Genomic DNA, 72,089 nt, shown 5'->3' with positions numbered 1-72,089 from the left:
CAATTGTCACTATGAAAACAAGCAAAAAACCAATGGATGAAAACCAACAGATAAAATCGATGGACATTATCAGAAAGCCAATTAGTTTTTAAAATTTTAATTTTAATTTTTTTACCAAAAACGACGTCTGTCAGTTATTTCGGGCGAAATTGCGATGATTTCTTTTTTAAAAAAAGATTCACTACAATGGAATTATTTATTGTTATACCGGATTTTTAATTAATACTGAGTCTATTGTATCTTACCTAACCGATCAAATCCCTCGGTTTTAACTTGCAGAGTCCGTCGGTTTCGTGTTCCGAGGCACTACTTTATGACATTATCAAGTTTGTTGGTTTTTTCTCGATTTTTTCTTTATAACCGACGGATGTCCGTCGGTTTTGTCCTGATGTATTTAACCTTCATTTTAGTAATATGTACCTTTAAATGTGAGTTCTCGTTGATTTTCCTAATTTTTCATAGTTCTCGTTAAATCTAACAGACAGAGTTCGATGAATATTTTGCCAGAGACTAAAAGTGTCAACTATTGGCGAACTTAAAGGACCAAAAATGTTAAGTGCATACATAAGGACCATTTTTGTTAACTTATGGCAAACTTAAAAGACCAGAACGGTTATTTGCATAGTTAAGAGACTATTTTGAACCTATCCTAATAGTTAAGGGGCCATTTATGTCGTTTTCTCTAACGAAACTCCTGTAACAATACCATTAATGTAAACATTATGATTTGATTGATTTATCCTTTCTGATATACGTGGGACAATGATTAACTATCACATCCTTAAAGATGAAGTCCTTACAAAATAGGACAGAGTTGGCTAACTGGTGCAATATAATTACTTCAAGGAGTTACTATTGCATATGGAAAGGGCTTAAATATGTCATCGAACTATCAAAATTGGCTCATTTACGCAATTCGTCAATAGTTTGTTTCATTTATGCTATCACTGTTACCAAAATGGCTCATCCATGCCATTTTTCATTAACGCTGATTTTACAATACCATATATGACAAGTGACCTCCAATTAGAGGACCACGTCGTTTAATTAAACCGGCACAAATTAAGTCCTAAATAAAACTAAAACCCTACCCATAAATTTGTGTTGGTTTAATTAAATGACGTGGACCTCTAATTGGAGGCCAAGTGTCATATCAGGTATTGTAAAATTGGCATTAATGAAAAATGGCATGGATGAGCCATTTTAGTAAAACGATGGCATAAATGAGCCAAATTATCGACGAATGGCATAAATGAATCATTTCTGATAGTTCAATGACATATTTGAGTCTTTTCTGTATTATATATTACAAAGGTCGTTTTTAATTCCCACACAGGTCAAGTAAGCTTTTCAACTCTCTTTTGACTAGATATAAATTTGAGGGTACAGTCTCTTACCATATATAATAAGAGTCCGCAACTTAAATGACCCGAAAAGTGGGTTTGTGGACCAAAATAACCTATTAAAAAAAGTTGTCAAATTACCTTTTGTGCACTAATTTAGAGTGAAAAAGAGGTTTAATAAAACGCCCCACCATCTTCTTTACCCGATTGGTCCCTCACCTCTTTTTTTTTCTTTTAAAAAAGACAACCATTAATGTCAATAACCCGAGGTCCCACATTCAAAAAACATCGTTTTCGTGTTATTTTTTAACCCGAAAGTCAATATTCTTGTATATTCAAGTCAAGGCACAAATTTCAAAGCTTGTATTTCAGAATAAAGTGGCGTAGAACTCGATTTCAAAAACTAAAAAATATATTATTATCCTAAGCATGATTAATGTTTAATAGTTGTGAATTTCGAGAAAAATATTATGCCAAAAAAAAAAAAAGCGCAGTAGGGGCTGTCCAGTGTGATCAGGCCCTTTTTTCATTTTTTTTTTTTCGTAATTGTTTGATCAACTAATTGTTAATTATTTGTTAATGATATGTTAATCTTTAATTATTTGTTAATAATTTGATTAGCTAATTGTTAATTATTTTATAATGATATGTTAATCGTTAATTTTTGTAATGATTTGTTAATTGTTTGATTATAGAAAAATATACTAATCTCCTAATAATATCTTTATTTGTTAATTTATTTATTCGTAATTTTTTTTAATCCATGCTAATTATTAATGTGCTAATTAGTTATCTAATTTTATGTGTTAATCTAATTTTATTTGCTAATTAGTTATCTAATTTTATGTGCTAATTAGTTATCTAATTTATCTGTTAATGTGCTAATTAGTGGTCTAATTAATTAGAAATATTTAAACGTTAATATCCTTAGTATTATATTTGTTAGTTAATCCTTAGTTTAGGATTGAACTTCTTTAGTTTAAGATTAAAAATATCATTAACATAATATTAGTTAGTTAATTGTAGTTAGTATAATAATTAATGAACAATTATTAATTCACAAATTTAGATAGTTAATATAATTTTCCGTTAAAGGATTAGTTAGCTAGTATAATTTTTCGATAAAGGATTACATAATTAATATTACATGTTAATGATTAATTAAAAATTATTAATACATATACGATACCTCCATGGATCCCAATCCTCTTAATCCGAAGCCCTTCTATGCATCAGTACTTTATCTACAGGGTCATCATAGGTCCCAGCTATTATGGGATGGGGAGATACATTCTAGTACGTTGTTCCACCCCCGTAGCATAGAACATGCGTGGGATCTTATGGGGGATCGGGCCCCAAATCGTCTCATATTAGACATACTTTATCAGGACGGTATCTAACATTGCGTCGCTGCTGGTCGGGTATAGCATGATAAGGCTCTTATGACAGCCATGAGTGAGCGATGGCAACCGGAGACCCATACATTTTGTCTCCGTACTAGTGAGGCCACTATCACGCTTGAGGATGTGGAGGTCATATATGGTATATGGGTTGATGGATGCCCATTTGTATTAAGGAGCCTCAGCAACCCAGATGGTATCAGCAGGAGTTGACTAGGCTCACTGATTTCGTGCTGGAGGAGCGTGATTTCAATGGACAGACTCGGGTGACGTTGGTTTCCTTCTGTACTCACTTGCGCCTCATAGGCATCCAGCATCCTATTACAGAGGACATACCTCAGGTAAAGGTCGATCGTCGTGCTCGTCTATACTTACTCATCATATTCGGAGGCATCTTGTTCCCGAACACATCGGGTTCCCATGTGAGCTTACGGTATTTGCTATATATGGAGGATCTAGGCGAGTTGGGATGTTATAGTTGGAGAGTTGTTGTTCTAGCTTTCCTATATCGATCACTATGTCGAGCGTCTATGGGCCAGCGTGTGGAAGTCGGCGAATTTCACGCGCTTCTCTAGGTAATATATTTAAAAGTCTGTAATTTTATTACAAATATAGCTTTTTCAAATGACGACTAATAAAACATTTTTTTAATAACCCTTTCAGATATGAGTGTGGTCTAGGATGGGGCCTTTTCAGGCCGTAGCTGCGAACCCTCAGCCTGAATTCATTACTGAAGGCATGCCCTATGCGAAGAGATGGACGGAAGGCGTAATCCGAGATGTGGATACGCACCACAGGATTTTTCTGTTCAGGGATCAGCTAGATCGTATAATGGCGAACATGGTAGGTTATTATCTTTTTTTTTTTTTTTTACTATTTTTGTCCTGTATTGTTAACTATTTTTTTTATATATAGTTTTTTATATGGAGGCCGTATGATCAGATTTTGGATCAGTTGTCGGCATTTTGTAGGGTTGGTGAGCACATGTTAAGGTCGCGGTGTCCATTGATATACATGGATATCGTTGAGGATAATGCACACCACCGCGTCTTACGACAGTTCGGGCATGTACACCTGAGCCGACTGTTTGGGAGCACAACCACTATATGCGGGATGAGCGTGTGGTCATCGATGCTGCATTTCAAGCCTTTAGCAGGCGCAGCTCCATCGTTGGGACCACAGGATGGGGTCGCTAGCGGTGGTCGGACATACGACTCCGATCCTCGAGTACATGGAATGGTATCGACAGATCACACGCAACCTGATTGGCAACCCCGAGATGCTTCACGCAGAGCACCGAGGATATGCAGCATTCGCGGGATATTATGAGGCGTTAGTAAGTTTTCCCCACTTAAACTTAATTAATCGTCTTATACATTATGTTACAAATTTATTCAATCACTAATATTTGCCAACAAATGCAGCTACAGACCATACAAATGATGCGCTGGAAGAGCATGGGCCATATGCAATCCCCCAAGGCAGTAGGATAAGGAGCCCGGATTGTTTAGCTAACAGATATTGGTATGCAAAAATCACAAGAGCTCGGACGTGTCCATAAGCATGTTCCAGATATCTTATATCAGTCCCTGTAGCACGTGGTCGTGCTCGTGCTCGTGGAGGCGGTGAGGCTAGAAGTGGTGGGGTTAGAAGGGCTAGTGGCCGAAGGGGTAGGGACAGAGGGGGTGAGGCTAGAGGGGCTGGTAGCTGAGGTGGTAGGGACAAAAGGGGTACGGCTAGAGGGGCTGGTGGCCGAGGTGGAGACGGTGGAGGCCTCCATCTAGTAGATGAGCCTGACGAGCATGCTACCGTTCCTGCTCCAGCCCAGTAGCATCTATCGACTTTAAAGCGCCTATCGACTTCAGAACGCCTGTCGGCTTCTTATCGACCGTCGACACCTTTATATACGCCGACAGAGCTATTTTCATAGCACCTAGAGTGGCCATCATTAGAGACATACCATGCGCCGTCGCAAATTCGTCATCCACAGGGTGAGCGACCAGTTCGTGATCTGCAGGGTGGCAGGGAGCAGGAGTACGACTACACATTCCTGGACTTAGGTAGCTGGAGCCAAGATGTAAGTGTTTGAAATAATTATTTTAACATTAAAATACTTATACTAATTCTTAAATAATTTTCCATTTCTTAGGATCCAGCTCCGACACCATCTGCATCTCCGGATCCGAAGCCCGCTCAGGAGACCGCTAAGGAGCCAGCTCAGGAGCCCTCTCATCATCCATCTCAGCAGCCCGTCGACACACATGTTTGATTTTTTTACCAAAAGATAATGTATTAATTAAATCTAAATTATAATTAGGTTTTTAGTTGTCTATATGTTAATTTTTGTTTAGTTTAGAATAAATTTATTTCAGGTTCATTCTTCTGCGCCTGTGGACCCGTTTCTAGCTCCGGCACCATCTACATCTCTGGCTTCGGAGTCCGCTCAGGAGCCCTATCGGGAGACCGTTGAGAAGCCAGCTCAGAAGCCCTCTCATCATCCATCTCAGCAGCCCGTCGACATATAAGTTTGATTTTTTTACAAAAGACAATGTATTAATTAAATTTAAATTATAATTAGGTTTATCCTTTTAATTATTTATATGTTATTTCAGGTTTAGTTTAGAATTGTTTATATATTATTTCAGATTCATTTTTCTGTGCATGTGGACCCGTCTGAGATTGACCCATCTCCTGATGCTGATGAGATTCCGACCAAATAAATCCCAGACCAGCCCCACAAGAAGCATGTTACGCTCAAGGGCGCAAGGAAGGGAAGGAAGGATGATCATGACATAGAGCATCCTCTTATTAAAAGGAAGAAGGGAGATGGAGATAATGGTGAGGGTGGTGGGGGTGGTGGGGATCGCCTCAGGCCTAGGATTACTCTAAAGGCTCCCACATGTGGGACCTAAGGAAGAAGGGATGGAGATTGTGTACATGTAAATAAATTGTACATTTTATGTTAATATTATATTTTACTGGTATTATTTTATTAATGATAATTAGTCATCTTAGTCTTTATTATCGTTTATTAATAACTCATGTGACGTCCTAAATTAATTATGAAAAATGTCTCGACATATTCGAAATAAAGTAATGCCTTGACTAAATAATAAAACGCTTAAATCAAAACCTTATACAATAAAACACTTAAACCAAAAGATAACAAGTTTTCAAATAAACAAAACTTACTTCGGGGCTCTTTACAACCCCTAAAACGACGATCCAAACGTTTACGCATACTTGATGTATTAAGCCTACATTATTGTTCGCAGAAAAAGAAATCAAGTTCTATATAAAATATTGATATTCTGGCATTTTGAAACATGACTAATCTTTGGTCAAAGTATTGAAAAAAAACGTGAAATTTCAAAACTTTGAAATTACAGAAGTGTTGGGAAAATGAAAATAATATCTTTTGCGCACTAAATTAGTGTGTAATAGGACTTAACTGTGAAAGTTACAGTTAAGTCTTATTGCACACTAAATTAGTGCGCAAAAGGTACTTTGCTAACTTTTTTTTTATGGGTTATTTTAGTCCACAAACCCACTTTTTGGGTCATTTATTTTGCGAACTCTATCTAATAATCCCCAAAATACTTCAGTTTCTATATATCTATCTCTAAGTCTTAGGAGGAGAAAAATTAAAGTATAAACTAATTATATCCAAATGTCTCTTATTCTGTTGAAGTAAGGCAATTTTTCTATTCATAATCAGATACATTATCGAAATAAAAACTTATTTACACCGGTCATTGTAATTAATCCTAGCTACTTAAAGAAGTGAATGTAAGAAGAATAAGTATATAACATCATTCATTAAAATGAAGAATAATTTGTCCATTACCCAAATTCTAAACCATTTCCTTGTTGTGCCAATATTCTTTCTCTGCTCTGGTATCTCCAATTTAATGATGAGCATGCGTACCGCCAACCTACTTAATTAACGGGAGGCCCCAATTGACTGCAGCAAATAAATGAGGGACTGCCTAAATGGACCGTTTGAACATATATTTTCATTGACTTTTAGAAGTGGGCCTATCTTTTAAAGATTAGGTAAACTAGTAGGAGTAATATAATCGAAGTATACACTGTTTATACACTTCGGTTTCGGTTACTTATATATATATATATATATATATATATATATATATATATATATATATATATATATATATATATATATAAATAGTATAAAGTATACACTGTGTACATATTTTATAAACTAGATGATTGAATGGTATTTGACTGTAATTTTCCCATTAGATAATACGTTTATGAAGTTATTTCTACTGATCAGGACAACGTAGAGTTTTTGGCCATATACATCCTTAAAGTATGCCTCTAACTTAATTTACATCCTCAATTTATTTGTCTGAACAAAAACATCCTTAATGTTTTAAAACAATAAATAAATTTCATTCTTAAATTATATTAAGGATGTAATTTAAGTTGGAGGCATACTTTAAGGATATTTGTTTGCCATCATTATTCCTTTTTTCCAATCCAAGATTCTGTAGCTTCCTTCATCATCAGTATCTTTGTTTTTTCTTTAACACAATTATTACTTCTTGAACTCAATACAAATTCAAGAAAAAGCATGAGTTATCATTCTTTGAACTCCACATTAATGAAGAAAAGCATGAGAACCTATATCTATTACTAAGAATTTTAAGATTCAAATCAATGCTAGGATTTCAAAGCATGGAAAGCATTGTACTCATGAGTTGGCTAGATGATTCTTATTGACTTAAGGAAAGATTAAAAAAAAGACACATAAATGGTTACAGAGATCAGGCAGCAATTCTTAAGTTGTAGGAGTTATTGTTGGCATAAGCATGTGTGAGTTTTGATGATTGACAAATTAAATGAACAAGGTCTGTAGACATGTTTTGTTACACCTTGAAAAGTTTTTGCATCGTAAGTAAACTAACTTAAGCCTGGAGAGGTTATGGACCTCTTATAAGGTTAAGGAAGACTTGAAACAAGTGCTAAGCAAGTGTCTAAAGGTTTCGGAATCAAGCGAAATGAAGGAATTAATTTTGTTAAAACTTTGGGATAACTTGGCAGAATTCTGGACGAACTTTTTGGTCCAATTTATGGGAGTTGTATCTCCTAGAATATGAGGAGTTATGAAATGCATAACCTATGTAAATTAAAGTTCATTGAGTCTAATTTCCAATGCAACAAACCGTTTGTAAATACGACATCGGAGTAGGAAGTTATGGCCTTTTCAAGACAGACTGCCATAAGGCTTGCAAACCTACGCGATAGCGAGCCTTTATTTTGAGGCGGTGGCAACCGACCTTGTGACCTATATAAGCCTCCACCTCACACTTTTCGTCATTCTTATACAAATCCTAAGACCCCTAAAGACCCTAGAATCATCTCCCAAGATTCCTTATCATTAAAAACCAAGAAATCATAAGGTGGTTTTGTAATCTAGGCTCAGGGAGCTCGTGACAACATCATATTATCGTGATTATTGCGAAGAAAGGTGAAAGATGGCGGGATCTTGGGTGTGAAGCCATCAAGGATCAATTGGAAGTTAATAAGTTAAGATCCATTCGTTATATCCATAGAATCACGTTGATTCGGGATTATATTCGTTAAATTATAACATACTTAGTTGAATTGAGAAAAGGACGGAATAATCCTATATAGATATTGTTGATTGGATGAATTAGTGGTTGAATTGAATTTGATGTTGTTGATATTAGGTTGGTTGTTGTTGTTGTAAACCTGGGATGTAGTAGAAATAGAGGAAATGTTGCCCGAATTCTTGTAACCCGAATCATCCTTCGATATACAACTTATCTAAGTTGATGTAAGAACATGATGAAATATGATTAAGGATATATCTTTCAACATTGGTTTAGGTGAAGGACGAGCATCAGAATAAGGGATTCTCTCAAGTGGCAGCTTGACAAATAAGGTATGTAAGGTGTTGCTATCTTCATTTCCTTTGGTACGAATCCTATAAGTCTACTAGCATGGATAGCGTAATGACTTCACTCTATTATTGTTCCAATGCCTACATAAACTTTCCTTGTTGAGATGTTGATTGACTCCCAAATACTTGGATATGCTTCATAAATGATTCTCATAATATCATTATGATTATTCTTACTGAGTTATTTCTTGGCTTCAATATGAGTTTCATAATATATTCGGAGGTTACGACCTTAAGTCACTCCGAAAAGCCCGATGTTATTTCATTGGCTCAACATGTATTGTATATATATATATATATATATATATATATATATATATATATATATATATATAACATACCCGGCCCTTACGGGACTCAGTGTGAAACATACCTAACTGATCAGTGGTTGCACAATAGGTGTCATACCCGGCCGACTATAGCACTGCTCGGTGTAGTAAAATAGTGCTTACATACATACATATATATATATGACATTTGGGAATGTATCCTTTCTTCATAATCTAGATCGTGCAATCGATCCGAAACGTAGGAAAGTTTGTTCCTAATCCTATTTTCCCATTTGAATTGTTGTAATGTGGATGAAGAGAAAAGCCTGAGTTAGTAGAATGTGGGGACATCTCCGAGTGTGGATATTAGACCAGCGCCACCCGCTGATGCAGGTCAGAGGATAGTAGAAGAAAGGAGGAGAAGTATAAGTTATACGATTGAGACTGACCCCTCAGAGTTCATTATTGAGTCAGACCTTCAGAGATTATGGCTTTTATTGAGGAGGACCCGTCTGAGGGTTCATATGAGACACCTTTCCAAGTGGTTTCGGTTACAACCTCACCACGGATCTTAGTTTTTGCATTCAGGGCCTGCTGAGCAGGATGTGAGGGGAGCAGAGCAGGGATTTACTCGTCCAGTGTCCCCTCATGTTCAGCATTATGTTAGAGCCACTACGGATGTTAGCGTTACGGAGGTACCGAATAGTCCTCAGTCTTGGGAGTTTGTTAATTAAGGATCACCAGTATATGTTTATGAGATATGTACAAGAGGAAGAGGATAGTCAGGCCAAGAGGAGGAGAGTGGTTGAGGAAGATGGGAGGATTCCGCTTCACAGTATATCTGATCAAAGCTTTCATGTGCAGGACCAGGACAGAATGCTTATAGGTATAATATACTCCTCCATTAAAATTTCTTGTGTTTATATGTATATATTTTGGAACCTAGAGTGCCATTATTTATTTGACAGATAAAGGTTCTAGGAATTTGATGTTGAAGGGGGATCAAAAAAGAAGTGACGAAATCTCGACACCGTTCAACAAACAATAAGATGCGGGACTTCACTATCCAAGACAATATAACTTACTGTTCCACCCCTCCCATTAGTGATATCGAAGTTAGGGACCCCTTCTACGGTTCATTTTCACGCAGGTTAAAGCATAAAAGCTACTATGAGGTTATTGGTGCTCTAATTGGATTTTAGTATTTTAGAATCGCCACCTAATTTATTAAAGGAAAACTAGGAAAACCGGGTAAAAGATTTTTCAAGCAAGAGAGAAATCTTTTTGGTACCAAAGTTTGAGGTAAGGGTTCTGGTGATCCCCTAGGGAAGGTTTTATGCACCCTAGTATTAAAGATCCATAGAATACGTTTGACCTACGAGCTTCAATGTGTGATTAGTGTATTTATTTACTTTAAAATGTTTAGTGTTCTACAAAAATGTCATTAATTTCTTTACCACAAACTCAAGAAAAATTTGGCAAAAAGTCCCTTAAAAAATGGGGTTTTGCTTTTAAAAATTCGCGCAAGTGTTCAACTCACTTTATTATCGGACTAGGACACACCCGAGATTTCTCCCAAGTAGAGTCGCTACTATTCTAGTCCTAATAAAATGAGTTTAGTTCTTACGGGTTTTGTTGACCCCTGATTTTTAACCTCTCATAATTTACTTTACTTACTCCGGGTCCTTGGATAATAAATAAGATAATTTTGCACACTCGCAAAGATTTCTGAATAATTTTAAACAATTATTCAGGTTGATGTTTTTACTTCCATAATTTTACTAGGGGCACTTTCAAAGTTTTATTAATTATTCAGAAATTTATCAGCATTTTACAGTACTTTTATAATTCCCCACAGCATCTGATGCAATTTCAAATAATTGTTCATTTAATTCAGCAAAAAATCAAGAAAAGTTAGATAAAAGGCATTTTCATTTATTTTTATCCAAGGAATTTGAGTAATTAAAAGAATTCACTACTTTTACCCCTCGAGCTTTGAATGATAGGCATGTTTGTGCCACTTATGGAAAAAATATTTTAAATTATGATTTTTTTAGCCTAATTATTATTATTTTGCATTAATGACCACCTCATGGTTCAATACAGCTGGGGTCAATTTCGCAAATTTCTGAATTCCAGACGGCCTTAATTGAAATGGCCAAGCCATGGACAGATTAACTAAGGATGTTGATGCAAATTAGTCTTAATTGGTTAAATTAAATACCAGAGTAAGGCTACACTTGCAAATAATTAATTACGAGCATATTTATGTAATTAATTACAATGATTGGCCGTAATTACAATCTTTACTTACTGAAGGATCAATTTGAGGCTTTTCCTGCAAAAGTGGGTTTTGAAACTCTTTTTAATTTTGTTACGTCTGCAATCGCCCTTGTTTTTATTATTTCCTTTTATGATTACGTACTTTGAATAACAACCTATTTTATTGGATCATTTTTTTTCACTACGAGCGTATACACACTCGATATGTGCGCATATACGTGCGTAATATACAAAAGGGTTCAGATTTTAAAAAAATATATAGGGCTAGGTCAAGCCCACAAAGGGGCTGACCCGGCCCAAGCAACGATATAATGCTCCCTCGGTATAACGACCAACCCAAAGGGGCCATTGTGTTATTTTGCAAAAGAGGGGCTAGGGTAAAACCCTACTCCTTACTCCCTCATCCCTCTACCCCTCCCCTTCCTCCCCCCCCCCCCCCCCCCCCCCCCCTCCCCCTGTCGGGTCAAATCGCCGACTACTGTGCACCACTAGTGCAGTGACGTCGTTGGGTGGTTGAAAAGAGGATGAAGCATTAAAAGCTTCATCCTTTTTCCTCTGGTTTTGTTCGATTTTCATCCAAACGGTCCCTATAAGCTATGATTCATGATTTAGGTCTGTTTTTTTACTTCATTGACAGTTGTAAGGAGAATTTATGACCGTTGATCGGCTTGAATCTTGAATCTGATCCCTTCCACTGTGATATGGGTTTGAAATTATGAAGTCCCACATTGTTGTTTTAGACATTAAGAGCATCCCGCGTAAAAAAGGTCTGATCTGAAAAAGGGTTAAGAATTTGAGATATAAAAATTCTCAAAGTTGAATATTTTTTAGTTTTTAAGGTTATTTCGATTTGCTCGAAAACCTAGTCTCTAAAATCTTGGTTTTATTTTATTTTTGTTGCTGGGCTTATGTTTGGAGAGGGAAATTTTCTCAAATCCACATTTGGTGTTGGCCGTGCCCAAAAAAGGTAATATTCATTTTGTTTATTGCCTTCCTTTAAATTCCTATCGATTTTGCTTTCATTTGTTTGCTTTTGAATGGTTTGTTTTTAGTAATAGATAGTTGTTTCTAGCATTAATTATCACGGTAATTTCCTTAGCTTAACTAAAGCTTGGTGTGAATAAATGTAGACAGCAAGTAAGTGTTGTTGGTTTGATTAGATCATGTTGTGACATTGTTTCATCTATGTGGAGTTCAATTATGTCTTAAAGGTAATCTAGTTTAGGTTGTTGTCATTTGTTTGTTTTGAATGATTTGTTGTTAGTACTAGATCATTGTTTTCCAGCATTAATTGTTGTGGTAATTTGCTTTGTCGAACCAAAGTTTTGGAGCTGATGGGATAAAAGTAGGCAGCAGGTAGTGTTGTTGGTTTTGATTAAATCATGTTATAGCATTTTTTCTGCCTTAATGAAGTCCAATCATTCTGGCAGAGGGAGTTCATTTCTATGTCATGGGTAGGTTGTCTGTTTTCTTTGAACTTAGGATCAAAAAATGAATTAGTTTGGTTGAGATGTTGGCTGATGTTTTGCTTGATAATGGTATGGAATGAGTAGCATAATAGGTTAAAGGGGGGGGGGGGGGGGGGGGGGGGAGGGAGTGGCTAATTACTTTGGTTGAATGAGAAGAAAGATGAAACAAGCTTGCAGTTGATAATTGTGTGAAAAGATGATCCCAGCTTGATCCTAGATAGGTTCATGACATCCTGTTGGTTGTACCATGACTGTGCAGTCCTATATGGCCTATTTCCTGATCCTGATGAAACATGTTAAGATTAAAATGGTCAGTAAGGGTATATAACTTGGTCTTGTGTTAGTGGATGTTTATAGTATGAGTCCTACTTGTTGTTGGAAGGGGAAGGGCTATGTGGAAGAAAGTGATTCTAAAAAGTAGGATGTGGTGTCTTATCTGTCCTCCTTGTTTGTTTTCTTTGTGAATTATATGAGCCTTTTTATTCAGAACATCATCATTTGCATCTAATGTTAGTCCCCTATCTGGAAAATCCTATCTGTTTGTTTAAGCTGTCTTCATCATGTATATCATTGATGCCATGCCTTGACCTCTTGTGAGGGTACAGACCTAGGAGACATAATAAGGCTGCACTAATGTGATTTTGTAAGGGTGTGGCCTTGTACTACTTCATAATCACCTAAGACTTGTCATTTGTTTTTGTCATGCATTTCCCTTAGGTGGTTTGGATCAACCTGTAATCTGCAAGCTTGTTATTTAATTTTCCACATGCCTCTATGTGAACCTCTACTTGTTTAGTAGCAAAACTGAATCACTCTATGTCTGCTCTCACATAAATGATATTTCATGTCCTCTCTCTTTACTTGTTCATGCCTGCTGAATAGAGACCCTCTCATCTCTTTAGAGCATATGTGGTTGACCTAGAGTAGCTTGCATCCCCTTATGATAAGTATACCCTGCATGCTTTCCTTCCTTTCTCCCTATGTTTTTGCTTTATTTTCTCCCAACTTGCTAGCTGAATTTGTATGAACTAGAGCTAAACATATACCTTGGCACTTCGTTTGATTGGACTTGAACCAACACCTGTGTATGGCCTACCTCAAACTTTAAACCCCCCTCCCCTTTAATCCATGGTTTGCTTGATTGTTGCTTGAATGTTATTTCTCTAGGATAGCAGGACTTTAATAACTTCTTCTTCTATGCTATAGTCTGAAACATGAGACTCATAAGACCTTTTTCCCTATCATCCCTTTGTGCCAAATAGATCAACATAACTAATTTGGAGTGTCAACTTGCCCTTTTTAATTTTACTTGTGCATCTTAACTCTGCTTGGTTGATTGTGCCCTTGTCCTGTGGGGTCTGTGTTGTCCTGCTGATCCTATGATCAGCCTACGGTTGAATGGTATGATCCATGCTCATGTCTTATAGCTCCTCTATAGCATTTCCTCTAAACTTGGTCCCTACCTGCATCTGCTCATTAGCTCCTTACTCATGTATGTTTTTCAGCATCATCATGACCAGCCCATCCCCTTTTTAACACCGTGTTAGCTTCACCATGAATTGTTTATAACCTCTGTGTGTGTCATTACTTGCATGATTTCTCAATGCTCTGATTAATTCCCTCTGTATTATGGATGCAATGCATTCCTTTCCTGTTGACCTGCTCCTTGCCTCTGCTTTCTTCTCTTGGCTGCACCATCTTGTTTGTTTTGCCTCACCTAGTCATTTAGTCCTAGCTACCCACTTTGTCTACTCCTTGCACATTACTGTAGCCTACACTTAACAATGTATTGAAGATCTAGAAATTGGTCCTTGTGGCATTTTTATTGTTTGTGTTGAACTTATGGCCATGCTGCATTCCTTTGCTGGTGCTAAGCTCCTCTGTTAAAACCTCTTGTTTTGCCTTGCTTTTGTCTGAGGCCTTCTCTGCTAGATAAAAAATATTTTGTTTGGATCTTTGGTCCTTGACATGGAACTTTGCTTAGGCCCTCATCATGTCCCTATCCCTTTTCATATATGATCCTATCCAGATTGCCCTTCTAATGTGATTAACTGCTACTGTTCCCACACACATGATTGGTCACACCATCTTGTTTAAAGCAAGCTTAATGTCATCTGCCTGTGTGTACAAAATTTACCTAAAAGTAGTCCTGCACGCTTCTTAGTTCTGTGAAGACCTGGCCTTAAATTGGGCATGAGTGATTCTTTTTCTTGAGTTGATCTTGCTTCACCGGTGTTTCTATATTATCAGTAGCCTTTGCTTCCCTCAACCTTGCTGTGAAAATGCTAATAATATTCCCATCTTGTGCCTCGGCTGATCTGCTGAATCTTACCTGATCATTTCATGTTATGCCTTATCTATATCTTTTGTTTCCTGGGCAGTGTTGTTGTTTTGTTATGTGAGAGCTTAGTTGATTTTTTTTCTAAGTCTTAAAGCCCTATGCTCTCTACTGTCTCACTTGGGGTTTATTAGTTTTGAAATGAGTTGTAGTAGTTTGGAGTTGTCTTAACCTTCCCCGGTGTTAGCCATGCCTAGGGTCCCTAGAAACGCCTTGAAACTTGTGCGACGTCGGGTATACGTGGCAAGGACCCAGTCCCCATACCATGTCAAGTCTCAAACTAATAAAACTCTATTTTTGGGACTGGTATAGGGTAAGCATAAAACTTTATATGGTCTTGTTTGATATGTATACATACATAAATGTAGTTGATTATTATTATAGTGATAAGTTCAGCGATTATAAACTAACCGGTGTTTTCTTTCCTTTCCCCCCCTCTCCTCCTATCACGCGACTACTTGAGTAAAAAAAATGCATGAACCACCCTCTTGGGCCTAAGGCCCAAGTAGGAATACTACTTCAAAAAATAGAGTCCGGGAAGACCAAAAGAAGATAGCAAGGCGCGCAGAAGACCCAGTCATGGGTGAAAATGACCAAGCTAGGGGCTTGGTACGCCCCTAGTCTAACCCTGTCTCCTTGCGTTTTTGCAAATTTACTTTCACTTGATGTATTCATGAAAAATGTGTATGTAACCTGTATCATAGTGAGAAACTTATGGTTAGAATTAGACGTCTTAGGACAACGGTTCTTACACCGTTTAGTCAACTTAAGGTCCCCGTGCGCGTTTTCAAAAAAAAAAAAAAACACGGACTGGGCTTAACGTTTTTTTACTGGTTTTAAAATTGGAACTTAGCACAAAATTTGTATTATCCAAACAACAAACCGATTTCTCAAAAGAAAAGAAGCTCAAATGGCCGTCCCATTCCATAGCAAAAGTATTTTCAAAGACTAAATTTGTTTGACTCAATTTATCACAAACAAGGGATTTTCTTTCACCTCAGCTTTAAATAAAAGGGCCCAATGCCCAAACAGCTCTTTCACCCTAAATAAAAAACGAAATGGTAGAGTTTGACAAAGTTGGATCAAGTCTTAAATCTAAAATTAGGAGTTCTTTTTAATGAAGTTACAAAAAAACAGTTTTATAAAAAAGAAGTTTTACTAAAACATAATGCTGTTTTGGCCCATGGAAGGCTCAAATAAACTAGTATTTACAGACAAGATACACCTATTTTTAAGTATGAAAACGTCTTTTATAAACGTATGGAACCAATTCGTGATACAATTCCGGATAAGGCTGAACATACCAATACGGACCAACCCGAGCCAAGTGTATGAGTATAAGAAAACTTAAAAAATCAAGACTCACTTTTTTCATTCTTTTTTCAAAACATATAATCCTTATACCTAAAGGAGACTATTTCTATAGGGATGTTATAAATTCGTAACTACGATACCTTATATATAAACGGAATATATTCAAATTTTTCCAAGAAAAATGATATGCACGACAGTTCTTTTTTGGGGGAAAGCAAGCAAAAAAAAAAATTAAGCAGTTTAGACAGATACTCATACACTGGAATTTGAAGGCCAACCGTATAGTACGGATCCTTAATACTGGGGTGCCTAACACCTTCCCTAGGGAATCACTATAACCTTTACCTAGAACTCTAGATTACGAAAGTTTTGTCACGACATTTGAATAAACCCTTCGAAACCAGTTTTCCTAATTTTCTAAAAATTAGGTGGCGACTCTTTTTCAAAACAAGTCCGAAAGAGCGTCAGCGAGAACTGTTACAGGTTTTATTATACATATATATAGAAACATATGGAGTATATCTCCGATTTTTGTACGTATATATATATATAATCCAAATTTATCATTGAAGCTCATATAATCAGTCCGTATGCTAAGTCCAAATCCGCCTCGACCTCAAACTAGTCCAATAAATTCCTTTGTTTTTCCAGCCCAAATAAATTTTGGGCTTCCAGGCCCAAAAACAGTCTCATTTTTCCACAAGTTTCATGAGTCAAAATTCTAGTTTTTTTGTCCAAAGTTTTACCATCTACAAATCAATCCAAGTCCAGAAAATTGTTCTTTTGGTATACGAAAAAAGCCAATTTTTTAAAGTCAAACTCATTTGTTAACTTTGTCTCCATTTTAAGGTGAACCCGTCAAACAATTCTATCATTTTTATCTTGGGTTTAAAGCCCAAAACTCGTTACTTAACATCTAAAAAAATCCTTTTTGTATTGATCCAACTTTAGACTTAACCAAAAATTCCATTTCTTATCATACACTTAGCCGTAGTTCTACACCAATTTTAAACCCAAATCAAGCCAAGTTTCAATTTCATGCAATGTTGATCATTATCTAAGTTTGAAAATTTTTTGACGACTCCCTAAAAATACTATGTGTTTTTCCTGAGTTCTAGCATGCACAAGGGTTTCATTATTTACACATTCAATACATATACAATATATACATGCCAGGTATATAAGGAATAGAAAAGGAAAGAAAGTAAATTTCAACTGATGGACCTACCCAAGCCCATCAGTGCCATTTTCACGCATGACTGGGCCTTCAACATATTAGCTTCCATTTTAGATTCGGACTCGATCAAACAGGAGAGTTGGGCCTCAGGCCCAAGAAGGTTTACGCGGAAACAGATGGCCCGAGTGGCCCGAGATGAAGTCCCATGCACACAAAGGGGAAGAGAGAAGAAATGAATTAGAAAGCATCTATAGCTTGGCAAATTAAATATCAAGAACTTAATGAGGAACAAAATCATATTATGTAGACATATGTGCATACATGTATATGCTTATCAAAATAGACAAGTAAGAATTGGAGGGCCCAAACTCAAAATCATATGCAAACGAGGGCCCAAATCAAGACAAACAACTAAAGGAATAGGCCCAAAGTTTTACTACAATATATACGAAACAAAGCACATGTCAGTCTTAAACGATATACAATGTATACATTAGAATGTATATAAGCTATATACACCTTGTATACTTCGTGTATATTATCACGCAAACAACCACAACTAAGGCAAGGAACTGAAGTGATCATGAAGTATGGCATGTTAAAAGAGAATATAGGTAGACAGGATTCAAACTTAGCATGCTCATATCTTGGTCATACTACAGATTTGTACACAGGCAGGAATAATTGATCATAATGGCACACAACAACATACCTAGGCCAATATCAGAGAAAACATAGACACAAAAGAGGGAAAGAAAGAGCACAACTAGTCATTTTGACATATAAATCATATTTCCACTCCAAGTGAGTTATGAAAACATCCTTAACAGGTGAAAAAAAATTTATACCAAACACACATGAAAAGCCTAGACCTCCCAGACCATTACTGGTATGTTATAAGACATGGAAGGCTTGAAGTTATATTAAAAAAGTTAATGGATGTTCAAATGAGAGACCAAAGCATGTTAACTCTATGTTAACCACTTAAAGTAGCTACCATGTTAACACATATGAGACACAAGTTTGAGCAATCATGTTCACGTCTAACAAAAGCATTTTTTCAAATTCTTTTTATATGTAAACCTTAACCAACTAATTTTAAAACCTATTTTAGCATTTTTCATCAACTCAAAACCTCCTATGAACTCTCAAGGGATTGAAAGAATATTTTAAACATTTTTGAGTAAAGCAGGGTCTAAATATACTTTAAGCATACCAATGGCAGTGTCAGACAAATAAGAGCACATGATTACTCAGACACTATAGCAACAGATACTTAAATAACTAAATAGGTATTTTCGGATTCAAGAGGGATTGTACCACACTCAAGCACAAGTAATTATCTTATCATGACCTACCTAACACAGATCAAGCAGATATGTCAACTTCTCAAATCAAAGGCATCAGAGTCCAAATTTTAATTAAGCAGATTAACCATGACAAATCCTATAAGCAGATAATCAGGGCATTCAAAAGGGCATCATACTGAGTTTAGGTTACTTGAATCTCATTTTTTACCAATACTATAACATACATAGACTTAGGGATATTGAGACATGTTTAAACAATCCACCGGGATACTAACCATCCAACTGGTCAAATACAGATTCATACCCAAACTTATACCAATATTTCAAAAGCATGAGACTGAGCCAAATGGAGTAATGACATCTAGAAACACTTTAAACTAACTGAAAACATGACGAAGTCCTCTGCTAAATTAAACACGCTTCAGAGGTTGCAAAGTGGTCTAAATACATGTTAAGTTAAAACACATAAAGCTAAGCACAAACATATCTAAACCTATAAATCAGATTGACATGACTTAGGTTGGGGATCAAAATCAAGTAGTTACAAGACTTCCATTACCATTGGCCTAAACAGGATTAAGTATATAAAACATGTTTGGGAAAACTACAGATTGGCTGGGTAAGATTAAGCATAATAGACAACTACAAATCTGAACTAATCCTATGATTAACTAAAATCAAGCATGATTAACAGCTTCAAATCTAAGCTAACCACATGATTAAGCAAACTAATTGAGTCAAAGAGAGTCTATAAGCACATTATTTGATAGACAATAACACAGAGTAGTTAATCAGTACTAAAATAATCTAAACTATATTAACATGCTTAATGAAAGTACTAAAACTACACATACACAGCTAACAAAGCAAGACTAAAAATAAACTAAGAACAAAAATAACACATAAACATATAGGCAAACAAGTAATGCCAGGAAATAAACAAAAGGAAAGAAAATCACATTTTCCGTGCGCAGCCTTGGTCGAGTTTGAAATTGGAGACCCCTTATCCTCCTTTCACCTCAAGCTCAGCCACAAACGAGAAACAAATAAGTTTAAAACTTAACTATTTTGAAAAAAATTAAAGGTTTCAAAGAAGATTGCTAAAACCCTAGATATTTTCAGATTTTTTTTTTGTGAATACATGATGGTATTCGATTTTTCCGTCCTCTAAAATGGTAAAAATGGGTTCTTTGTATAGAACCCCAAATCTGAAACCTTTGAGCTAAATTTCGATATGGGATAATCAAATTGGGGGGAAAACCCTTTTGGTTTCCCCCTTAAATCACCCATATCCAATGAAATTCGTGGATTAAAAAACGAATATAACAAAACCCATTAAGTGAGTCCTATTTGACCGTTAATTTGCAAAAGAATAATGAAAAAATCAAAGTAATACCTCGTTTGGTGGTGTATCGACGGAGAGAGGGTAAAACATTAATTGTTTTACCCTAAATAGTCGAGCAACAACTGCATAAAGCCAAAATAAGTGGACCCTTTACCATTTTCAGGCCGATGATCACGAGGAGAGAGAGTAGAGGAGTGATGGTAAGGGTTTCTCTTCTTTACATTAAGGGGTTTTTTGGTATCAACTGAATGGGAAAAAGAGAGGGGGGGGGGGGGGGGGTATTACCCATTTATCTCTTGGCTTGGGCCTGGTCATGGTCCTTATTGGACCGGGCCTGGCCAGCTTTTAAAGAGATAGGAAAATGCCCCTTAATATATATGTATATACACGTGATATACATGTATACACATGTATATCCGTGTATATTTGTGTATATCCATGAGCACCTGACACTTATTTTAGCAACTGACCACAATTAAGAAAATATTAATTAATTTAACCCCCTTAATCATGGTCAACTTAAGATTAATTAACCAAATAATCATGGCTAATTAACCAGAGGGACTTTAATTGCGAACGTAGCCTGAAATTGACTTGACCTATGCAAAAGGCCATTTCAATTGTGGCCATATTCGGCTTAATTAAAATAAAAGCTAATTGCATTTATTACCTAACTGAACTTCAACCATGAATTTGGTTGTTTCAATCATGGCCAAAATTAACTTAATTAAAAAGTTAAGGGCTAGTTTTTTTAATAATGGCCTTAATTGGCTTAAACATAGGATTGGTTTTCAGTTAAGGCCAAAATTTATAATAATTGATCATTTCAATTATAGCCACTACTATCCCCATAACCAACAATTTACGGAATTAACCATAATTAAATACCCAATTAATTATGACAAATGCCCAATTAAGGATTGGGGGAAAACAATTAATTAATTAATTAATTTAATTAATTAGATTCCTTGAACTAAACAGGTTAAAATATTTGCCAATTGAGTTATGATAATTCAAACAATTAAATAAATAATTATTTAAAACTATTTTCTTGACTAAATTTAGCAAATATATCACATTTGTTGCAAAATTAATTTCCAAATGATTTATAACATTGTAGAAATTATTTTACCAAATAAGAATGGCAAAATATTATCCAAATAATTTTATAGAATCATTTTGACTCCTAAAAATACATATTTCCCTCCGTTTAATATTCAAGGACTCTGGGTAATTAAAATGAATTATGAGAGGTAAAACATTAGGTGTCAAGAACCCCAGATTTAATTTATGCCGAATACTCGAGCGAGAGGAAGTCAGAAGTAGAGCCTAGTACTTGCGATATGATACGTGGTACACATAAGGGAGTAAGGGCTTATCGAAGTGGGTAACATTGATGATGGAATGACACAAGATTCAGAATACACATTGGGAATCACGATTGATTAAATGCAAATAAAGTGAGGAGTCCAGGACACCATTAAAGAGTAAGAAGGAACCGAAATAAGAGGAATTAGGGATACTTGTTACGGTTCACTTTTACGCGGGCGCATAAAAACTAATACGAGGTTGTTGGTGCTCTAAATGAATTTAGTATTTTTAGAGTCGCCACCTAATTTATTTAAGAAAAACTAGGAAAACCGGGTAGAAAAGATTTTTCAAGCAAGAGAGAAATTTTTTGGTACCAAAGTTCGAGGTAAGGGTTCTGGTGATCCCCTAGGGAAGGTTTTACGCACCCGAGTATTAAATATTTTTAGAATACGGTTGACCCACGAGCTTCAATGTGTGATTATTGTAATTATTTGCTTAAAGATCCGCAAAGGTGTCATTTATTCATATCATAAGTTCAGGAGAAATTTCGGAAAAAAGTCTCCTTTAGGAAAGGGGGATTTTGGTTAATAATCCATATAAATGTTCAACTCACTTCATTTCGGGACTAAGACACACTCGGAATTTCTTCCAAGTAGAGTCACTACTATTTTAGTCCTAATGAAATGGGCTTAGTTCTTATGGGTTTTATTATACATATATATAGAAAAATATAGACTATATATCCGATTTTATACATATATATACATAAAAATAATGATTTATTTAAGTTAGATTTTATTTATTAAATCTCATAAGGTCAGTCCATATTCTAAATCCAAATCTACCTTATCTCAAACATTGGTCCAAGTGTATTTTCCCTTTGTTTTGGACATTTAAGTTGGGCTTTTGGCCTAAATACCTTTGTTTCCTTCTGAAAAAAATTGTCCAAGTCCAAACAGGTTTTTGAAAAGGGCATTTAACTTACTTGACAAACTTTCGAGTTTTTCAATTTTATTTTTACACTCTCAGTTTGTCAAATCCCGATTTTTGCAAAAAAAAAAAAAAACGAACTCTAAGTCATTTTGAGGTCTAGTTCAGTCCATTCAATCATAAGGCCCAAATGGTAAAAACAGTTATACATTTTTTATTCTGAAAATGGTTTACTAATGGGATTAAGGCCCAAAACTGTGACTTGGCTCCATTTTGAGATTATTATCCTTAACCGTCCATCCAAACTAGTTTTAAACTTCAAGAAAATCCATTAAGTACCGATTTCATGCATGAGTTAAGATTAACCAAGTTGGAAAATCATTTGGAGGACATCCTAAGGATACTAATGTCTCATAAGTTCTAAGCATTCATAAGGGTTTCAATAAGCCCACCAGTTAGCTATTTTCACCCATAGCTGGGCCTTCAAATTACATACTGGCTTCCCTTTCTATTTTCATACCGGATTCGATAAAATAAGTGGTTGGGCTAGAGGCCCAATAAGTTTATGCAAGGATATGGCCCGAATGGCCCACGATAGAGTTCATGCATACACGGAAAAAGAAAAGGATTAGGAAGTGTTCGTAACTTAATCATTTATTAAGGACATTAAAGAAGAAGAATATTCACTCATGTTGTGTTATCAATCAGGTATTGTACTTATACTTATCAAAACAAATAAACTGAACTATAAGCCAAGAACTCAGGACTTCATAACAAACAAAAGCCATGTAAAGTGAACAGATAAAGAGCAAACCCAAATAAAGCCAGTAGTAGAGAACACGAGGCCCAGAACAACAACTTACATGGAATTCACCCATTTAGTAATACAACACATAGAAGGGAAGCAGGCCCAAAACAAAGTTATAAGATACATCAACTCGAGAACCCCACATTCCTTTGGCAATATACAAGATATACTTACCTGTATACACTGAGTTGTATACAAACTGTATATATCTAGTATATTACAAATATATTGACTCGAAAGGGCCATACAAGACACTATGCAGAAATTATAGTAAAATATATGACAAGTTTAACATGAATAACATCTACTTCCTCCTGGGTTTATAGCATAAGTTTCCATCTCAATTCATGCAAAGCAGATATGGCATAACAAACAAAATAACTGAGTGTCCATGACATGCATATCCATTTGGTTCAAACTACCCATTACGCTAGACGCCAAACCAAAGCAAACAGATTCAAAAGGCTGGCCCAATCTTATGAGCAGTAAGTCTCAAACTCAGATGGGGTTCATGCTTAATATTGACACACTTACATGGCTCCAACACTTAGTGAAAACCATACAAAGGGGTGAGAAAAAGGGATTTTCAAATCAGGTACACATGTATCACTCCATCTCTTTAAACAAGGAGCTGTTAGTTTTCCTAGACATAACACATAGGCAGTAGATTCCCAATATACCTTATATTAATCATCTCAGTTCAGGCTATGCATTTTAACTTATAAGAAACTAGTTTGGAAACAGACAAAGCCTTCAACAGTAATGCATACAAACAAGTAAAGTCAATATCCTAGTTAAGATAAGAAGGGCAATAGGGCATACAACTTGATTTTCCATTTTTAGAATAGGGCAAGGGGGATTACAGGGCATGTGTTGGTTAGTTTAGGCATTATCAGACTTATATTGCTTCCTAACATGCTCAGGCATTCAATAGAGTACACAACAGGCATAACAGGAACTGAGATAGACATAAAGCAATTTGGATTACTCAAACAAATACATGGAACAAGAGGCAAACAACTTCAGGGTACAAGCCATGATCTAATCATATCCTCATATATAGATTTCTAATAATATGGAACCAAACAAGATCAACAAACAGGCAGGGACATAAATAAACATGGATTCTGATAGTCTTTCAGTAAATGTAAAGGTGGAAACTTTTGGCATGTACAGGACTTGAATAATTTTATAGATTAAAGCCTACATGATTAACTGCACCTCATTTTGCATTCAAATTATACGACTCCATGAATCCTCACAAAAAGAGGGTGCAAACAGACTAAGGCAGTAGACTTCAGACTCTACTGAAAACCAGATCTGCATATATATATATATATATATATATAAGTGCCTAAACATGACATGCTTGAAATGGAAAAAAGACCTAATTTGTCATACCATAAGCATATAAGACTGTTTGGACTAAGCATGACCCAACACTAGCTGTTAGTATTACTAATACACCTAGATTTCTAAACCAAACATGCTTGAGCATTTACCAAGCAACTTAATCATTATGGCTAATAACTTAACATATAATCTTTTAAATCATGCTAAATGAAGACATGACAAACTGGACTTATTAAGAAACTGAGTTAATAATCACATGACTAATTAAAGGGGAATTTCAGAGATGACATTTGACAGTAAAGGATCAACATATGGGCGCAAGTGACCAAAACTGCTACTAATCTTCCACTAATCTAATCACATAACAGACTGACTATACATAAGGAAGTGTGAATATCAACAATATGAACTAATTACTACTAAATCAGTCACACAATGGTAACTAAGCTATACTAACAGAGACAAGTACAAACTAATTGTCATTAACCATATAATGAAAACTTAACCATACTAAACACATAAAATGCGTAAAAATATAAATAAAGGCAAGAAGATTACCTTTCTTTTGTGCATCCTAGATTGAGATTGAAGCTTGGCGATCTTCTCTTCCTCGAATCCACACTCAGCCATACAACAAATAAAGAAAAAGATTTCAAAATTAAACTTACTTAAACCTGTTTAGTTTCAAAGCAAAATATTGCCAAAATTTTGAGCTTAAGTATATATGTTTTGTGTAAAAACTAATGTTCCAGCCTTAAAATTGATAGGATATGAGGTTCTTTATATAGAACCCCAAATCTGAGGGTTGAAGCCCTAAATTTCGATGTGGGACTTTTGAAATTCTGGGTGTAGAAACCCTTAATTCCAATCAACGTCCTCGATTCATAGTAAATAGCGTGTGAAGGGTCCGATTTGTACCACAACAGATTGATCTACTGTGTTCTTCATGAGCCAATAAAATTCAAGGATTCAAATGAGTTGAGACAATTCCCATTAAGGGATTTGTACTCGTTTGACCATGAGAATTGGAAAAAGCAAGGAAAAAGCAAGGAAAAAGCAAAGGTTTACCTCTTTGGTTGTGGATTTGCAGTGGGTGTTGGTGAGAGAAGGGCAAGAGCATTAATTGTTCTTGCCCGAAATGGTCACACAACACTGGCACAACGCTGATACGCCTGAAAACAAGCCAAATCCAGTAATGGATCGACGTGGAAAGATGAGAATAGCAGATAGTGGCTAAGGTTCCTTAACCTTTTGCCTTTCTCCGTATACCAGAACCTAATGGGGTCTTTTAGTGTAAAATAGGGCTTTTGGGCCGGGTCTGGTCCGATTTGGACTGGGCCCGTTCGACATAAAAATAGAAGAAATGGGATCGTGTCACCATCCATTTTGACTAAGTCGTGCGGGCACTTACCTGGTAAGCGAATCCTCATCCCAACGATAACGAAAGACATGAATAATAATCAAGCAAGCGGAAAAAAATTAATTACATAAGTCTCACAATAGTATATAATAGAAATAGTTCGGAAATAAGGAAACACCCCCAGGGTCTGATCTAAGTCATACAAGAGCATCTAATGAAAATATACGAGTCTGGAATAATAATACATAAATCTTTCTATGTCTAAGAATAGAAATAGGAAGACATAAATAAGAAGAGTCTTCACGGCAGCGAACGTCTCGTGCTCACCCTAGAAACTCGATACTATGCTGATGATGACTATTAGCCACGAGAGATGGGAGCAGACCCAACATGATACTCTACATTCATAAAGGAATGTAGCAAGTGCAAGTCAGTACAAAACAATAGTACTGGTAGGTATCATCGTCCGAGTCACGACCCAACTAGGGGCCTTGACGGGTACCCGGAGCTACCCTACCGAGCACCACCTATTATACTTGTCATCAAACTCTTCCTGGATATACGTTACTCTCAGCATGGAACTTGTCATATTACAATCATTTTCATTGCCCAAAATACATCTACCATTGTGCACATAAGCCTACGAGGCTATCAAAAATGATATAAAAATATACATTATAGTAATCATGAGACGTCTACTACCCACACATAAGCATCTACGAGCCTCTGCAAGAATACTGAGACATGAGGGCAGGACAGGACCCCGCCATACCCAATATATGTACACAAAAGGATATACCCAAAATCTGCAACTCCGGAGTAGTGGAGTGCTCCTGTATATATATGTTGAACAGGCTCCTAGGAATCCGGTCCATCTCCATGTCTACCTGTGGGAATGAACACATCGTCCAAAAAGAAGAAGGACGACAGTATGAACAATGTAATGAGTATGTAAGGCATGAATAATACTAACATAATAAAGAAATAATGAACCATGAGGCAAAGATATAACATGTATGTCAATTGCCTCTTAAGGCGAATATTATGCCTGCTTAACTTTTTAAAGAAAACACATGTCATGCATATAAAATATACCATCATCATTAACCCCAGTCCGGGTACCTATCGCACGCCGCCCACTAGTGGTGCTGTTATCATCATCCAGAAGCCGCACGCCTTAGCGGTGTTGCCCGTGCCATATAGACACGGTGTAATAAGCCGCCCACCTTAGCGGTGCTGCCCAGCCATCTAGGCATGGTGTAATCATCATTATACACTCAACATAAAACATGCATAAGACTTCAAGTAAAAGTTGTAACTCTATCAGAGTGACGTAAGGTCGGTAACCTCCGATTACATTATGGACTAATCATGATCATCATTTGTCACCTTGGTGGAACTAGTATTATAAGGTGAGACTAGCAACAATGAATAATATCATGAGAAGCTTTTAGTAATCATAGACTTATAATTTTTGGAAGGTAAGAATGTCAAGAAACGGTAGAGAAAATCATGTCATAGGAATCATGCCTGAGAAGAGAAAGGGCTAGCCTTACATACCTTTATGTCTCCTTCACACTAAACACTCTTCTTCCAAGCTTACAATTCTACATTCAAGAGATTTGCACTATAATTAGATAATCGAAAACATACTTAAGCTTAAGCTAATGCGACTGAGAGCTAACGAAAATTGGGCAGCATTTCCTTTGTTTTTTCAACTTTCTCCATATAATGAACAACTCCCAAACACTATTAACAACACCAAAGACATCATAATCAATAAACTTCTTCAAGTTAAACATTATTCGATTCTTAAAATGCCCCTCCAATGTCATCCATAACCATAACTATGGCGTACCACCATATTCGTTCACATATAATGCTTCTTCAACATTCTTAATATCATTCACCACAAGATCATGCTCATGGCACATCAAGAGCCATGATTCATGTCAAGTCACTATCCAAGAATACCATTAATTCCACCTTTGAGCTTCATATTTTACTCCTTTCCTTTATTCAAGTTATTCTACAACCAAATACTCTTATTAACATGGATTAAATGTGAAACTCATCTTTGATCATATAGGAATGGTTCTTGGATGAAAATGCCCCATTTGAGAAAAACACCAACTTCAATTCCAAAGGGCTTCTTGGCTTCTAGCAACCCTAGAGAGCTTCCTTGCACTTGATTTCCTTGGATTAATGATGTTTGATCTATGATCTCTCTTCAATTTGTGTAGGTATGGTGTGTAGAATATTCTAGAGACTTCAAGAGATGTGGAGAAAGTGAGAAAAATGAAAAATAAGAACTTGGGTCTAATATATATACTTGCAAAAAATCTTACCCGACGTGGTTTTATGCGGACACTTATACGGTCCTTATAATTTTATACGGTCCGTATAAGTGGCCGTATAAGTCCATCAGAGACTGGTCCATTCTGAAATTGTTATACGGACCATTATACGGACCGTATAAATGGTCGTATAATCCACGTTTCTCCCGAACTTGTTCTCGTCGATTCGTTTGATCTCCAATCCGTATGAAACCTTCTTAGCACTTGTTTAACACTTCATTAACAATCTAAAAATCCCTATAACTCATTCACAAGACCTTACTAAATAATCTTTAACTCGATACTTACGAAACCCTTTCCCCAAACGCGGCTTATATCTCAGTTTCCTTCGATGAACTTTCTTCCTCCGATTCATACAACTTTAAAATCTTATCGTATACACTTTAAAACTACCAAATACCCTCCTTAATGTCATAAGAATTCCATGTTCACCTTAAGCTAACGTTAGTCTACGTACAACACAACGGTATGAAATTATGGGGTGTAACACTCTTCTCTCCTTAAAAACATTCGTCCTCGAATGTTAAGCTTTTGGGGTTTCTACGGAAATTTCGCCAGAGTTTCCTCTATGATATTGCCCTACCATCCTTTCACAGCAACCCAAAATAACACTGCCACTCAGGGCTACGATATCACAACACATAATATAGCCACACACAACCAAAATTATTAAAAGTAAAGCATTGCATTGCATACCTGGGGGAAATGGCGTTTCATCTTGAAACTCTTCTGGGAGTGGAGATAAATGCATATACTTGGACTTTGTACCCTCCTTTGCTTCCCAATGCATCTTTTATACTTTCACGTTCTTTCCTAATATCTTCATCAAGCTTACATCAGTTCTTCCTTCACTACTTCAAAACCATTTGAGAGAGTGGCAAGAAATTCTCATAGAATCTTTCAATACTCTTCCCCAAATCTTTTCGAAATGAAATCTCTGCACTCCAATGATTTAATACCTCCTCATTTTTGCAACTTTATGCGACCACTGACATATATCAATTCCAAGCCATCTTATAGGTCTTTTCATCTTTCTTAAAGGCTTAACATACGTGTCCTTAACATACCTTGGGAAGTTAGAAAACGAGCTCTATCAGCTTATTTATTCCAAAATGGAGGTCTACTAGAATGGCCCATCTTCCCCAAATCTCTCGAAATGTACCGATCTTTAGACACGGGTAGAGAACCAAGCATTTTGACAACCTCTCCTTTTTTTCATAGATAGCTTATATAATTCTTTACAATTGCCATGCCTATTTCAGCTCTAGCTTCATCCTCATTCTTGGATAGTACCATGAAATTGTCTTACACAAGTTTACGTATTATTTCCTTCTTTATCCACACTGTTCTCGCTTCTAGTTTCTCACCTAAATCTATCTTACTGCATTTAATCCGCTATGCGGCCTTAATTTCTTTGTGTTTGAGTACTCTAAGCTTGAAATTCTCGTATCACCCATACATTCCCTCTTCTTCACAATCATACCTATTTGTCCCTTTACATTGTAGGTCGCTACTGTCAGGTATTCACATGCTTCCAATTAGTTCATTTCCATTTCAATCCTCTCCTATTGTTAGCCCCGCGTCTTTCCGTTAGTAAAGTTATTACTAAATTCTGAGTCAAGCACTCTGCCTTTATGGCTTTCCCTGTACAATGGTTCCTAAATTGTTATGTGACATTGGAACTTCGCATCCATGTAACTTGCTTGTGGTGGCTATTTCACTTGGCTTCCCGTCTCAGTCCATCATTCACTTCCCCCTTAGTCCAAATATTACTCTCATTGCCTGTATCTCCTCACTATAAAATCATTCGCATGAGCCCTTATTATATGAAAATACCGTTTTATTATTGTCTACCTTACGCTTAGCCGAAGCAGCAATACTCATGTGATGCATCGTCTTGGGATTAATACTGCTCTTTCATCATATGCTCATCCTTTAACTCTACCTCCTAATCCACCTTATTGTTGTGCGACTGCCATGTTGGATTGTCCGCCCGTCTTACATTCTATGGCCCATATCTTGTATTATCTCATTCTTTCGCCTCCAGTGGCCACGTTGCCTTGGAAAGTCGAAGACTACTTCTTTGATGGTCTCTTTTGGTTGTCGTTTAGTTTCCACAACTATCAAACCACAGGGGGTTACCCTAATATTTCTTTCATGACCTCTATCAATACCCGTAGACCATCTTGTTTGTTCACTGTTTCCACCAATATAGCTCATATCCGCTCTATACTCTCTATGCCGGATCGTCCACCCACTCGCCCTTTCTTGGCTCACCTTTTCTCAATAATCTCTCCCTGGAACCCTTATCGGATACCCCACCAACAACGCAATTCCATTCGCTGTTGTCTTACACACATGCAAGGTCAGTCCATTGATCATTCACAATGAAACCTTGTTCCCTCTTTCGTCTCCCTTCCCATCTTTTTCTCCAATGATTTCGTTCATAGAATAGTAGTCTATGCATAGTTCAAGGTGGTATCGACTTCTCTCTCCTTTTCTTTCGATGAAACTACAACTTAAGGTTCAGTGTTAATCCTTTCATTCCCTTCTCTGATCTAATTCCCGCTACCATAGGAGTATTATACTCCGCTATCCCAACATGTTAATAACGGGTAACACATGGTCCTTTTAGAATTCTTTATATGGGTGTCGCGTAAACTCGCTCCTTACGCATAAGATATCTTGCTCAACAAATGGTTCCATAATTCTCGTCATAACATAATTAGCCACACCGTTCGTGCAACACGATTCCAAATTTCAATCACTTCCTATCTCCTTGTTACATTCCCACTTAGTGTTAGAATATCCATAGGGTTTGATCCACTTCCATCCTCCATTTATCGGGTTATTGCTTTAGCAGACCTTTCTTCTATTTGCCCCGCTTCTGACCCTTCTTCTCTGTTTCCAATATGCCTTTCTTTCTTCTTCTACTACCACTCACATCACATATACCAAGAGTTCATCACTTATTGTTCTTTTGTTGCGTTAATTAACCTTATCTTGGTTTTACGTTCCTTTATATCTGTAACAACAACACCTGTTATATAACCGTTCAAGCAAATTCCTGAATACATAACTCAAACTATAACACAAAACACAACTGTGATCATAAGGTCAACTAATTTCTAGGGAAGGAACTTTTGCGAACACATCTCTTCTAATCTCTTCTCTCGAGGTATTGCCGAGGTCATTAAGGCTAGTTTATAGTGACATGAAAGTTCCTCCCACTATAATCCTTAAGTGAAGCCTAGCTTAATAATCTGATTCGGCGTATCATGCATCGACTTATACATGCACATCAAGTTTATCTCATAACTTAATGTTCCCCAAAACGAAGAGAGCTAGCCAAATTTTCTAACTTACAACTACTTCTAGAGTGCTTATCCCTTTAATTCTCCTTAGTGTATAAAAATTCTCTCTATTCCAAGCACATCATTCTCCCTTCCTATGTTCTTTATTCCATCCTAAACTATTAGTCATTCCTTTAGTTTGATATATACTCGCTATGTTTATCTTGCATTTTAACCACTAGCTCCGTCCCTAATCACTCGTTGCTGGTCTTCTCTTCTTTTCACGACAATTCTGTCTACAGTTCCCACAATTTCCTTTAGATTCTTGAGAGAATTTCGGCAGAGTTTCTCTTGTAAACATAACAATCCCAAACTTTCACATAGCCCAGAAAACACATCCCATGCCTTAATAGGACACACATCGAAACACATATAATATGCAACTCAGCAACACAAGACTGTTTACCATAGAAGGATATAAGCGATAAAACTTGTCTCATAAGTTGTACCAGCACACTCTTTCTAGAATCCCATTATATATATATATATATATTACACACTATCAATCAACTCCCTTCGGGGAGGTTTACTTACTCATAAATCATGATTCTGGCTATCACTAGGTCACTGACGAGCATAGACATCTTAAATTGTTTGATTGGCTCAGACTTTCACCTCAACACAGTCAACAACATTAGGACTAATATACGACAGCGTAGAACAGGAGTCAATTGATGCATACATATCATAAGAGGATACTGACAATATCCCTGGGACAATATCAAGGGGAGACTCAAGACCCTGTCGCCCGGCTAACGCATAGGTATGATGCTGGGATCCACTTGGACTGGGCATTCCTCTTTGGTCTCTATCACAGCCTACTAACATATGTGGCCCTTGCCTCGGAGGGCTTATCGATGATGAAGAGCCAGCTGCCACTTCCGTAGACCGAACCTTATCTTTACCACCTAGCAATGGACAGTCGCGCCTGAAATGGCCTGTCCGAGCGCAAGCATAACAAACACTCAAATTCAAGCGGCACGGTCTAGAATGTAACTTTTGACACTGAATACATTGTGGTACCGGTGATCTCACCTGACTGGAACTACTCCGAATCCGAGAAGTGGAAACTCTGAGACTCTGGGGTGGCCTAGAATAAGTGGATCTATCAAACCTGGGTCCAGGAAATTGTAGAGGAGCGTTAGTTGTTGAACGAACTAAGTGCCGAAAGAACTGCTGCCTTGGGGCACCTCTGAACTCACCGTCAAACCCTGAAGACCTGGTCCTCTTCCTCCAACCCCTGCAACCATAGCTCGCACCCTGCCGCTGAGCTTGCGCGGCTACTAAATGGGTCAACAAAAGGATGACCTGTCACATCTCCTGGCTCGAGGAATCTTGTGGAGGATCTGGGGGTGCTGGAGCTAAGGTTGAGGCTCCTTCTTGCCCCTCTAGGGTGGGAAAAGTATGCGAGAACAGAAATAGGGCCTTATTCTGGGGCTCGCCCTCCTCCATAGCTGTAGACGACTCCCATTCACTTCTTTCGTCGGCCACTATTTTTCCCTTCTGGGCCGTTGGAGCTTTTCCCTTTGTAGACATCGCTGAAACCATAACACATTATTAGGAAAAGGAGGAATCTTACGTTATAGCTCTACCACACGATTTATGAAGAAGAAGGACAGTCATTATTCCCAAATGCCTCGCAGCCTCTTATTTATAAGTGTGGCGCGCTTCACACCCATAAACAATACTCTGCTAGACACGGCTCGTAGACACACCCTAGGACGGAACTACTCTGATACCACTATTATCACGACCCAACTAGGGGCCATGACGGGTACCCGGAGCTACCCGACCGAGCACCACCCATCATACTTGTCATCAAACTCTTCCTGGATATGCATTACTCTCAGCATGGAACTTGTCATATTACAATTATTTTCATTGCCCAAAATACATCTACCTTTGTGCACATAAGCCTACGAGGCTATCAAAAATGATATACAAATATACACTGTAGTAATCATGAGACGTCTACTACTCATACATAAGTATCTATGAGCCTCTACAAGAATACTGAGACAGGAGGACGGAATAGGACCCCACCATACCCAATATATGTACACAAAATGATATACCCAATATCTGAACCTCCGGAGTAGTAGAGTGCTCCTGTGTATATATGCTGAATAGGCACCTAGGAATCGGTCCGTCTCCCTGTCTACCTGTGGGAATGAACACAACGTCCAAAAAAAAGAAGCACATCAGTATGAATAATGTACTGTGTATATAATGCATTAATAATACTAACATAATAAAGAAATAATGAAACATGAGGCAAAGATATAACCTGTATATCAATTGCCTCTTAAGGCGAATATTATGCCTGCTTAAATTTTTAAAGAAAATACATTTCATGCATATCAAATATACCATCATCGTTAACCCGAGTCCAGGTAACTATCGCACGCCGCCCACGAGTGGTGCTGTCATCATCATCCATAAGCCGCCCGCCTTAGCGGTGCTGCCCGTGCCATATAGACACGGTGTAATAAGCCGCCCACCTTAGTGGTGTTGCCCGGTCATCTAGGGACGGTGTAATCATTATTATACACTCAACATGAAGCATGCGTAAGAGTTCAAGTAAAAGCTGTAACTCTATCGGAGTGACGTAAGGTCAGTAACCTCCGATTACATTTGTCACACCCCAACCTTGGTAAGGCGTGACTGGCACTCGGCACCCTACGGGAACCGAGCGAACCAAACTGTAACTCACGATTTCTGTATCTCCAAAGGCATCATAAGACTAAGTTACTATAAGCCATAGGGGCACAAGCCCAAAAGATAACATACTTACGTCTTCAAACTAAACTCGAGTGCATGTGCCGGCAAGGCTATCCATAATAATGATACACCATAGTATAAGTGGAGATAATTATAAGATATTTAACTGTGCATATCTGTCTACGAGCCTCTACAGGCGTACATGACATAATGTGGCCGGAACAGGGCCCCGCCATACCCATGCAAATGCATATGCAGCCATGCTGACTCACATGGCACTCTACTTGCTTCGGAGTTGCCATGTGAGTCAGCATGGCTGCATATGCATTTGCATGGGTTGGCGGGGCCCTGTTCCGGCCACTTTATGTCATGTACTCCTGTAGAGGCTCGTAGACTGATATGCACAGTTAGATATCTTATAATTATCTTGACTTATACTATGTTGTACCATTATTAAGGATAGCCTTACCGGCACATGCACTCAAGATTAACTTGAAGACGTTAGTATATTATCTTTTGGGCTTGTGCCCCTATGGCTTATAGTACTTTGGCCTTATATTGCCTTTCGAGATACAGAAAACATGAGTTACAGTTTGGTTCGCTCGGTTCCCGTAGGGTGCCGAGTGCCAGTCACGCCTTACCAAGGTTGGGGTGTGACAAATTATAGAGTAATCATGATCATCATGTCTCACCTTGGAGGAACTAGTATTATAAGGTGAGACTAGCAACAATGAATAATATCAAAGAATCTATACAACAAGATCATTATTCTCATAGGCATCTTATCATAAGCTTTAAAATCTTTGGACATAGAATCATCATTAGAATATTACACCTCTTATCTTCATCTCATGAGAAGCTTTTAGTAATCATAGACTTATAATTTTTGGAAGGTAAGAATGTCAAGAAAAGGTAGAGAAAATCATGTCATAGGAATCATGCCTGAGAAGAGAAAGGGCTAGCTTTACATACCTTTATGTCTCCTTCACACTAAACGCTGTTCTTCCAAGCTTACGATTCTACATTCAAGAGAATTTACACTATAATTAGATAATCGAAAACATACTTAAGCTTAAGCTAATGCGACTGAGAGCTAACGAAAATTGAGCAGCATTTCCTTTGTTTTTTCAACTTTCTCAATCTAATGAACAACTCCAAAACACTATTAACAACACCCAAGACATCATAATCAATAAACTTCTTCAAGTTAAACATTATTCGATTCTTAAAATGCCCTTCCAATGTCATCCATAACCATAACTATGGCGTACCACCATATTCGTTCACATATAATGCTTTTTCAACATTCTTAATATCATTCACCACAAGATCATGCTCATGGCACATCAAGAGCCATGATTCATGTCAAGTCACTATCCAAGAATACCATTAATTCCACCTTTGACTTCATATTTTACTCCTTTCCTTTATTCAAGTTATTCTACAACCAAATACTCTTATTAACATGGATTAAATGTGAAACTCATCTTTGATCATATAGGAATGGTTCTTGGATGAAAATGCCCCATTTGAGAAAAACCCCAACATCAATTCCAAAGGGTTTCTTGGCTTCTGGAAACCCTAGAGAGCTTTCTTGCACTTGATTTCCTTGGATTAATGATGTTTGATCTTTAATCTCTCTTCTATTTGTGTGGGTATGTTGTGTAGAATATTCTAGAGACTTTAAGAGATGTGGAGAAAGTGAGAAAAATGAAAAATAAGAACTTGGGTCTAATATATATACTTGCAAAAAATCTAACACAACGTGGTTTTATACGGACACTTACACGGTCCGTATAAGTGACCGTATAAGTCCATCAGAGACTGGTCCATTCTGAAACTGTTATATGGACCGTATAAATGGTCGTAGTCGTATAACCCACTTTTCTCCCGAACTTATTCTCGTCGATTCGTTTGATCTCCAATCCTTATGGAACCTTCTTAGCGCTTGTTTAACACTTCTTTAACAATCTAATCATCCTTATAACTCATTCACAAGACCTTACTAAATAATCTTTAACTCGATACTTACGAAACCTTTTCCCCAAACGCGACCTATATCTCACTTTCCTTCGATGAACTTTCTTCCTCCGATTCATACAACTTCTAAATCTTATCGTATACACTTTAAAACTACCAAATACCCTCCTTATTGTCATAAGAACTCCATATTCACCTTAAGCTGACGTTAGTCTACGTACGACACAATGTTATGAAATTTCGGGGTGTAACAGTCCGACTAACCATAGCTAACGTAATTCAGACAATAAAGTAGGACAGGCAGATAAATCAACAAGTATAAGTCACAACAATTCGAAACAAGTATCCATCATCATCTAGGTTAAATCATCTAAACCCAAGTGTGTCAAGTCTCGAGATATACACAATCCAAATAAATCAAACAAGTATAACACTGGATCATCACAATATGAGCCACGATGCAATGCAATGTACACATTTACTCCAGACAGAAATATCGACGTCTCGGTAGCACAACCCAAGTTGACTCGCGAAGTCTAAGTGCCACTTGTCCCGGATCTTTGACCAATATACAGATGAGACCCGAATCTTTGCCCAAGGGTGGGTTCTCACCGGCACCACCCTGGGTGACCCGCGGAGTCCATGCACTCACTCAATCCACGATTTCAGAAATAACATATGATATCGGACTCTCACGTCACTCTCATTTGAAAACCGAGCCAAGCTCATCAAAATGTTTCACCAAGTACCAATAGTGTCTCAACAGTATGTCATGAATAATGAGAATGAGTGAAATGCATGTGTTAACATAAAAAATTAGCTCAACGGCAACAATACTATCAACAACTACACAGGTCATACGGAAATCTATGTTCGTATTAACGTCAAATTAAAATGCCACCATACCACAATCAAGATGTAACAACACTTCCTAATATCTATTAACAATACGTGGCATCAAGCTAGCACAACAGATCAATCAAATCACAACACAACGGGGTGGCTAGCCTCAATCATGAAATAAGGCCCAACCTAAGACAATCTCCAACCCAACATCATACCCGAAGGTTTACATGCTTTCTCCGACAATATAATCTAAATATATGCTTCGCTATACGAAGTCTCACCAAGGGCAACACCGACAAATCACTCTTTTGCCTTGCCTTTCCGCGGAGCCTCAAGATCAAAGAAGTCTAGGCATATTCGAAATTTAGATTAGAAATCATGAAGATTGATACCTATATTGCTATCATTTAATTTAGGTCAAAACTTGTCATGACCCAAACCAATGAGTCATGACGAGTGCCTGACCTCTACTGACCAGACACCTTTATACCTGTACCTGGATCTCAGTGAACAACAGGGTAGCCCATATAGGACTTATAACTGAACTATAATGACTCATGTAAAACCAATACCGTGAACTCGGCATCAAGAACTCACAACCACCTGTACATATATGCTGAAAATAACAGTGCAAGCTGACTAGGCCGCTACATATGCTGTATAACAAAAATAAGAGCCGACAAGGCTACATATCACCCCAACTATGTACAACTATCTATAGACCTCTAATGGAATACAAAGTTGTAGAAAGGACGGCACAGGTCCCCGTCATACCCATATATACATATCAAAAATAATATACCAAAAAATAGATTGCAGCTTCGAACCAAGTGGAGCGCACTGACTACCGCTGGGTAGAAGTCCTACTGAGCTGGACCGCCTGTCTGTCTACCTGAACCTGCGGGCATGAACACGACCCCCAAGCAAAGAGGAGTTAGTATGAATAGTGTACCGAGTATGTAAGGAATAAGAGCAACATATACATACGAATCATGAAAGAAAGCTGAAACATGGAAGCTAATCCAAGGGTCGGAATACATCGGTGTGACTAGACGTCTGGTAGTACCTGTATAACTCTGTTTAACTGAAAGTTCTTCTAACGGCATATGATATGCATGCTTTCCTTAAAAAATAATACGTATATCATAATAAACTGTTAGCGCTGTGAAACGTACAACCCGATCCATAAAATGATATAGAACTGTTATCTTCTAGGGTTGCAGTTACAGAATTCGTTCATGGTTGTCACTTTGAACATCATGAACCCAGCACGTAATCCTTATAGACTTATGCATTATTATCACATGAGTCTAAGTCAGTGTATAACCAGTTAACTGCAAGAGTCCCAGAATCAGAAACAGTTATCATGCTATCAGCTATAGCCAGTCTCAGTTTTGTAAAATATCAATGTTGAACACCTGTATCTGTACTTTTGGGCCCTAGGCCACAGTTTATGCATACGTATTGCTTGGGCCAGAGGCCACAGTTTTGTGCACATTATTTGGGCCCTAGGCCACAGTTATATATATACAGTTTTACAGGTGATTCTTCATCTAGAACAGGGAGTACTTCAGCTTCTTGCTTTCCTGTGTAGTTCAGTTTCAGTTTTCAGTTTCAGTTCCAGTATTTTATTGCTTCAGTTGCTTTACATACCAGTACAATTCAAATGTACTGATGTCCCTTTTTATTGCTTGGGGGCCTGCATCTCGCGATGCAGGTAACGATACACAGGTTGACGACTCAGCTAATTAGGAGTGCACGTATCAGCTACTGGTGAGCCCCACATTCCTTCGGGGCGTTGTCAGCTATCCGGTTATTTCAGTTTATAGACAGATCTATCATTCCGTACTCTTAGAGGATTCATAGACACAGTTCAGACAGTCAGATATTTATTATGTTAGCCTTGTTGGCAGTTGTTCAATCGTTTTGGTTTAGCCATGTTGGCTACTGTCAGATATATTTCAGATTGTCTAAGTATTTCCGCATTATGATTTCAGTCAGACCTTTAGTATATCAGCATGTGTTTAGTTATTCCACATTTAGTTATGTTTTGATATCACATGTTGATTTAGTCAGCCAGTTGGTTCGCTCGGTCACATGCAGTCAGGCACCGGGTGCCGTGTTACGTCCAGGCCTAGGTTCGGGGCGTGACAAAACTTGGTATCAAAGCCTAGGTTCAAGTGTCTTAGGGAGTCTATGAAGCCGTGTCTAGTGGGGTCTCTTTTATATGTGTGAGGGCCCCACACATATAAATAGTTGACCACCAAGACATTCAGGATTTGTCTCATTTCTTTCTACTCTAGATCGTGCCATGAAGCTTAGAGAGATAAGTAACTTCTCTTCCTATCGAATTACGTACGTTTCGAATGCGTAGGAGACGAACAGGTAATTCAAGGTCCAAGTAAGGATGTTTACCCATAGGGGGTACAATTGTGCAGTACTTACTGGTAACGAATGACACTTCAAGTGCTATTGAAAGTGGAATACAATGTAAGATGCCCGAGAAGGGGTGTAGTAGAAAGAATGGTATGTTGCATGGTAATGATATTCTTGAGAAAGGAGAATGGGATACCACAGGGAGAGGATACTAGAGAAATTAGAAAAGGAGCTAAGTCTGCAGGAAACGTAAATCATGAAGGATCTCAAGGAAGTGGTGGCAGACAGTTTTCTACCGGAGGTCATCAGGACCCACTCCATCTGCAGTTAAAGATTGAAAGGGAAAATAAACAGGAAAGTGTAACAGGTACAGTTTGAGTTTGACATATGAGGTAAGTTCATCATTTTTATACTGTTGTTGAAATTGGGAGCCCTGTGTGGCTATGATATGATATGACATATATGTATATATGTTGGCCTTGTGAGGCATTGTTGGTATTTCCTGCGTGCAGGTTTTGGGATAGTAAGAAATACAGAGGAAACTCTGCCAAAATTTTCCTAGAAATAGAATGAGAATGAGATATAAGTTCGTAGTATGTCTTGAAAGGTCTTGTCAACAGTAATGATAGGATTTGACCAAGTTGCAAGTCTGACTTCGAGAAATAAAGTTAATTGTAATAGTAATTATGAGGTCAATATCGATATGGTAAAAAGTAATGCTAGGATAATTTGGAAGGACTTGTGATACTAAGAGATGATATGGAAAAGGCTGGCCAATCTTAATGGAGTATTATATTGAGGTATCGACTGAATTGATAAGCAGGGAAAAATTACGACGAGTTTATATGTAAAAGAAGTAATAGTATGATTGAGACAAGAATACCAAGGAGGAAGAGTTGTGACGAATATGAATGATTTTAGTTTGTTTAAGTTTTAGTCAGATCAGAGTTAGAAAGTATGACGGCTGTAAGTTAATTCAGAAGTAATTATTATTATGAGATAAGGAGATGTGACAGTCCTCTCTTAAGCTATGTGAGTAAGTGTTTATTCCAGATGGGTATAGTCTGATATGACTTTGAAGTGTATAGAAAGCTTGGGTATCTTTCGTATAAAATAGATAAAGGTTTCTTAAGTGTGATCCATAGTTCAGAAAAGATAGTATACAGCCATAGAATAGCGTCAGATGATGAGGGAGAGTTAGAAATAACTTAGGTTATTCAGAGCAGAATAAGAAAATATGAAGTTAGCAGGTGATTAACAGAAAAATAGTAAGTAAGTTTTGAGTAGATACAACGCATTAGCAATTTCAGCAGAACTATTAGAAATATGATTTGATTTCCTATTCAGATGAACACCTTGAGTGGGTGACAGTTCATATACATCCGAATATGTGTGTTAGAAACCAAGGGCTTAAGTTAAGTTTAGAGTCGAGTGATTAATGGAAGAAGAAATCAGCTAAGTCGTAAGACAGCAAACTACAGAAGAATAACCTTTAAGAGTTGTCAAAAAGGGTTTGTCCTAAGATTTACAGTGTGTGCAGAGTTAAGTCGTTAAGATGGAGTATGCCAGTTATGAATACAGGAGCAACCCGTTCATGTAAGTAAATTTAGTTTTTCCCTATGAGAAATTGCTCAGATGTGAGTCAAAAAAAAAAACGTCAGTGTTGTAGAGTACAAAGGAATTACAGAAGATAAGGAAGGTTAATTGGATCCCATCAAAAGAGAAGAATTTGTAAGTATAAGACGTTAGCCTTGGTCTAAGTGGGAGATTCATAAATCGCTAGTAAGTCCAGTGAGATAATTGAAGACCCGAAGGGTTAGTATGAGATATGAAGAACCTTAATTCAGTTAGGTTGGCATAATGAGAGAGTCTTCATAGGGAATATGCCTAACCCGAAATGAGTAGAATGATGTCGGACGAATCGTGTCAAGTTCAATTATTATTGAGTAGGCGATCACAGAAAAGCTATGAGATCATGCCCAGTTATAGTGCCATTGCACGAGACTCTAATCTTTAAGGTGCTAGTCAAAGACTTAGCGCACAACAGTACTATGAGTATTTTAGGAAGTATCTCCAAAAAAAAAAAAAAAAAGAAATCAAGTATGGGAATGTTACACTCCATAATAATCCGTGTTACTTGAAGTAAAACAAGAAAAAGAAATGAGTTATGAAGGTTCAAGGAAAGTTAATCGAGTTAGTAAGAATATCGTTATATATATGGTTGCCTTAAGTATCCCGAGGTGACATGGTAACCTAAAGGATTTGAAATCGCGTTATGAGTATGTATATGAGGTAATGCGAGTGACCTTTTAAAGTATTTGAGATTATTAGTAATGATATAGAGGATGGACAAAAGATATGAATATACTTTTGCGATTGGAGTTTCGTCAAAGCTTTGTGAGTTCTCTAGTTATGCTTAAGGTTATTGTGATTCTATGGACCCTTCGAGATGTGTATATGGATTTTTATTGATGTATATAAGTGTGTATATGTATGCATAAGAGGTTACATAAGGTTGGAAGAGGATTAGAAGTTAAACGAAATGAATCGGAACAACTTCAGTAAAATTTCGGACCCAATTTTAGTCTATATTGTATGAGGCATACCTCCTTGAATATGAGGAGTTTTAAGGTGTTTCAAAAGCCTAAAATGACGTTCATCGAGTCTAGTTTGTAATGCAACAAATCGCTCGTCAAAATGATATCGGGATAAGGAGATATGGACGATGCAAGTTGGGCTGGCAGGGCAGCAAGTTTGGACCCGACCCAAACACTCACATTTCGGCCCATGAGGCCCATTAAACTCAATAGATAAGTCACCACTTTGCCCTATATCATTTCACACGACCTAAAACATATCCAAAACCCTTATTTTCTCTCCCAAACCCCCTTTCTAATTGAGCCATCATATAAGCTAAATCCTAGACCCTTGACATGATACTAGTTAAAGAGAAGTTGTAGCTTAAGTTTTTTTTTGTGTTGTTAAGCAAGCAGCTGGAAAGAGGAACAAGATTCTTGAAGATTCTGATTGCTAAAGGTAATTTCAACCTCTTACTCATGTTATCAATTTGGATTAAAGGTTTAATATGGTGTATACGTGAAGGAAACGTTGATATACAAGCTAGAGAGAGAGAGAGAGCATAAGCCATGGCATTCGACCATGGCTAGCAAAATTGGAGCTCAAATTTGTTGATCCAAAAATCAGATTTTCTAGGTATTTCAGCCCTTAGGAAGGTGATAATAATGTGGAGAATTCATTTGGAGCAACAAGAACAAGTATTAGTTCATTTCACAAATTCTAGCTAAGTGGAAAAAGCCAACTTGTTAAGGTAAGAGTTGATCATTTTTCTATGTGTTTGATGATGAAGTTGGACGTGTGGGGAATATGCAAATGTAAATTGTATGTGTGAAATTATGTATCTTGATGTTGAAGCATAGTTGTAACTTGGTAACATGAATTGCACGAATGTTGGAATGTTGTTGAATGCCGTAGGGGCTATTTTTAATTGAAATTTGATGGATTGATTTGAATTAATATTTTGGTTGTTGTAATCATAGATTATGTGATGAGAATGGCGGAATTTAATGGTTAGAGTTGGAGTTAAAATTGTTGTGGGTTGTTGTAAGGATTATAGAGATAATAATGTGATTTACTTGCATATGAATAGATGATGTGGTGTCGTGTGGCTGCTGTTGTATTTCCCTGAAATTTGCTGAAAAGATGGCATGAAATAAGGCGTAAGAAGTGTATATGGGCTGCTTGGTGTATTGTAAGTGTTCGTTAAAATTTCGGGCATCGTTATGTTATAGTTTAGGGGCTGTTTTCGGCCCAATTTGGAGAAATTGTTGGATCGTTGGAAATATTATGTGAATTATTTAGAATGTTCTTGAATGTTGTTAGTATGGGTTTGGGTTAGTATTTGAATGTATAGGCGTTGATGTTGGCTTGAAGGTAAGCCGTTGAATTGAATATTTGGAAAGTTGTCGAATGATGAAAAAGAGAGTATTAATGTAATATTGTCTTTCAGATTGGTTATTGGAGTTGCTAGGTTGGTTATTGTGGTTGTTGCTGTTGATTTTGAGCGAGTTAAATTCTCGGGTTGGCCTATTTACAGGGGAAATGCTGCTGAATTGTTTGTAGAATTTAATGTTAGTTTGGAATGAATGGCTTAAGTGCCTATGTTTAATATTGGATATTCGTTGGCATATTTGTAGACCTTGGGGAGCCCGAGGCGTAGATTGGGATTTACTTTAGATTGGCTATCTTGGAGTGCGTACGAGGTATGTAAAGCGCAACTCTTCTTTCTTTTGGCATGCCTTAGTTTTCAATGGGTTATATCACGAGCCTCGAGAAAATTCGAAATTCGAAATCCGAGCACGTTATGATCCTTATATATATTTCTTGGCATTCTTATGTATGATGTGATGAAATATGAACCTTTATGCTTTTGAAAGAATTGATTTCCAAACTTTGTACAAAAATAGTTGTTTTAAAGAATTCCGTAACTACGAAACGCCATATCTTTCACCGAAAGGCTCGGATAGCTTCAATATTGTTGTAGAAGTTTATATGGCATATAATGAGTATATTTTCCATAGGCGGGCCCGATTCGGGTCAATACCCATCCGTGGGTCCCGCGACTTTCCTTTATGTAATTCGGACGACTTTTGAAAGAATTTGGTATGATTATCATTTCGAATTTCAAGTATGGTCACTTACTTATATTTGAGTCTATGATAATGATTTTATGCATATGGTTACTCATGACTCTGCTCGTGCGTTCTGTTATATCTTTTGCCGGTTCCCGGGCCGGTTCTGTTATCGTGCGCATTTTGATATACTCCTGAGTTATGTTGTGTTATGGTTCTCCGAGCTACTCGCTAATGAGGGTCGGGTTCCACCTATATTTGGTGTTATGCTGTGTATGGCGTTATGTTGTGATGTGATATGTGACGGGGATACGGAGATTTGAAACTTTCTGATGTTATGCTGTGTTATGGCGCCATCGTCGGGTGGGCGACCATATTCTTCTGTACCCTATGCATTACTTACATATTTTTGAAAGTAAGCAAATTTTGATATGTTGGATTTGCACTTATGTTTGGTACTTCTATTTCGTTTATGTCTCAGATTTGCTTTCTGTATATTCTGCTTTGCATACTCAGTACATATTTCGTAGTGACCCCCTTTCTTCGGGGGGCTGCGTTTCATGCCCGCAGGTACAGACGCACAGTTTGGTGATCTACCCATTAAGGACACCCTCTTCTGCTGTTTGGAGTGCTCTTCTCATTTCAGAGCACACATTTTGGTATATATTCGTTCGCTATGTATACATGTATTTGTTCAGGGGCACGGCGGGGCCCTATCCCGCCATTTGATTCAGTTTGTCTGTTTAGAGGTCTGTAGACGTATTTGTGGGTGTGTGTGCCTACTTCTGTACGGATGTGTTTGCATGACTCTATTCTTTATGGCAGCCTCGTCGGCGTGCATTTTGTATATGTTTGTGGCAGCCTTGTCGGCGTGCATTTGTATATGCGTTTTGGGTCGTTGTGCCATTTGACAGCCTTGTCGGCTTTTGACATATTTGATTGCCTTGCTGACTTTTTGATATATATATATGTCCGCATATGGTTGCGTTGAAAAGTGTTCGATACAGTTTGGTACAGTTTGAGACGGCGTATAATGATTATGGGCATATATGCCATCTGTATGTATTCGATTTGGCGATGTATATTCCGCCGCCTCTTCTGATTCTAATATAATATTTTGTACGCGCAATCGCACAAGATAATAGTCGTTCTCAACTCTGTTTAAAAAAATGATGATTTAGTTTGTATGTCCGTTTGGGTGCCCAAGTAGGGCACCAGTCGCTGCCCACGGGGCTGGGTCGTGACAGAAGTGGTATCAGAGCGGTCCTTCCTCGGAGTGTCTACAGACCGTGTCTAGTAGAGTCTTGTTTATCGATGTGTTGTGCACCACATTCATAAACAGGAAGCTACAGGACATTTAGGATGTTACCTTTCTTTGAATCTTAGATCGTGCTATAGAGCCCAGTCATAGGAAATGAAATTCCTTATACTAACCCTTGGTTTCGGCAGTAGAACGGCATCGACAGAAGAAAGTGACTGATGATATTAGAAGTTTCAAAGCACGCAGGTAAGCAACGATGAGAAGAATGTATGTCGGGTAAGGTATTTGAAGTATGATTGAAACGTAAAGTTGAAGATTGAAAGGGAAAGTAAACAGGAAAGTATAAAAGGTGCAGTTTGAGTGGAGCATACGAGGTATGTTCATCATTTTCGTATTATTGCTGATATTGGGAGCCCTGTGTGGCTATGATACGATATGAGATATACATATAAATGTTGGCCCTGTGAGGCATTGTTGGTATTTTCTGCGTGCAGGTTTTGGGATAGTAAGAACTACAGAGGAAACTCTGTCCAAATTTTCCCAAAAAAAAATAAAATGATTGTCTGATAAGACTAGATGTTATGACGATAAAGGAAACCTTTGCGAATTTTTTTATAGAACCTTACGGGACCAATTTAACATTCTAGGACGAATGTTCCTAAGGGGGAGAGAATGTTACACTCCATAATAATCCGTGTTACTTGAAGTAAAACAAGAAAAAGAAATGAGTTATGAAGGTTCAAGGAAAGTTAATCGAGTTAGTAAGAATATCGTTATATATATGGTTGCCTTAAGTATCCCGAGGTGACATGGTAACCTAAAGGATTTGAAATCGCGTTATGAGTATGTATATGAGGTAATGCGAGTGACCTTTTAAAGTATTTGAGATTATTAGTAATGATATAGAGGATGGACAAAAGATATGAATATACTTTTGCGATTGGAGTTTCGTCAAAGCTTTGTGAGTTCTCTAGTTATGCTTAAGGTTATTGTGATTCTCTGGACCCTTCGAGATGTGTATATGGATTTTTATTGATGTATATAAGTGTGTATATGTATGCATAAGAGGTTACATAAGGTTGGAAGAGGATTAGAAGTTAAACGAAATGAATCGGAACAACTTCAGTAAAATTTCGGACCCAATTTTAGTCTATATTGTAGGAGGCATACCTCCTTGAATATGAGGGGTTTTAAGATGTTTCAAAAGCCTAAAATGAAGTTCATCGAGTCTAGTTTGTAATGCAACAAACCGCTCGTCAAAATGATATCGGGATAAGGAGATATGGACGATGCCAGTTGGGCTGGAAGGGCAGCAAGTTTGGACCCGACCCAAACACTCACATTTCGGCCCATGAGGCCCATTAAACTCAATAGATAAGTCACCACTTTGCCCTATATCATTTCACACGACCTAAAACATATCCAAAACCCTTATTTTCTCTCCCAAACCCCCTTTCTAATTGAGCCATCATATAAGCTAAATCCTAGACCCTTGACATGATATTAGTTAAAGAGAAGTTGTAGCTTAAGTTTTTTTTTTGTGTTGTTAAGCAAGCAGCTGGAAAGAGGAACAAGATTCTTGAAGATTCTGATTGCTAAAGGTAATTTCAACCTCCTACTCATGTTATCAATTTGGATTAAAGGTTTAATATGGTGTATACGTGAAGGAAACGTTGATATACAAGCTAGAGAGAGAGAGAGAGCATAAGCCATGGCATTCGACCATGGCTAGCAAAATTGGAGCTCAAATTTGTTGATCCAAAAATCAGATTTTCTAGGTATTTCAGCCCTTAGGAAGGTGATAATAACGTGGAGAATTCATTTGGAGCAACAAGAACAAGTATTAGTTCATTTCACAAATTCTAGCTAAGTGGAAAAAGCCAACTTGTTAAGGTAAGAGTTGATCATTTTTCTATGTGTTTGATGATGAAGTTGGACGTGTGGGGAATATGCAAATGTAAATTGTATGTGTGAAATTATGTATCTTGATGTTGAAGCATAGTTGTAACTTGGTAACATGAATTGCACGAATGTTGGAATGTTGTTGAATGCCGTAGGGGCTATTTTTAATTGAAATTTGATGGATTGATTTGAATTAATATTTTGGTTGTTGTAATCATAGATTATGTGATGAGAATGACGGAATTTAATGGTTAGAGTTGGAGTTAAAATTGTTGTGGGTTGTTGTAAGGATTATAGAGATAATAATGTGATTTACTTGCATATGAATAGATGATGTGGTGTCGTGTGGCTGCTGTTGTATTTCCCTGAAATTTGCTGAAAAGATGGCATGAAATAAGGCGTAAGAAGTGTATATGGGCTGCTTGGTGTGTTGTAAGTGTTCGTTAGAATTTCGGGCATCGTTATGTTATAGTTTAGGGCTGTTTCCGGCCCAATTTGGAGAAATTGTTGGATCGTTGGAAATATTATGTGAATTATTTAGAATGTTCTTGAATGTTGTTAGTATGGGTTTGGGTTAGTATTTGAATGTATAGGCGTTGATGTTGGCTTGAAGGTAAGCCGTTGAATTGAATATTTGGAAAGTTGTCGAATGATGAAAAAGAGAGTATTAATGTAATATTGTCTTTCAGATTGGTTATTGGAGTTGCTAGGTTGGTTATTGTGGTTGTTGCTGTTGATTTTGAGCGAGTTAAATTCTCGGGTTGGCCTATTTACAGGGGAAATGCTGCCGAATTTTTTGTAGAATTTAATGTTAGTTTGGAATGAATGGCTTAAGTGCCTATGTTTAATATTGGATATTCGTTGGCATATTTGTAGACCTTGGGGAGCCCGAGGCGTAGATTGGGATTTACTTTAGATTGGCTCTCTTGGAGTGCGTACGAGGTATGTAAAGCGCAACTCTTCTTTCTTTTGGCATGCCTTAGTTTTCAATGGGTTATATCACGAGCCTCGAGAAAATTCCAAATTCGAAATCCGAGCACGTTATGATCCTTATATATATTTCTTGGCATTCTTATGTATGATGTGATGAAATATGAACCTTTATGTTTTTGAAAGAATTGATTTCCAAACTTTGTACAAAAATAGTTGTTTTAAAGAATTCCGTAACTACGAAACGCCATATCTTTCACCGAAAGGCTCGGATAGCTTCAATATTGTTGTAGAAGTTTATATGGCATATAATGAGTATATTTTCCATAGGCGGGCCCGATTCGGGTCAATACCCATCCGTGGGTCCCGCGACTTTCCTTTATGTAATTCGGACGACTTTTGAAAGAATTTGGTATGATTATCATTTCGAATTTCAAGTATGGTCATTTACTTATATTTGAGTCTATGATAATGATTTTATGCATATGGTTACTCATGACTCTGCTCGTGCGTTCTGTTATATCTGTCGCCGGTTCCCGGGCCGATTCTGTTATCGTGCGCATTTTGATATACTCCGGAGTTATGCTGTGTTATGGTTCTCCGAGCTACTCGCTAATGAGGGTCGGGTTCCACCTATATTTGGTGTTATGCTGTGTATGGCGTTATGTTGTGATGTGATATGTGACGGGGATACGGAGATTTGAAACTTTCTGGTGTTATGCTGTGTTATGGCGCCATCGTCGGGTGGGCGACCATATTCTTCTGTACCCTATGCATTACTTACATATTTTTGAAAGTAAGCAAATTTTGATATGTTGGATTTGCACTTATGTTTGGTACTTCTATTTCGTTTATGTCTCAGATTTGCTTTCTGTATATTCTGCTTTGCATACTTAGTACATATTTCGTACTGACCCCCTTTCTTCGGGGGGCTGCGTTTCATGCCCGCAGGTACAGACGCACAGTTTGGTGATCTACCCATTTAGGACACCCTCTTCTGCTGTTTGGAGTGCTCTTCTCATTTCAGAGCACACATTTTGGTATATATTCGTTCGCTATGTATACATGTATTTGTTCAGGGGCACGGCGGGGCCCTATCCCGCCATATGATTCAGTTTGTCTGTTTAGAGGTCTGTAGACGTATTTGTGGGTGTGTGTGCCTACTTCTGTACGGATGTGTTTGCATGACTCTATTCGTTATGGCAGCCTCGTCGGCGTGCATTTTGTATATGTTTGTGGCAGCCTTGTCGGCGTGCATTTGTATATGCGTTTTGGGCCGTTGTGCCATTTGACAGCCTTGTCGGCTTTTGACATATTTGATTGCCTTGCCGACTTTTTGATATATATATATGTCCGCATATGGTTGCGTTGAAATGTGTTCGATACAGTTTGGTACAGTTTGAGACGGCGTATAATGATTATGGGCATATATGCCATTTGTATGTATTCGATTTGGCGATGTATATTCCGCCGCCTCTTCTGATTCTGATATAATGTTTTGTACGCGCAATCGCGCAAGATAATAGTCGTTCTCAACTCAGTTTAAAAAAATGATGATTTAGTTTGTATGTCCGTTTGGGTGCCCAAGTAGGGCACTAGTCGCGGCCCACGGGGCTGGGTCGTGACAGGGAAGTATGGCCCATAATTTAGGCAAACAAGAGAATTATGGTGAAAGAAGTTCACCGATTATCCAAGATAGGAATTCGACTTTCGAACTCCGAAGTGGGTGGAGTTGTTGCCCAGAACGTGGCTTATTCCTCCTTAGTCATCGAAGTTAGAGAGAAGCAGTTTGGTGATTCCAACTTGCTGCAGATGAAAGAGGGGATTCACGAATAGAAAGCCTTAGCTTTTGAACAAGGGGGAGATAATGGTACCTTGAGATACCGAGGCAGATTATGCGTTCCAGATGTAGATGGACTAAAAGAGCTAATTATATCAGAAGCTCACCGTTCTAGGTCTACCTCGTTCAGCTAGGAGGCATGATTTAATTCGGGTGATTGTGGACAGACTTACGAAGTCAGCGCACTTCTTGCCAGTTAAGACCACAGATTGAACAGAAGATTATGCCAAGCCATGTGTTAACGAAATTGCCGGATTGTATGGGATCCTAGTGTCCATTATTTAAGATTATGGTGCTCAGTTCACAGCGAACTTCAAAAAAAAAAAAATCCTTTCAGAAAGGATTGGGTACCAAGGTGAACCTTAGCACAGCTTTTCATCCTCAGACAAATGGTCAGACAGATACGCTATTCAGATCTCATGTTATAATATTCATGTTAGTTCAATACTTAGATATCAGTCCAGTATTTAGCTAATCCAGTATTCAGCTAATTCAGTATTCAGCCAGCTCAGTATTCAGCTAATCCAGTATTCAGTCAGCTCAGTATTTAGCTAATCCAGTATTCAATTAGCTCAGTATTCAGTCAACCCAGTCTTCAGTCAGTACAATAGACATTCAGTTTAGTATCTCAGCAGTTTAGTAATCTTGTATTCATTCAATTCAGTAAGCTTGTGTCCTTGATTTCAAGGTAATTGGGATGGCACCATTTGAGGCTCTGTATGGGCGGAGGTGCAGATCACCAATTGGTTGGTTCGAAGTTGGTGAAGCAGAGTTGTTAGGACCAGATTTGGTTTATCAGGCTATGGAGAAAGTCAAGTTAATACAGGAGCGTTTGAAAACGGCTCAGAGTCGCCAGAAGTCTTACGCAGATGTGAGGCGAAGGGACTTAGAATTTTCAGTTGACGATTGGGTGTTCCTTAAAGTCTCACCTATGAAGGGTGTTATGCGATTTGGCAAGAAAGGGAAGCTCAGTCCCAGATATATTGGACCTTACAGAATTTTACGAAAGGTCGGTCTAGTAGCTTATGAACTTGAGTTGCCACAAGATTTGGCTGCTGTACATCCCGTGTTTCATGTGTCCATGTTGAGGAAGTGTGTGGGAGATCCATCGTTGGTCGTTCCTGCTGATACTATAACAGTTAAGGATGGTTTGACGTATGAGGAGATCCCCGTAGCCATTCTTGACCGTCAAGTTCGCAAGTTGAGAACTAAGGAAGTAGCCTCAGTGAAAGTCCTGTGGAGGAGTCAAAAAGTTGAGGAAGCTACATGGGAAGCCGAGGAGGATATGAAATCCATGTACCCGCACTTGTTTCAGCCTGCAGAAGAGATTTATGATGAAGCACCAAGATTTTGAGGTATGTAAGCTTTCTTTTCATGCTATTGGTCGTGTGTGGCCAATTTATAATGCTATTGTGATGTAGCCCTGTGAGGCAATGATATTATGGGTTGTTGTGACAGGTTGGTAGTGCCTTATTACAGGGGAAACTCTGGCGAAATTGTTGTAGAATCCCGAATGGTTATCATTCGAGGACGAATGATCCCAAGGGGGAGATATTGTAACACCTCGTAACTTCGGACGTAAGTTTGACTCATAAGATGATAATATAATGGAACCAATATGAGGGTTATAGGAAGTGTTATGAAAACCAATTAAGTCATAATAAATGTCTTTAGGCAAAGCAAAGTTGAAAACCACTCTACGGGGCATGTTTGCAAGTGAGTTTATAGAAGGTCTTACTTCCAACGACCATAACCCCTTTATTAATTGAGAATTTTGGAAAACTTCCTTGATGCAAGTTGTATCCCTTTGAAATAGCTTTCCAACGATATATTATGGGTCTTGAACGGAGCTATACACAAAGAGTTATGTCCATTTTACGACAGACTGTTCGACAGAATATCACCCTCTATCACAAGATGCGACTCAGGATGCGACTCGCAAACACTACATGTGACGCCGCAGTCCCGTCACAAGTTGTGCCAGAGAGATTTTGTCCAGACTTTTCTGGACTACTTTAAATAAGACCCAACTCGTCCAAAATGACATTTTCATCATTCTTGGTCAAGAAAACCTCTAGAATACTCTCTAACATTCATCCACAAGAAAATTCAAGGGAAATCCATGATCAATAACACAAAATCCATGAACCCAAATGGATGAAACCTAGCCAAAGTTCATCTAATTCAAGAAAACCCAAGGGAAGTGAAGTAGGGTTTTGGTGCTAAAGGAGTAACTCCACTCAAGACTTGTTCAACCACTATCTAAGGTAAGTTTCATGACTTTCTCATGATGATTAAAGTGTTGATATATTCTTGGGAGAATAATAATTGGGTTTGATGAAGGGAATTATATGAACTATGCTAGAGTTGTTGGATTGTTGACTTGGGATTTGTTGTATTCATATGAGTGATGAAGAATAATGTTAATTACATCTAATTGAGATTGTAGAATCATCTAGAAGTAATAGAATGGGATTGGGTGAAGAAAACACCATTAATGAAGGTTGTGGAGCTTCATGCCCACCAAGTGTTTGATAAAATGCTTAGATGACCAAAGCATGAATATTATTGCTAATATAGAATCCCTTTGACTTGTATTGATATAGATCAAAGTTGAGAGGGTTGACGAATATTGTATTACGCTCAAAGGCTGGAATTGAGGTATGTGAGGCTAACTATCTACGTTAGGGAATGTTCATGATTCTCCTTACGCCTCATTCTTCATACTTGTTAGAAATTTGATTCAGAATATAGTTAGCTCTAGTTTCATGAAATGATATAGAACTGTTATCTTCTAGGGTTGCAGTTACAGAATTCGTTCATGGTTGTCACTTTGAACATCATGAACCCAGCACGTAATCCTTATAGACTTATGCATTATTATCACATGAGTCTCAGTCAGTGTATCACCAGTTAACTGCAAGAGTCCCAGAATCAGAAACAGTTATCATGCTATCAGCTATAGCCAGTCTCAGTTTTGTAAAATATCAATGTTGAACACCTGTATCTGTACTTTTGGGCCCTAGGCCACAGTTTATGCATACGTATTGCTTGGGCCAGAGGCCTCAGTTTTGTGCACATTATTTGGGCCCTAGGCCACAGTTATATATATACAGTTTTACAGGTGATTCTTCATCTAGAACAGGGAGTACTTCAGCTTCTTGCTTTCCTGTGTAGTTCAGTTTCAGTTTTCAGTTTCAGTTCCAGTATTTTATTGCTTCAGTTGCTTTACATACCAGTACAATTCAAATGTAGTGATGTCCCTTTTTATTGCTTGGGGGCCTGCATCTCGCGATGCAGGTAACGATACACAGGTTGACGACTCAGCTAATTAGGAGTGCACGTATCAGCTACTGATGAGCCCCACATTCCTTCGGGGCGTTGTCAGCTATCCGGTTATTTCAGTTTATAGACAGATCTATCATTCAGTACTCTTAGAGGCTTCATAGACACAGTTTAGACAGTCAGATATTTATTATGTTAGCCTTGTTGGCAGTTGTTCAATCGTTTTGGTTTAGCCATGTTGGCTACTGTCAGATATATTTCAGATTGTCTAAGTATTTCCGCATTATGATTTCAGTCAGACCTTTAGTATATCAGCATGTGTTTAGTTATTCCACATTTAGTTATGTTTTGATATCACATGTTGATTCAGTCAGCCAGTTGGTTCGCTCGGTCACATGCAGTCAGGCACCGGGTGCCGTGTTACGTCCAGGCCTAGGTTCGGGGCGTGACAATATACTTGTGCCTCAGTATACGCGAGGTAAGGCACTTAATATCTTGTAAACTAGCGTACGAATCTCTGTACTAAGGGTGTACACAACTTGGAAATCATAGACTTTTTTACGACGAAAACGAGAGACGTAACAAAACTAACCCTAGAATTTGAGGAAACAGGCCCCACACGGGTAAAACAGAAAACTTGGGGGTAAAATATCAAATTGAACACTAGGTGATCAAAACCCATCAACTAATTGCTAAATTAACTCAATGATTCTCGTAATTTCGAAATTCAAGTAAAACCCCCAATTTTGGGTAAAAACCCTAACTTTTTGATTCAAGGATTCAACACTAATAATGGAAGATATATGATTGAGAACCTTAGATACGTCATAATCTAGCATAAACCCAACCAACAACTCTTGATTTAGAACCCTAGATGAAATATCCATTAAACCCACTCGGTTCTCATAACTTTAGGAAGATTCTAGCATGGATTAATGATAACTAGGTGAGATAAAGAATCAAGATTAGGTAGAGATGATAAATGAGTTTATCTCTAAGAATTTGCCCCAAGAAACCTCTAGAAAGGCTCCCAAGATGAACTACTTCGGAATAACAAATGAATGAAAAGACTTGGGGTTTTATATCATTAAATACCCCGGTCACTGCCTGTCGGTCACTATGGCGGTTAACAGGCTTCCATGGCGCCACTGCATTGGCAGTCAGCCCTACCGCCATGGCGCCACCACATTGGCGCTCACCAGACACCAAAAAATTCTGGTGTCTTCCTAATTTGAAATTGCGCTAGGAACCACCCAGTACTTTCCGAACATAAACCAAATATGAAGATATAGATAAAAACACGCTATGAATGCACTTGTGGCCTCAAAATTCCCAACGGAGGTCTCGTTGACTGAGTCAATCCCCGATATCTCATTTCTAACTTCCCAACCCATGTCCCAAAATGCATCTGAATGCATTGGGAACCAAACTAGATATACACACAAGTTCTAAATGACCATCCGATCCTCTCGAAATTGACGGATTTCTGAAGAAGGCTCGTTTACCCAAAAGTCAACTTTGAGGAAACTCTTTTTCACTTTAAGCCCACATTTCACAAAAAGTCACCCAAATCAAGTCTAGATACCTTGGGAAGAGTGTCAACGGTTCTCTCAGGTCAAAAGTGAGCTGACCAACCTAGAAAAAGGGTGAAAAGTGCCGAAAATGTTATAACGACCAAACGGGTCATTACAGACCGGCCCAAAATTACCTATATATATATATATATATATATATATATATATATATGTATGGAGGGGCAGACATGCAATTTAATAAATGGCCACAAATTAGAGTGTTCATTAATTGGACATTTCAATTATGACCAAAAAAATAAAATCAATTAACCATTTAATCAAATTAAAGACACGTCTATTTGTATATAGGGAATCAATTTTGAAACATAGCCTTAATTGAATGAAACTATGAAATTAGCCTATTTCAATTTTGGCCTCGAATTGACTAATTCAATTGATTATTTCAATTGTAGCCACACTTACTCATAATAAACCAATTGCAAAATCAAGCCAATATTTAAAAATCTTATAAATGTAGAAATTAAAGTTTGAGGGGTAAAATGACTAATTTCAATTAATCAAATTTCTTGAATTAAATGAGTGGAATACTTGTTAATTGAACCTTTGATAATTTTAAACAATTAACTTGTTAATTGTTTGATTCATTTTTTATTCATTATGACAAAATTGTAGAAATATAGTGATTAATCTTAAGATGTTTTACAATCCATATTTTTCATTATTTCACTAATAAGAATAGCAAAATAATATTGAAATAATTTTGTAACTTCATTTTAATTTATAAATACTTTATTCCCCTCCGTTTGACTTCCAAGGATTCTGGAGAATTAAAATAAATTATGGGAAGTCAAAAAATTAGGTGTCAACAAGTGCCCCTTCGGTGTTCGGGGATGTCGAGACCATCCCTGAGCAACGAAATCTGACTAACCCTAATTTTTGACTGACCCAACTCATACCACTTCTTATCTTTATACAGTTTTCAAATGCATGGCCGAACCTTAGTCTGTGGGTTTCCTACATATCTCAGGTTTCATGAGAATTCAGGCCACTTGTAGTTCGACTGGATTTTGACTTCTAGATTCAAATTTAAACAAAGAGAAAAGACATCATTTGACCCTTGAACTTGACACGAAAACTCAGTTTGGCAACTAAACTTAACTTGTATTTATTTACCACCCTTACCAACTTTCTTCTTAATTAAATACAATCCTAAATGCTGACGTGGCAAAAAAAAAGTAAAAAATAAAATAAAATTAAGAGAGTGAAAAATATAAAAAGGTGGGCCCGCTGATATATATATATATATATATATATATATATATATATATATATATATATATATATATACATTATATAATTAAAAAATAAAATAAAAATAATATATAATTAAAAAATAAAATCAAAATGCACCCTCTTCTTCACCAAACAACCCCTCCCCCACCGCCATCTTCTTCTTCACAAACCCCCACCCCACTCCACAGCCCTGCCCCCTCTTCTTCATCCCACAGCCCCGTCCCCACCACCTTCTTCTTCTTCACAGCCCCCCACCCCACGCCACAGCCCCTCCCCCACCACCTTCGTCTTCTTCACAACCGCCACCCCACGCCACAGCCCCACCGCCACCACCATTTTTTGGTTTCTTCTTCACAAATTTCTCTTTCTCTCTATATTCTCATCATTCTTTTCTTAACATTTTCACCATTGTTTGGTTTCACGATTTTGATTTTTGTTTTCTTTCAAAAATAAAGTTATGGAATAATGATTATGGAAGAAATGGGGTTGCTAATAATAATAATAATAGCCAATAATAACAACTAAAATAACCAACTTGGACGAATTTGAGAAGAAATAGGATGAAATTTGGTGGGGTGATGATGGTGGTGGTGGTGGGTGTGGGTTAAAGATGTGGGTGTTGTTCTTATGGGTGGTTATGGTGGGATGAGGAGAAAGAAGAAGAAAGAGAAAAATAAAAAATGAAAGATTGGAAATTTTTGACATGGCAATGACGTGGTGAGGATGACGAACTGTGCATTGTTCAATCATGGCGGCGTCGGCGGTGGTGCGGCGGCGGCAGTAGCGAAGGTGTGGCGGCAGCGGGGGGTAACAGAAAAGGAAATATGCAATGGCCGTCACAACAAATAAGAAAAAGTGATGGCCCTCACAGCAACAGAAAAGGAAATATGCAATGGCCCTCGCGGCAAATAAGAAAAAGTTATGGCCCTCAAGTCAACAAAAATGGAAATATGCAATGGCCCTCGTGGTAAATAAGAAAAAGTGATGGCCCTCACGGCAACAAAAAAGGAAATATGCAATGGCCCTCACGGAAAATAAGAAAAAATGATGGCCCTCATCGCAACAGAAAAGGAAATATGCAATGGCCTCACGGCAAATAAGAAAAAGTGATGGGGATGATAGATATGGCCCCTTCGGCTAAATCATCTTTCTTTTGTCCTTTATGTCGGCTGTGACCCTCGTGGTCAGATATGCCGTCCTATTTTACAACGACCCCGTCGATCGGAGATTTTGCCATTTACAGCCTTTTTCCCTTGTGAGCCCTCATGTCCAGGTGTTTGCCTGACATTTTCGTCCTTTTATAGCCCTCGTGACTGTTATTTGCCCTTGTGGCATTTAAATCCTTTATAGCCTTTGTGGCTAGGTATTTGTCCTGAAACCTGATTTCCGCAGTGGTGCTGGCCTTCTTTCGGTGAACCATTTCCTGCACATGAAACAAAGTTAGGAAAGGGATCATCCTTCCAACGTCCTAGAGACCTCCATTAGAAATAGGTTAGTTTTTTCCTATTTAAAGTTGATTTGTATCGCCGGTGCTTTGCACCTTCGGCTTTATGGATTTGGATCCACTTTGGCTCCGGTATTTGAAAGATTAATTTTGAGTTTCGATATGGAAAAACACATTTTTGAAAAATAAATGCATTGTTTTGAAAGCTATAAAGATTAATTGTCATTACCTGTGCTTTTGAATGAGGGGAATCCCCTTCGTTGGTAACCGGGAATCGTTGCTTTCTTGTGCGGAATTTTTGAGACCTCTCAAAAATTCTACCCCAGTTAAAAAAATGTTGATCGACAAACTCTCGTGCCGACTCTTCTGAGTTGTGGGAAATTTTGAGGTCCCCTCAAAATTTGTGCCCCACTTTACAGCATTGAATAGGTGAGAAATTTTAAGATTGTAACGAACCAATTTGGACTAAGCCGTGTGGGCACTTACCTTTCACACCTCGGTAAGCGAACCCTCATCCCAACGATAATAAAGGCAGAAATAAGTAAATCGATTAAGCGGAAGATAATAATTCACGTAAGCCTTGCGATAATAGTATAGAAGAAAGAGCGGAAATAAGAAATACACCTAGGGTCTAGTCTAAACCATACAAGAGCTTCTAAATGAAAGTATACATGTCTGGAATATAATAATACCTCAAATCTGTATATGTCTTAGAATGGAAAAGTAAGACATAAATAAGAAGAGTCCCCAAGGTAGCGAACATCTTGTGCTCACCCTGGAAACTCAAAGTTATACTGATAGTGACTATCAGCCACGGGAGATGGAAGCTGATCCAACCTGGAACCCTGCATTCATAAAAGAATGCAACAAGTACAGGTCAGTACAAAATCACAGTAACAGGTAGGTATTATCGGCCGACTAAGTATAGGTAACATAATTAAGATAATAAAGCAAGATAGGTAGATAAATCAACAAGTATAAGTAAACACAAACTAGAACAAAGTATCCGTCATCACCTAGGTTGAAACATCTGAACCCTAGTGTACCAAGTCTCAATATATCCAATCCGAAATCAACAACACAAGTAAATCACAAGATCATCACAATATAAGCCAAAATGAAATGCAAGGCAATGATGTGAGAATGCCAATGCAATGCAATGCTGTGTACACATGTACTCCATACAGAAGTATCGACGTCCCGGTAACACAACCCATGGGGGACTCGCCAAGTCCATGTACTCACTCATCCACGATTCTAAGACAATCATAAGATATCGAACTCTCACATCACACAATCCACTACTTCGGGATAACCATCAGACATCAGACTACTGACATCACTTGCACACAATCCATGTGTCACGACCCAAGCCGATGAGTCCTGACGAGGGCTTGACCCCTAATGACCAGACACCCCTACACTTTCTCGACTAGCACATAACAATAGGACGGACCACATCCGACTTATAACAAACTGTACATATATATATATATATACTAAAGTAATGGTACAAGCCGACTAGGCTACTATATATGTTGTACAACAAAGAATGAAAGTCGACAAGGCTTCATCGTGTACCCACTATATACCACTGTCTATATACCACTAATGGAGCAGAAAGCTGTAGAAAGGACGGGACAGGGCCCCGTTATGCCTATATATAATATACATGCATATGCGTCTTAAAGTAGCATACCAAAATGGGCCGCATCTCCGTATCAAGTGGAGCGCACTGACAACAGCTGAGGGGAAGTCCTACTGAGCTGGATCGTCTGCCTGTCTATCTATACCTGCGGGCATGAACGTAGCTCCCCCGAACAATAAGGGAGTCATTAGGGGTAATGTATCGAGTAAGTAAGGCAGAACTCAAACAGTATATCTCAATTCGAATGATAAAGGGGTAACAAACTCAATCTGTACCTGTAACCAACACTGCGAATCATGTACGTGCATATGAACTTTTAATGCATCATTAGCGCGCGCGCGCGCACACACACACACACACACACACACACACACACACACACACACACATATATATATATATATATATATATATATATATATATATATATATATAATGCATGCCTTCGCACACTTTGCCCTGCTCCCAGCCCTTTCGGGCATAATAGCATAATGGTCCCTTCGGGCAGCCCTATCATGCATCATAATCATCGTATACCAGCTGATCAGGTGGTTTGCATATATAACGCCTTAACCCTCTTTCGCCTTTCGCCCTTTCCTATGAAGTGATGTCAAGCATGTATATAAGTATGCAAATGCATGATAATCTTTGTAACACATCAAAAGACTCATTTGGAGAAACCTTTAGTTCAAAACGGGAACTTCTTCCCCTTTATATTTGTCTCCTTCGAGACTTAAAAATCAAATATGAAATGCATATGAATAAAGAAACCTCATGGATGGCCCTTCGGGACTTAGAAATTAAAGGAACAATCATAAAAGGGCTGCAGGAACATCAAAGACTGAAGTATTCCTAGTGCTTCTAAGAGTAGAGTAATATGGAAGCTCGCTTACTGTTTGTTCGTTCATATCCTAGGATCATGCCAAAATGAAAGAAAGGATAGCCTTAACATACCTCGTCGTCTCCTTGACTACTCAACGCCTATCCTCCCGAGCTCGTAAATCTACATTCAAGATAATTCATGCCAAGGTCAAGCCATTGAAACTTTCATAAGTTCAAGCTAGACTAATAAATGAGCCAACGAAAATCGGATAGCATTTACCCTATTACATACTTCCCCCAAATTCCAAAACAACTCCCAAACATCATTAACAACATCAACCATAACTTAATCAAGATACTACATGTCAAACATATACACATCCGTCCGAAACTTCCTTCGAAAATTTATCCATACGCCAACAACACCAATATATCTATCTACGACCTTTATGCCATGCTTTCCTTTACTTTAAACCATTAAAATCCTCAATATCATACTCAAGAATTATACTCAATTCAATCTCAAATTAATCCAAAATTCGCTTTCAAATTGACCTCATGGCCATCAACTTCAATTCAACACTTTATGATTTTTCTTCTATGATTCTTTCCTCCTTAAGATTTTCTAAACCTTTACGTCATCTCAATCGTGTAAATGTTAGGAAGAACATACCTTATAGTAGAAGAACTTCACTTTATTCAGCTCTTTCTAAGATCAAGTTCATCACCACCTTGAAGAGAAACAAGAACAATCACTTTCCATGAATTATCTTTGGGGTTTTGATGTTGATATTTTTCTTGATGATATGGAAAGGTTTGGAAGATTATGGAAGATTATGGAAGGTTATGAAAGGTTATGGAAGGTTATAGAAGAATATGGAAGGTTATGGAACCCTAAAGAATTCTCAAGAACTCTTTAGAAGTGTGGGGATGAGAAAATGGTGAAAAATGATGAGTTAGAGGGGTATTTATAGGTGTGTGGGTTGGGTTAGGCTCTATTGGGCAGAATTAGTTGGCCTTAAGTAAGTTTCTAGAAAATTCACGTAGATTCGCAGGCTTCTGCCAGTTCGTTTTAAAACACCCATAACTCCCTACTCCGATGTCATATTGACGAACAGTTTATTGCATTGGAAACTAGACTCGACGAACTTATTTTAGGATTTTGAAACACCTTAAAACTCATGATCTACTCGGAGATACACCCCTCCAAAGCTGACCCAAAATTCTGTCCAAAATTTTGCCAACTTTTATTTCTAAATTTTCGACAAACTTATTTTCTTCGATTTTCTTGATCTCGGAACCTTTAGATACTTGCTTAACACTTGTTAAGAGTATTCCTTAACCTTATAAGGGTTTCATGAATTCTCTGAGCTTATGTTAGTTTACTTATGACACAGTCGACGCGGAAATTCACAGGGTGTAACATCCTCCCCCCTTTAAAAACATTCGTCCTTGAATGTTCATGCAAGTCAGGGGCTATAATTTTTTTTTGCAGAGTATCCCCTGTAAATATACCCATCCAACCTATACATAGCAACCCAAAATAATGCAACACAGGGCCACATCATACAACTAAAACAAGGTCTTCAATGATCGACTGGCACTACTACTAACATCTGATGTATTTGGGAAGAATAATATCCTATTTGGCTTCTCTAATCATTCCCTGGACACTCTTTGTTCCTTGAAACACACGTAATAATCTCCATATTGTGCTATTGCACTCATTCTCGACGCAAGAATGGACTATTTTTCCTCTTCACCCTTTAATGGCCATTACACATAGTTCTCTAAGGTTAGCTTGATCAACCTAATAAGCTTCTCTTAAATGTTGGGATATTACATTTTCTATTTACGCACAGGTTGGGACTCACAATCAATTTTAAGATAACATAACACTTATCGATGCCTCTAGTCCTGTAGGTCCACTAGGTCACAATACTTCTTCTCATAATCTTTATATACCTTTTCAACTATTACGAAGTCATCTATAGGGGTAGCTACCTCTAAAATTTTATTTACGAACTCGGTTTTTGTTAAACCTCAAAAAATTTCATGTCGTCATATGGTAGATAGATTAAGGTTGAGAAGTATATGATGTCTCTGAGTAAGAAAGGTTACTTAACAGTCCTAATTGATATTTCAAAGACATTTGAGGTAAGAGGAGAAAGTTCATTAAGAAAGGCAAAGTATATGTTGTGTTTTGAAAAAGTTTCGTAAAGTACCGAGCTAATGTCGACTTAATGATGTCTTAAAGAAGAGTGATAAAAATCCTTATATTTCTAATGAAGTGTTAAAAAAGTGTTAAGAAGGTTCCATAAGGATTGGAGATCAAACGAAATGACGGAAGCAATTTCAGGAAAGTAGAGTTATACCACCACTTATACGGTCCGTATAACTTTATACAGTCCGTATAACACCCAACAGAAATGATGTTTTCCTTGATAGTGAAGCACGGTCACTTATACGGTCCGTAACTCTTGAGACATTATAGTTATAATCTTGTTATAAATAATATTATGAATGTTGGAGAATCATGATATGTGAATGAATATGATGTTGGGTGACCACCATGGTTATGGATGACTCTGAGAGAAAATTGTAAGAATTGAATAATGGCCAATTAAATGAAGTTTATCGATTATGATATTGTGGGTGTGTTGTTGATAAAGTTGTCTTTGAGTACATGCATGCTTTATGATAAGTATATGATAATGAGATTACACCGCACCTATATGGCTGGGCAGACACCGCTAAGGCGGGCAGTAGATACACCACGCCTATATGGCCGGGCAAATACCACTAGTGGGCTGCATGAGATGTTTACCCCGGACGCGGGAGGCCTGGACGCGGTCTAATGATGATCAGACCGTACCCATATGGTCGGGCAACTTATATATACATACTTTTTATGATGATGTTTATGATGTAAGTTAGCATGCATTATTCTGTCTTAAGTGACCTCAGTTACAGGTTGTTTCTTCACTTGATATTCCCTCATCTCTTGATATGTTATTATTGTTTATGCCTTACATACTCAATACAATGTTCGTACTGACGTCCTTTTCTTTTGGACGCTGTGTTCATGCCCACAGGTAGACAAGGAGGCGACCCAGATTCCTAGTAGCTGTCCAATAGACTTACAGGGGCACTCCATTACTTCGAAGGTGCCATTTTGTTTTATTATTATTTTGGTATACATATATTTAGGCACGACGGGGTCCTGTCCCATCCTTAGGTCTAGTACTCTAGTAGAGGCTCATAGATACGTATGTGTGGGTAATACGGTCTAATGAATCCATCATTGTATATTTGTATATCATTTTTGTAGCTGTGAGGGCTTATGTATATTGACTTATGTTGTTTTGGAGATCATATATGTTCAGGTCGACTATGATGTTTAGTCTAATGAGTTGTGCTCGGTAGTCAGCTCCGAGTACCCGTCATGGCCCCAGGTCGGGTCGTGACAAAAGTGGTATTAGAGCAGTTCCGTCCCAGGGTGTGTCAACGAGCTGTGTCCAGCAAAGTCTAGTTTATGGGTGTGAAGCGCGCCACACTTATAAACAAGAGGCTGCGGGGCATTTAGGAAAAAAATGACCATTATTTTTCTTACTAGATCGTGCCATAGAGCCATATTATAAAATTTTCTCCTTCCAAATTGTGCGTTATGATTTCAGCGATGCCGGTAAAGAGAAAAGCCACCGCTGCCCAGAAAGGCAAGGATACGATGGAAAGGTGGATAGAAAGGGTGCCACCAATGAATGTAGAAGAAGGCGAATCTCATAATGAGGCTCCATCTAATACCACTCATACCCCGCCTATTCTAGAAAAGCAAGAAGGGGCTTCGGCTTCAGCTCCGGCTCCTATGCCTACCGTTTCTCCACCGGGTGCTTCAGGTCAACAAATGACCAAAGCTATTCAGTTGTTGACATAGTTAGTTGCCACTCTGGCTCAGCGGCAAAGTACGGGTCTAAGCGATAGGGTGGCTAGTGCTAGAGCCCGTGACTTCATGAGTTTAAATTCTCCAGCATTTTTTGGGTCAAAGCCGGATGAAGGACCGTAAGGTTTTATTGATGAGATGTTGAGAACATTGAAAATTATCCATGCCACCGATATTGAATTTGTGGATTTGGCATCTTATAAACTCCGAGTTGTGGCAGTTCTTTGGTATAATAACTGGATATCCTCAAGAAAACAAAATGCACCTCCCCCGGTTTGGCAATAATTTGTAGATGCTTTCATCCGCCACTATTTGCCACCCGAGGTTTGAAGGGCCCAAGCCGACAAGTTTCTAAATCTAAAGCAAGGGAACATGAGCGCTCGGGAGTATAGCCTTCACTTTAATTCATTGGCTCGGTATGCTTCCACTATGGTAGCTAATATGGCAGATAGAGTGCACAGATTTGTCAGTGGCCTAGGGCCATATTATACAATGATTGCTTGACAGCTTCATTGCAAGAAGGGATAGATATTTCCCGTATTTAGGCCCATTCCAAAAACTTAGAAGAGCAACAGCAGCCGCGCCGAGGTGAGCGTGATGTTGATAGAGGGTAGAGTAAGAGAGCCAAAGCTGCTAGCGGTGAGTATAGAGGGGGTCAGCAATAGTATTCCAGATATTCGGGCCATTCCGCGACTAGTGCGCCTCCTCGGTTTGTAGGTAGGATATTCGATCGCCCCATTCATTCAGGGCAAGGTCAGAGTTCGAGTGTCTCAGGTTCCCAGTTTGGAGGTGATCCTAGTTAGCGGAGACCACTGGTGCCGCGATACAGCCAATGCAGTAGATTACATTCCGGTCAGTGTCGCCGAGGTTCGTATGCTTGTTATGCCTATGGTCAGGTTGGGCATATGATGTGAGATTGTCCATCGGTGAGTGGTAGAGTTGGGGTTCAGCCCACAGGATCAGCAGCTAGTTCTTCTTCGTCAGTGCGCCCGATAGGGCAGACCCCACAGATTCTAGTAGGTCGTGGTAAGGGCAGAGGAGGAGCATCCTGTTCAGGTGGCACCGAGCCCCATATTTATGCTCTAGTCGAACGTCAGGATCTTGAGTCCTCCCCGGATGTGGTTACAGGTATATTATCCATATTCTCTCATGACGTCTATGCATTCATAGATCCGAGTTCTACATTGTCTTATATTATTCCTTATATTGTTGGTTGCATTGGGGTGAAACTCGAGCCAATTAAACCTTTTGAGGTATCTACTCCGGTTGGTGATCCCGTAGTAGCTAGACAAGTATACAGAGATTGTGTAATTGTGGTATGTGATCGTTAGACTAAAGTTGATTTAGTTGAGCTGGAAATGCTAGATTTCGATGTGATTATGGGTATGAATTGGTTGGCTTCTTGCTATGCTAACGTCGATTGAAGAATGAAAGTAGTTCGATTCCAATTTTCGGGAGAACCCGTACTAGAATGGAAAGGTAATACAACATCTCTCAGAGGTAGGTTTATTTCCTACCTTAAGGCAAGGAAAATGATAGCTAAAGGCTATATTTATCACCTAGTCCGAGTTCATGACACCGAAGCAAATTCACCTACTTTTCGATCCGTCCCGATAGTGACAAATTCCCGGATGTATTTCCAGATGAGCTTCCAGGCCTTCCTCCAGAAAGAGAGATTGACTTTGCTATTGATGTGTTGCCTGACACCAAGCCTATCTCTATTCCTCTTTACCGAATGGCTCCTGCAGAATTGAAAGAGCTAAAGGCACAACTAAAGGATTTGCTTGAGAAAGGATTTATTAGGCCCAGTTCATCACCGTAGGGAGCACCTGTCCTATTTATAAGAAAGAAAGATGGTTCCATACGGATGTGCATTGATTATAGGCAGTTGAATAAGGTGACGATTAAGAATAAACATCCTCTCCCGAGAATCGATGATTTGTTTGATCAACTACAGGGTGCTAAGTGATTTTCCAAAATAGATCTGAGGTCTGGTTATGTCACGACCCAGCTAGGGGCCGCGACGGGTACCCGGGGCTAGCCACCGAGCACCACTCACTCTACCACTCATCTTGCTCACTTAAGGCCCTTTTATCAACTTTATACACGAATTATAGGAAAACATATTTTAGATAGAAATAATAATACTTTATATACATTTTCCTCTCGGCCATCAAAATAACATATACATATAATAACATCTTGTGAGACCATCTAACCCATACTGCGTATCTACGAGCCTCTACTGACATACTGTATATATAGACGGAACAAGACTCCGTCGTGCCCAAAATATACACATATACCAAAAGCAGAATCACAAGCACCTCCGAACAATGGAGTGCCCTCAATCAGCTGACAACTACTAAGAATCTGGATCAAGCTCACCTCCTTGTCTACCTGTGGGCATGAACACAGCATCCAAAGAAAACGGACGTCAGTACTAATATTGTACTAAGTATGAGAGGCATAACCAATGAAGAAAGACAACAATAATATCATGAGAACATCAATATGAAACATCTGGATCTGAATGACAATCATAAGAGAAGTAATGCATGCTGTCTTAGTCATACTCAACATCATATCATATATGCATAATATGTAAGCTGCCCGTCCGTATCGGAACAGTGTGATAATCAATAACAATAGCCCGCGTCCAGGCCTCCCGCGTCCGGGGTACCATCTCATGCCGCCCACTAGTGGTGTCTGCCCATGCCAAAAGGTCATGGTGTATCCGTATAGCTGCCCACATTGGGGGTAACTACCCGGCCAACTAGGCCCGGTGTGATGCAAATGCAATCATGACATGCTTGTCATAAAATACTTATAATGATATGCTTATCAAAATATACTTGTCATCATACATGCATAAAGACTCTAGCACAACTGCATTCTATCGAGGTGACGTAAGGTCGTGGACCCTCGATTCCATTTTGAACAGATATGAGCATTCTGCCTCACCTTGAAGGAAATAATACATAAGGTGAGGGTGAGAAATAAATAACATCATTATCAACATGGCATCATCATATCATATCTCTTTATCTTATATGGGCATTTATGGATATAGGCTTTTAGCTTTCCGGAATATAGGAATTCATGAAGAGGAAAGGAATTCATGCCATTAGAAAGAAAGGACTAGCCTCACAAACCTTGTCGCTTAGCTACACTATCGATCACTCGTCTTCCTTCGAGGTCACGTCGTTACCTTCACGAGAGAATCGTATTAACATTAGTTAATCAACTTCAAAAATGCGTCGTTATCTATAGAGAAAATTAGGCGGCATTTCCTTTGTTTCTACTACTCTTCCCCCGTTTTATTTCAACTCCCAAACATTTACAACAACACTCATAATATTGCAAGCAACAATCGTCATTTATATGCCTTAAGCAAAATCCACCATTTCTCTCAAATTTCCTTCTCATTTATGGTTATAGCTCGTTATCCCATTTCCTTGTATATAATACTTATTTCATGACCTAAACATCGTTTACAACGTATTCATAATCATAGCATATCAACTTTCATGATTCCATTCAACCATCTTCCAATTGTGACACTATTCACTCATTCAAGACCCATTTTCTATGTTCTTTTATGTTTCAAGTGTCTCAGCTTCCCAATACTTTAAACAACATGGAATGTTCATGAAACTTACCTTGGTTGATGGTGGAACAAGCCTTGAGTTGAGTTTCTACCTTAGCACCAAAACCCTATCTCTTCTCCTTTGGTATTTCTTGAAGGAGACAACTTCTACTTGAGTTTCATAAGGTTTGTTTCCTTGATTTGGTGTTGATGATCATTGATTTCCTTTATTCTCTTGAATTCCTATGGATGAAGTGTTTGGAGAGTTCTAGAGACTTCTTGAGTGGTGTAGATGAGAAAATGAAATAATATGAGCTTATGGTCCCTTTTTAACAACTCAAAATCTAATTTTTAATGAACAGTCGTCGGGGTGAACAGTGGTCGTAAACCACACGTTACGGGCCGTATACCAGTTTACGGACCGTATAGTGTGGTTGTATTTAAGCATATCAAAACAGAAAGGTTGGTTGAGGATCATGGTAATTTACGATCGAGGTTTACGGTCCGTAAACCAGTTTACGGGACGTATACCAAGTCGTATTTAACCATTTTATCATTGGACAGAAATTTGAAATTTTGAAAGGCTGGAGAACGATGGCAGTATACGGTCCGTAAATCACTTTACGGGCCGTATTCTGCTTTACGAAACCACTGGCAGAATTGAAATTCTACAACTTTCTAAATTCCAAAAATTCATGAATCGTCATTCCCTACTTAGTAAAACACCGCACACTCGTACCCTTCGTTGATCTATTCATTGTAGACTCACGGAAAATTTTTCTGAGGTGTTATTGTCTTCCCCCCTTTTAGAACATTCGTCCTCGAATGTTAAAACACTCGGGATTCTACAAAAATTTGGCCAGAGTTTCCCCTGTAATTTCGCACTACCATCCTGTCACAACAACCCATAATATCATCGTCTCACAGGGCTACATCATAATATCAACATATATATGGCCATACACGACCAAAAGCATAAAAATAAAGCATACATACCTTATCTCGTCGACGTCTCAGCTTGAATCTCCTCCGGGGGTTGGAATAAATGCGGATATTTGGCTTGCATATTCTCCTCTGCTTCCCAAGTCATTTCTTCCCGATTATTGTTTCGCCATAGAACCTTGATTGAAGCAATCTCTTTGTTCTGAAATCTTCGAACTTGTCTATCTAAAATAGCAACCGACACTTCTTCATATGTCAATTTCTCTGCCACTTGAACATCATCAACCGGAACTATTCTTGTTGGGTCTCCAATGCACTTGCGGAGCATCGAAACGTGAAATACTGGATGTACGGACTCAAGCTCTGAAAGTAAGTCCAGTTTGTATGCTACATGACCCACCTTAAGGATAATTCTATAAGGTCCAATATATCTTGGGCTCAACTTCCCATTTTTACCAAATCTCATTACCCCTTTCATTGGCGATACCTTAAAAAATACCCAGTCATTGGCCTGAAATTCCAAGTCTCGTCGGCGATTGTCCGCATAAGACTTCTGGCGACTTTGGGCTGTCAATAATCGATCTCGTACCACCTTGACTTTCTTGACTCCTTGTTGAATCAAGTTGGGACCTATTAATTGTGATTCTCCTATCTCAAACCATCCAATTGGAGATCTACATTTCCTTCCATACAAGCTTCATATGAAGCCATTTGAATGCCGGAATGATAGCTATTGTTATACGCAAATTCAATTAGCGGTAAGTGATCGTCCCAACTTCCACCAAAATCCAGCACACATGCTCGCAGCATATCTTCTAAGGTCTGAATAGTGCGCTCGGCTTGCCCATCAGTCTGTGGATGAAATGCCGTGCTAAGCTTTACTTGAGTGCCTAGACCTTCCTTAAAGGACTTCCAGAACTTAGCTGTGAATTGTGATCCTCTATCAGTAATAATAGACAATGGAATACCATGAAGTCGCACAATTTCCTTGAGATATAACCTCGCATAATCTTCAGCTGAGTAGGTAGTCCTAACTGGGAGAAAATGGGCTGCTTTTGTCAATCTGTCCACGATTACCCATATAGAATCATACTTCCCTCGTGAACGGGGTAATCCCACAATAAAATCCATATTAATGATTTCCCATTTCCACGTAGGAATTTCCATTGCTTGCAATAAGCCTCCTGGCTTTTGATGTTCGGCCTTTACTTGCTGGCAATTCGGACACTGTGCTGCAAATTCTGCGATGTCTCTCTTCATGCCATCCCACCAATATAGCAATTTGAGATCATGATACATCTTGGTTGCACCTGGATGAATAGAATACCGGGAATAATGGGCTTCCTCTAATATTCGACGGCGCAATTCCGCCACATCCGGCACACATAATCTGCTTCGGTACCTAAGAACCCCATCCATAGCAACTTCAAATGAAGAATTCTCTTTTTCATGAGACGTGTCTCTGTAATGACGGAATTGAGGGTCTTCATATTGCCATTCTTTCACTTCTGCGTTCAGAGATGAAACTGTGGGATAATTAATGTAAATCCCTGCATCACCCGAATCCATTACACGTACTCCAAGATTAGCTAGTTAGTGGAGCTCACGAGCCATCTCATTCTTTTCCGGGGAGACTTCACATAAACTACCCATTGATCGGCGGCTTAGCGCATCGGCTACTACATCTGCCTTTCCGGGGTGGTATAAAATATTCACATCATAATCTTTTAACAATTCTAACCACCGCCTTTGCCGCAGGTTTAACTCCTTCTGTTTGAAAATATGCTGGAGACTCTTGTGATCTGTATGAATATCGACGTGCACAGCATACAGATAATGTCTCCATATCTTCAAGGCTTGAATAACCGCAGCCAATTCGAGATCATGAGTTGGATAATTCTTTTCATGTTTCCGCAATTGTCTCGAGGCATATGCAATAACTTTGCCATGCTGCATCAATACACATCCTAGTCCCACACTGGAAGCATCACAATATACTACATAGCCTTCTGGCCCTTCTGGAAGTGTTAACACTGGGGCTGAAGGCAATCTGTCTTTCAACTCTTGGAAACTACGCTCACAAGCAGCGTTCCACTGAAATTTCGCCGACTTCTGGGTTAGCTTCGTTAATGGAGCTGAAATAGACGAGAAGCCCTCTACAAATCTTCTGTAATATCCCGCCAAACCCAGGAAACTACGAACTTCCGTAGGCGTTGTAGGCCTTGGCCAAGTCTTCACAGCTTCTATTTTCTGAGTGTCGACTCGGATGCCATCATCTGAAATAACATGACCTAGAAATGCCACAGAATTTAGCCAGAACTCGCACTTTGAAATTTTGCATATAATTCCCGAGCTCGAAGAACGCCAAGAACAATTCTTAAATGATCTGCATGTTCTGGTTCTATGCGAGAATACACCAGAATATCATCGATAAATACTACCACGAAGAGATCCAAGAATGGCCTGAACACATTATTCATTAAATTCATGAACACTGCCGGAGCGTTAGTCAGCCCAAATGACATCACTCGAAATTCATAGTGGCCATATCTCGTCCTGAAAGCTGCTTTGGGAATGTCCTCTTCTCTAACTCTCACCTGATGATAACCCGATCGCAAATCTATTTTAGAAAACCATTTGGCACCTTACAATTGATCGAATAAGTCATCAATCCTTGGAAGAGGATATTTGTTCTTCACCGTCACCTTGTTCAACTGCCTGTAATCGATACACATTCGTATAGAACCGTCCTTCTTTCTTACGAACAAGACTGGTGCTCCCCACGGCGATGAACTGGGCCTTATAAACCCCTTTTCGAGCAAGTCCTTCAACTGCGCCTTTAGCTCTTTCAATTCTGCCGGAGCCATTCAATAAGGAGGGATAGAAATGGGCTCAGTGTCCGGCAATACATCAATAGTGAAGTCAATTTCCCTCTCAGGAGGAAGACCTGGTAGTTCGTCTGGAAATACATCTGGGAATTCATTCACTACCGGAACAAATTGGAAAGCTGGCGACTTTGCCTCGGTGTCGTGAACCCGAACTAGATGGTAAATATAGCCTTTAGCTATCATCTTTCTTGCCTTAAGGTAGGAAATAAACCTACCCTTTGGTGATGCCGTATTACCCTTCCATTCAAGTACGGGCTCTCCCGGAAATTGAAATCGAACCATTTTCATTCGGAAATCGACATTAGCATAACATGAGGCCAACCAATCCATACCCATAATTACATCGAAATCTATCATTTCAAGCTCAGTTAAGTCGGCTTTAGTCTGGCGGTCACATATCACAATGACACAATTTTTGTACACTTTCCTCGCTATTACCGGATCACCAACCTGAGTGAATACCTCAAAAGGTTTAATTGGCTCAGATTGCACCCCAATACAATCAGCAACATACAGAGTGACATA

This window comes from Lycium barbarum, chromosome 3 (assembly GCF_019175385.1).
Source record: "Lycium barbarum isolate Lr01 chromosome 3, ASM1917538v2, whole genome shotgun sequence".
Classification (NCBI taxonomy): Eukaryota; Viridiplantae; Streptophyta; class Magnoliopsida; order Solanales; family Solanaceae; genus Lycium; species Lycium barbarum.
Note: the sequence above shows the minus strand (reverse complement) of the source record.